The sequence below is a fragment of the Capra hircus genome, chromosome 2 (assembly GCF_001704415.2).
Source record: "Capra hircus breed San Clemente chromosome 2, ASM170441v1, whole genome shotgun sequence".
NCBI lineage: Eukaryota > Metazoa > Chordata > Mammalia > Artiodactyla > Bovidae > Capra > Capra hircus.
The window spans coordinates 14,956,031-15,028,119 of NC_030809.1; the positions used below are offsets into that span (position 1 = coordinate 14,956,031).

At 43.6% G+C, this 72,089-nt stretch overlaps 1 protein-coding gene across 3 annotated transcripts; it reads right to left on the reverse strand.

Annotated features, from left to right (window-relative positions):
- On the reverse strand, positions 30,379–53,013 carry RNF19B (ring finger protein 19B). 3 transcript variants are annotated; one of them, XM_018058077.1, is made up of 9 exons: positions 52,257–53,013; positions 41,046–41,251; positions 39,721–39,862; positions 37,910–38,072; positions 37,349–37,463; positions 35,960–36,100; positions 34,812–35,019; positions 32,199–32,330; positions 30,379–31,230 (listed from the first exon to the last, which is right to left on the reverse strand). In XM_018058077.1, exons 1-9 carry the CDS (start codon positions 52,874–52,876, stop codon positions 30,753–30,755), a joined length of 2,205 nt encoding a protein of 734 aa, XP_017913566.1. In that variant the 5' UTR covers positions 52,877–53,013; the 3' UTR covers positions 30,379–30,752. The 3 variants fall into 3 exon arrangements, with proteins under 3 accessions (XP_017913566.1, XP_017913565.1, XP_017913567.1); XM_018058076.1 differs by having other exon boundaries at positions 39,721–39,865; XM_018058078.1 differs by having other exon boundaries at positions 30,383–31,280.

Sequence of the window (72,089 nt, forward strand, 5' to 3'; positions counted from 1 at the left end):
AGTACCACAGTCTGTACGTGACTACTGGAAAAACCATAGCTTTGACTAGATGGACCTTTGTTGGCAAAGTGATGTCTCTGTTTTTTAATATGCTGTCATGATACATATTTGTTAACTGATGAATAAAGCATTAAGACTGTGGTTCTCCAAGCATGGCCTGCGAACCTCTGAGGATCCTCAGGACCTTATTATGGGGTCTGTGAAGTCAAAAATATTTTTATAATAATTTTAAGATGTTATTTTGTGGTTTTGATGGTGGAAAAGCAATGGCAGGTCAAATAACTGGCCGCTTAGCACTAAACAAGGCAGGGCTTCAGGCCACCCTGTAGTCATTGTATCCCAAACTGGCATGTACACACAGCAACAGAAGTAAATATACCAGAGTCACTTAAGAATGACTTGATGAAGCAGTAAAAATTATTAGCTTTATTAACTCTCCACCCTTGAGTATATTTCTTTTAAATATTTTGACAGAATGGAAAGAATTCTGCTGTCTGCCTAAGTACCATGGTTGTCTCCAGGAAAAGCACTTGTGCAATTGTTTGAGTTGCAAGCTGAACTAGCTGCTTTTTTTTCATGAGTACCATTTCTACTTGAGAGAAGGATTGAAAGACATACTATGGTTATGCAAATGTAGTTTTTTGCAGACATTTTCTCTAAAATGAAGGAAGAGAGCTGTCAATTCAAGAGGAAAAAATTGACAATATTTGCTGTCAAAGAAGAAATTTGAGCTTTTGAGTGAAAATTAGATTTTTGGAAAATTTGTATCCACTGCTGTGAGCTTAGCAGCTTCCCAATACTTAAAGACTTTCAGTGGTGACACTAACGTATATGATATTTTCATGTTGTAAAACAAAATGTGTCAACATTTGGAAGATCTGTGTAACTTAGTGAACCAATACTTTGCAAGTGACTAACATGTGATGGTACAAAATCATGTACAAGTAAAGGATGAATTCAAAGTGCAAGATAGACCTTTTTTTCCCCCCATTTTCCAATTTATTTAAAATTTTTTGGCTGTGCTGGGTCTTCTTTGTGGAGGGTGGGCTTTCTCTAGTTGTGGTGAGCTGGGGGGCTGCTGCTCTTTGGGGGTGGTGCATGGACTTCTTGCTGCCGTGACATCTCAAGCTGTGGAACATGGGCCCTAGAGTGTACAGGCTTCAGTAGCTGTGGTGCATGGGCTTAGCTGTTCCCTGGCATTAGGGATCTTCCCAGACCAGGGACTGAACCCTTGTCCCCTGCATTGGCTGAAGAATTCTTAACCACCAGACCACCAGGGAAGTCCCAGACCAATGTACTTTAATGTAATGAAAACCTGACCAATAATGGTTTCAGATTCCACATGGAAACTAAATTTTACAAAACTGTCATTTGTCGAGTTTAGGTATAGAATCAAGGAGGAAAAGCCACAAGTATCTGAATATCCTTTTAATATACTCCTCTTTTTTTCCAGTTATATACCTGTGTGAGGCTGAATTTTATTTCATTTTTTAATGTTCATAGCAGCTTTATTTGAAAAACTCCAAACTGAAAACCCAAATGTGCTCAGTCGCTCAGTCGTGTCCAACTCTTTGCAGTCCCATGGACTGTAACCCACCAGGCTCCTCTGTCCATGGAATTTTCCAGGCAACAATACTGGCGTGGGTTGCCATTTTTTTACTCAAGGGAATCTTCCTGACACAGGAGTTGAACCCACATCTCTTGCATCTCCTGCATTGGCAGGCAGATTCTTTACCACTGTGTTACCTGAGAAGCTCAGATAGCCTCCAACAAACAAATAGACAAGCAAACAAGGTTGAATATTTTTATATACTTCAACCAAAACAACGCAGCTCAAGATATTGAATAAAGAAGCAGGCATGGGAATTCTAACTGCCTTTTATTGAGTCAGATATTAAAGAGATTTGCAAAAATGTCAAACAATGTCATTCATTTCACTCATCTTTTTGATTTGCAAAATGTAATTACTTTTCATTGAAAAGGGTATTATTTTTGTTAACATTGAGGGGTTTATTATTTTCAGGTAAATAATTTGCGGCAGCGGCGGTGGCGGGCTGGCGCACTAAGCGCAGCCGAGAGCTACCCCACATCCGAGGTCAGGGGCAGCGGCCTAGAGTGCCAGGCTGCGACGGCTTAGGAACGGCCAGGAGGAGCCACCCCGCGTGCGAGGTCGGGGGCGGCACCCGAGGCCAAGGCCATGCCCGAGGCCAGGGCAGCGAGCGGGAGCAGCAACCCCACGCCCAAGGCTAGGGGCGGCGGCCGGGAGGGGCAACCCACGTCGAAGGAGTGGTGGCTATGCCGGCGCAGGAGGGCCTAGAGGAGCCATCCCACGCTGAAGGTCAGGAAGGGCGGCGGGAGGAGATACCCCTCATCCAAGGTAAGGAGCAGCCGCTGTGCTTTGCTGGAGCAGCCGTGAAGAGATACCCCACGTCCAAGGTAAGAGAAATTCAAGTAAGATGGTAGGTGTTGCAAGAGGGCATCAGAGAGCATACACACTGAAACCATACTCACAGAAATCTAGTCAATCTAATCACACTAGGACCACACCCTTGTCTAACTCAATGAAACTAAGCCATGCCTGTGGGGCAACCCAAGACAGGTGGGTCATGGTGGACAGGTCTGACAGATTGTGGTCCACTGGACAAGGGAATGGCAAGCCACTTCAGTATTCTTGCCTTGAGAACCCCATGAACAGTATGAAAAGGCAAAATGATAGGATACTGAAAGAGGAACTCCCTAGGTCAGTAGGTGCCCAATATGCTACTGGAGGTCAGTGGAGAAATAACTCCAGAAACAATGAAGGGATGGAGCCAAAGCAAAAACAATACCCAGCTGTCAATGTGACCGGTGATAGAAGCAAGGTCCGATGCTGTAAAGAGCAATATTGCAAAGGAAGCTGGAATGTCAGGTCCATGAATCAAGGCAAATTGGAAGTGGTCAAACAGGAGATAGCAAGAGTGAATGTCAACATTCTAGGAATCAGTGAACTAAAATGGACTGGAATGGGTGAATTTAACTCAGATGACCATTAGATCTACTACTGTGGGCACGAATCCCTTAGAAGAAATGGAGTAGCCATCATGGTCAACAAAAGAGTCCAAAATGCAGTACTTGGATGCAATCTCAAAAGCAACAGAATGATCTCTGTTCGTTTCCAAGGCAAACCATTCAATATCACAGTTATCCAAGTCTATGCCCCAGCCAGTAACGCTGAAGAAGCTGAAGTTGAACAGTTCTATGAAGACCTACAAGACCTTTTAGAACTAACATCCAAAAAAGATGTCCTTTTCATTATAGGGGACTGGAATGCAAAAGTAGGAAATCAAGAAACACCTGGAGTAACAGGCAAATTTGCCCTTGGAATGCAGAATGAAGCAGGGCAAAGACTAATAGAGTTTTGCCAAGGAAATGCACTGGTCATAGCAAACACCCTCTTCCAACAACACAAGAGAAGACTCTACACATGGACATCACCAGATGGTCAACACCGAAATCAGATTGATTATATTCTTAGCAGCCAAAGATGGAGAAGCTCTACACAAAGTCAACAAAAACAAGACCAGGAGCTGACTGTGGCTCAGATCATGAACTCCTTATTGCCAAATTCAGACTGAAATTGAAGAAAGTAGGGAAAACTACTAGACCATTCAGGTATGACCTAAATCAAATCCCTAAGATTATACAGTGGAAGTGAGAAATAGATTTAAGGGACTAGATCTGATAGATAGAGTGCCTGATGAACTATGGAATGAGGTTCGTGACATTGTACAGGAGACAGGGATCAAGACCATCCCCATGGAAAAGAAATGCAAAAAAGCAAAATGGCTGTCTGGGGAGGCCTTACATATAGCTGTGAAAAGAAGAGAAGCGAAAAGCAAAGGAGAAAAGGAAAGATATAAGCATCTGAATGCAGAGTTCCAAAGAATAGCAAGAAGAGATAAGAAAGTCTTCTTCAGCGATCAATGCAAAGAAATAGAGGAAAAGAACAGAAAGGGAAAGACTAGAGATCTCTTCAAGAAAATTAGAGATACCAAGGGAACATGTCATGCAAAGATGGGCTTGATAAAGGACAGAAATGGTATGGACCTAACAGAAGCAGAAGATATTAAGAAGAGGTGGCAAGAATACACAGAAGAACTGTACAAAAAAGATCTTCACGACCCAGATAATCACGATGATGTGATCACTCACCTAGAGCCAGACATCCTGGAATGTGAAGTCAAGTGGGCCTTAGAAGCATCACTACGAACAAAGCTAGTGGAGGTGATGGAATTCCAGTTGAGCTATTTCAAATCCTGAAAGGTGATGCTGTGAAAGTGCTGCACTCAATATGCAAGCAAATTTGGAAACCTCAGCAGTGGCCACAGGACTGGTAAAGGTCAGTTTTCATTCCAATTCCAAAGAAAGGCAATGCCAAAGAGTGCTCAAACTACCACACAATTGCACTCATCTCACATGCTAGTAAAGTAATGCTTGCAAGCCAGGCTTCAGTAATATGTGAACCGTGAACTTCCTGATGTTCAAGCTGGCTTTAGAAAAGACAGAGGAATCAGAGATCAAATTGCCAACATCCGCTGGATCATCGAAAAAGCAAGAGAGTTCCAGAAAAACATCTATTTCTGCTTTATTGACAATGCCAAAGCCTTTGACTGTGTGGATCACAATAAACAGTGGAAAATTCTTCTAGAGAAGGGAATATCAGACCACCTGACCTGCCTCTTGAGAAATCTGTATGCAGGCCAGGAAGCAACAGTTAGAACTGGACATGGAACAACAGACTGGTTCCAAATAGGAAAAGGAGTATGTCAAGGCTGTATATTGTCACCCTGCTTATTTAACTTATATGCAGAGTATATCAAGAGAAACGCTGCACTGGAAGAAACACAAGCTGGAATCAAGATTGCTGGGAGAAATATTAATAACCTCAGATATGCAGATGACACCACCCTTATGGCAGAAAGTGAAGAGGAACTAAAAAGCCTCTTGATGCAAGTGAAAGAGGAGAGTGAAAAAGTTGGCTTAAAGCTCAACATTCAGAAAACGAAGATCATGGCATCAGGTCCCATCACTCCTGGGAAATAGATGGGGAAACAGTGGAAACAGTGTCAGACTTTATTTTTGGGGGCTCCAAAATCACTGCAGATGGTGATTGCAGTCATGAAATTAGAAGACGCTTACTCCTTGGAAGAAAAGTTATGAGCAACCTAGATAGCAAATTCAAAAGCAGAGACATTACTGGGCCGACTACGGTCTGTCTAATCAAGGCTATGGTTTTTCCAGTGGTCATGTATGCATGTGAGAGTTGGACTGTGAAGAAGGCTGAGTGCCGAAGAATTGATGCTTTTGAACTGTGGTGTTGGAGAAGACTCTTGAGAGTCCCTTGGACTACAAGGAGATCCAACCAGTCCATTCTAAAGGAGATCAACCCTGGGATTTCTTTGGAAGGAATGATGCTAAAGCTGAAACTCCAGTACTTTGGCCACCTCATGCGAAGAGTTGACTCACTGGAGAAGACTTTGATGCTGGGAGGGATTGGGGGCAGGAGGAGAAGGGGACAACTGAGGATGAGATAGCTGGATGGCATCACTGACTCGATGGATGCGAGTCTGAGTGAACTCTGGGAGTTGGTGATGGACAGGGAGGCCTGGTGTGCTGCGATTCATGGGGTCGCAAACAGTCAGACATGACTGAGCGATTGAACTGAATTTTACTACTTTCATATAAATAATTTTTAAAAAATCTTAATTTCTAACATCACAAATATCAATAATGTAACCCACATCAACAAAAATCTCTTTCAGGTCTTCAGTTTTTCAGACTGTATAGGGTTCCTGAGACCAAAAAGCTGTAAAACACTGCTATTCAGTGTTTTACACGGTTCAGTTCAGTTCAGTTGCTCAGTCGTGCCCGACTCTTTGAGACCCCATGAATCCCAGCACACCAGGCCTCCTTGTCCATCACCAACTCCCAGAGTTCACTCAGACTCACGTCCATCGAGTCAGTGATGCCATCCAGCCATCTCATCCTCTTTCATCCCTTTCTCCTCCTGCCCCCAATCCCTCCCAGCATCAGGGTCTTTTACAATGAGTCAACCCTTCGCATGAGTGGCCAAAGTAGTAGAGTTCCAGCTTCAGCATCATTCCTTCCAATGAACACCCAGGACTGATCTCCCTTAGGATGGACTGGTTGGATCTCCTTGCAGTTCAAGGGACTCTCAAGAGTCTTCTCCAACATCATAGTTCAAAAGCATCAATTCTTCGGCACTCAGCCTTCTTCACAGTCCAACTCTCACATCCATACGTGACCACTGGAAAAACTATAGTCTTGACTAAACGGACTTTTGTTGGCAAAGTAATGTCTCTGCTTTTTAATATGTTATCTAGGTTAGTCATAACTTTCCTTCCAAGAAGTAAGCGTCTTTTAATGTCATGGCTGCAGTCACCATCTGCAGTGATTTTGGAGCCCCCCAAAATAAAGTTTGACACTGTTTCCCCATCTATTTCCCATGAACTGATGGGACCTGATGCCATGATCTTCGTTTTCTGAATGTTGAGCTTTAAGCCAACTTTTTCACTCTCCTCTTTCACTTGCATCAAGAGGCTTTTTAGTTCCTCTTCACTTTCTGCCATAAAGGTGGTATCATCTGCATATCTGAGGTTATTGATATTTCTCCCGGCAATCTTGATTCCATCTTGTGCTTCTTCCAGCCCAGCGTTTCTCCTGATGTACTCTGCATATAGTTAAATAAGCAGGGTGACAATATGCAGCCTTGACGTAGTCCTTTTCCTATTTGGAACCAGTCTGTTGCTCCATGTCCAGTTCTAACTGTTGCTTCCTGATCTGCATATAGGTTTCTCAAGAGGCAGGTCAGGTGGTCTGGTATTCCCTTCTCTTTCAGGATTTTCCACAGTTTATTGTGATCCGCACAGTCAAAGGCTTTGGCATAGTCAATAAAGCAGAAATAGATGTTTTCCTGGAACTCTCTTGCTTTTTCCATGATCCAGCGGATGTGGGCAATTTGATCTCTGATTCCTCTGCCTTTTCTAAAGCCAGCTTGAACATCTGGAAGTTCATGGTTCACGTACTCCTGAAGCTTGGCTTGCAGAATTTTGAGCATTACTTTACTAGCGTGTGAGATGAGTGCAATTGTGTGGTAGTTTGAGCATTCTTTGGGATTGGAATGAAAACTGACCTTTTCTGGTCCTGTGGCCACTGCTGAGTTTTCCAAATTTGCTGGCATATTGAGTGCAGCACTTTCACAGCATCATCTTTGAGGATTTGAAATAGCTCAACTGGAATTCCATCACCTCCACTAGCTTTGTTTGTAGTGATGCTTTCTAAGGCCCACTTGACTTCACATTCCAGGATGTCTGGCTCTAGGTGAGTGATCACACCATCATGATTATCTGGGTCATGAAGCTCTCTTTTGTACAGATCTTCTGTGTATTCTTGCCACCTCTTCTTAATATCTTCTGCTTCTGTTATGTCTATAACATTTCTGTCCTTTATCGAGCCCATCTTTGCATGAAATGTTCCCTTGGTATCTCTAATTTTCTTGAAGAGATCTCTAGTCTTTCCCATTCTGTTCTTTTCCTCTATTTCTTTGCATTGATTGCTGAAGAAGGCTTTCTTATCTCTTCTTGCTATTCTTTGGAACTCTGCATTCAGATGCTTATATCTTTCCTTTTCTCCTTTGCTCTTCACCTCTCTTCTTTTCACAGCTATTTCTAAGGCCTCTCCAGACAGCCATTTTGCTTTTTTGCATTTCTTTTCCATGGGGATGGTCTTGATCCCTGTCTCCTGTACAATGTCACGAACCTCATTCCATAGTTCATCAGGCACTCTATCTATCAGATCTAGTCCCTTTAATCTATTTCTCACTTCCACTGTATAATCATACGGGATTTGATTTAGGTCTTACCTGAATGGTCTAGCAGTTTTCCCCACTTTCTTCAATTTCAGTCTGAATTTGGTAATAAGGAGTTCATGATCTGAGCCACAGTCAGCTCCTGGTCTTGTTTTTGTTGACTGTATAGAGCTTTTCCATCTTTGGCTGAAGAAGCTGAAGTTGAACGAATCTATGAAGACCTACAAGACCTTTTAGAACTAACGCCCAAAAAAGATGTCCTTTTCATTATAAGGGACTGGAATGCAAAAGTAGGAAGTCAAAAAACACCTGGAGTAACAGGCAAATTTGGCCTTGGAATATGGAATGAAGCAGGGCAAAGACTAATAGAGTTTTGTGAAGAAAATGCACTGGTCATAGCAAACACCTCTTCCAACAACACAAGGGAAGACTCTACACATGGCCATCACCAGACGGTCAACTCCAAAATCAGATTGATTGTATTCTTTGCAACCAAAGATGGAGAAGCTCTATACAGTCAACAGAAATAAGACCAGGAGCTGACTGTGGCTCAGATTGTGAACTCCTTATTGCCAAGGCAAATTGGAAATGGTCAAACAGGAGATGGCAAGAGTGAATGTCGACATTCTAGGAATCAGGGAACTAAATGGCCTGGAATGGGTGAATTTAACTCCAGATGACCATTAGATCTACTACTGTGGGCACGAATCCCTTAGAAGAAATGGAGCAGCCATCACGGCCAAGAAAAGAGTCTGAAATGAAGAACTTGGATGCAATCTCAAAAATGACAGAATGATCTCTGTTCGTTTCCAAGGCAAACCATTTGATATTACGGTAATCCAGGCCTGTGCTCCAACCAGTAATGCTGAAGAAGCTGACGTTGAACAGTTCTATGAAGACCTACAAGACCTTTTAGAACTAACACCCAAAACACTTCTATATAAAAGCAATAAATCTGATCAGTCTCTAACACCTTGGTACATTGATGAAGGGGTAAGGAAGTCATTTTAAATAAACAAGTTCATTTTGAACAGAAGAGGAGGGGCAACGACACCTACTGGTCTGTGGTGTGTATTGGGTGTGGCAACCTGCAGATTAAGAGCAGCCAGAATCTCCTGACTGGGTGCTCTGCCATGCTGAGAGATCTCTTTGGCTAACATACCTGTAGACACATCTCACGAGGATTTTGGGCATTTCTGGTATTGTTTGGAGCCAAGACACTGCCTCAGGGATTGAGCAATTACAGGATTCCACGTGACAATGAAATGAAGCCGGACACTATGTTCCTTCCCCCAAGGGCTCCATTTGCCTTTTGTCTGTGGAAAAACTTTGGCCCAAAAATGAGTTTAATATAACTACAGAAAAATTAATAAACATAACCAAATAAAACCAATTAATTAAAATAAGTAAGTACAAATGGGATTCCCTGGTGGCTAAGCCGGTAAAGAATCTGCCCACAATGCGGGAGACCTGGGTTTGATCCCTGGGTTGGAAAGATCCCCTGGAGGAGGGCATGGTAACTCACTCCAGTATTCTTGCTTGGAGAATCCCCATGGACAGAGGAGCCTGGCAGGCCACAGTCCATTGGGTCGCAAAGAGTCGGACACAAAAATAAAACTATATACAATCTAAATTTTTTAGAAAAGGAGTAAGTTTAATCAGAGAAGTGAGAAAATAAAGGAAAACCACCAAGGGAGACCAGATAATAATAGTTTAGTCATTAAGCAAGGTCAAGGACCTTTATTCTTTCTCAAGGACTGTAGATAAAATTCTGAGCCATATCCTGTGAACTGTCTTGTAGATACTGAAACTCCCGCCAGGTGGAAGAAGTTAACTGCATGATGCCCAGACTGCAGGCATGACATAAAGCTGCCACAACGCCGAGGCTTGGCATCAAGAAAATGGAAACAAAAGAGAGCCTGGAACTGAAGATTAGTTGTACTTAAAACAATCAAAATGACGCTGGTCAGACCACCAATGACCAATTTCAAGAGGACTGTCAGAGCTGACTACTGTTTCTACATGTAGCCCCTCCCTCCATCTATAAAAGCTTTTGCCCCCGATTGTCAGTGGGGTGGATTCTGCCTTTGGACAGGCATCTGCCCTCCCCCTCCCTCCATTGCTGGCTTTGCTGGGAAAGACAGCTTGAAATAAAATAATAATCTGAAATAAAGTAAACTTTCCTTTCCACCACCCTTACCTCTTTATTGGCTTCTGAATGGTGAGCAATTAAACTCCACTTTCAGTTATACCAGGACTGGGGTTTCTCTCACAGAACTACTCCTTTAAAAGATGTTTAAGTTTTCTGGCTATTTGCATTTGAGTAATTCCATGGGTTAATCACCAAGTCAGAAGAATGATGAGGGGCTTTCCTAGTGGTCCAGTGGCTAACACAATGCATTCCCAATGCAGGGGGCCAGGATTCGATCCCTGGTCAGGCAGCTAGATCTCACATGCCATAACTAAGAGTTTGCATGCCACAATTAAGATTCTGCATGGCTCTATGACCCAGCAAACAGACAAATAAATAATTTTTTAAGAAGAATGATAAATCATGGCCCCTGAATCTAGACTTTGATCTTGGTATACAGGGTCTTAGCAACAGGACCTCCCAGTCCTCAGCTCAGAGACTCCAACTTCACTTCTGCCTTGGAGCCATTGTGAACACCCGGCATGGGGCTTGGCACAGCTGGCTGCTCCGATCCCTTGGCTGCATCCCATTGGAAGGCCCTTTACATAGGGAGGCTGTCTTTTTAGTAGGCAGGTAGGAAGGGCTTGGGAGGGGTTGTATTTCCTGCCTCCCTGTCTTTATTCCCACTCACTTTAGCTTTGACATGAATAGATGAGCTTTTTCAGTCTTGCAAAGCATGTGATCATCAGACTCTGCATCAGCTTGGATTGCTGGCTACAGGCTGTCTTTCTCAGCAAAGCTGTAGGCACTTAAGTTCAGAGGTCAGGCTGCCTGGATTCAAGGCAGAGCTCTAGCCCTGTCCAGCTTTATGATCTTGGGCAAATTCTTTTGCACCTCAGTTCCTCAAATGTAAAATGGGAAATAACAATGGTACCCATTTCTTTGTGTTCTTATGAAGACTGAATGAGTTAATGTCTGTGAAGCACTTAGAGCCTGGCACATGATGAATCCTTCAGAAATGTTAGCTTTTATTCTTGATTATTCTTTCTGCAGACTTTTATCTCTTTGGCTCAAGGCTTGGGAAAATAGCCAACGCACACAACCTCCTGACATCTCTTTACCAAGTCCCCTGAACTCCTGCCTATGTTAAACACATGGTCTGAGATTCAGGAGCCCTTGGCCTTGCAGCTGCATTACAAGGAATGCTTACCTCTTAGCCTCCTGGGAATGGAAAATCCCAGGTCCCAACAGTTGGAAAATCTGATCTGTACCTCACCTCAGCTTGGTCAATTCTGTGTGTCAGGGACATCACTAGCAACACTCCACTTCTTATAACAGTCAGAACTTCACTTGCAAGTGACGAATCTTGACAGAAGCAGGCTTTGGGTAGGAGGAAGGAATTTGTTGGATTACAGGAGGCCTCAAGCATGGTTAGATCCTGGCATTAAAACAATGTCATCTAGGGAGTTCTCTGCTGGTCTAGTGGTTAGGATTTAGCTTTCACAACTATAGCCCAGGTTCAATCCCTGCCTGGGGAACTGAAATCCTGCAAGCCGCACAGCACAGTCAAACAACAACAATAACCAAAAAAATCCCAGTGTCTTCTGGTGCCTCTGTCTCTTGTCCTCACTCCGTTTTTCAGCTCTGCCTTCCTCTGTGCTGGTGGCAAGATCAGGCTGTCCCTGTCCATGAAGTGAAAGATCTGTGCTTACAATTTCCCAGATTTGGAACCTTAGCAGCAAGCATCCTCTATTCCCCTGGAATTCCAGAAAAGCTTGGGATTGACTGCCTTTTTTTTTTTTTTTTGAAAAGAAGCAACATTTTATTCATAGAGATTGACTGCCTTTAACTTCTTCAGCTAGAGGTGTGTTCCTTAGCCTTAGTAACATCCCAGAATGACATCATATGTGGCCTCAGAGGACTGAAACTGCACAACCAGGGAAGGGAGGAAAAGCTTGATATTTACCAGCCATTTATTCGGTGGTGGGTATCTCATATCTTCTCATGGTGAAGATGATCCCTTTTGGGGAAGGAGACTAAATCCCATGGTGGTCTCCAGCTTCCTCCAAGCTGAGAGCAGAGGGGCTCCTTCTCTTGTCCATGGCCAGCCCCTCTGCCTGTGCCCCTGGTCCCATTCTTCTATCTTCCTGAAGACAGAGCATCACCAAATAGCTTCCTCTCTGTTTTCATTTGTTTATTTTATGGCTGCGCTGGGCCTTTGTCGCTGCTCAGGCTTTCTCTAGTTGTGGTGAGTGGGGGCTACCCTTCACTGCCGTGCTCAGGCTTCTCAGTGTGGCAGCTTCTCTTGTTGCAGAGAACAGACTCTATGCATCTGGGCTTCAGTGGCTGTGGTGTGTGGACCCACTTGCTGGGGCTCCCAGGCTCCAGAGCACGTGGGCTCACTGGTTGTGGCGTAGGAACTTGGTCGCCTTGCAGCATGTGGAATCTTCCTGGATCGGGGGTCAAACCCATCTCCCCTGCACTGGCAGGTGGATTCCTAACTGCTGGACCACCAGGGAAGTCTTCTTCTCTCTGATATTGTCACTCTCTCCGTTTCTCCCCTATTTTCTCCTGAGCCTCCAAACATGCTTGAGTCTCTCTTACTTAAAAAAAAAATATTCTCCTCTTCTTAGGAAATCGTTGTTTACCATCTCCACCTCCTCCCCTTTCACTCACACCTCAACTAAATGCAATCAGTTTTCTCTTGCTGCCATCTTCTGAAGTTGCTCTTTCTAAGGTTACCAATTACTTCCCCCAAGACAAATCCAGTCCTCAGCCAGCCTGACCTGTCTCCCAATCAGCCCTGCTCTCCTTCCTGAAATCCTCCAGGTTTTCATCATTTTCTTCACTCCCTTTCCTGGTTGCTCCTTTCCTGCACTCACTGGTTAGGTTTTATGAAAAGAGGAGGCCAATCGCCCTTTCATTCCCAGCTATAGTTTCAAGGGCCATTTTTTTCATCAGTGATTTCTGATCTCCAGGGCCTAGGTGTCTCCGTATGTCAACTTCTGTGCCTTGACACAGAGCCTGAACAGAGCAGCCATCCACATAGAGTGGGTTTCCTCAAAGGCCAGTGCCTGAGGAATGACAAGGCAGTACCCAGAGCTGGAACTCTGTCCCAAGCCACTCACAAAGGCAAATGCCCAAAAGTAAGAGGAGGAGAAATTCCCTAGTGGTCCAGTGGTTAGGACTCTGAACTTCCAATCCTGGGTGCCCAGGTTCATTCTCTGGTCGGGGAACTAAGATCCCACAAAATGTGTGACATGGCCTCCCAAAAGAGTAACAGGAGGGGTGGTTATCCCACCCTTGCTGTATCCTGATGACAGTTCAGCCACATAGCACCCGTCTTCTCTCCTTGTCACACTCCACTCATGAAGCCCTGTTCCTCATGTCTGCATGTGGGACAGCCACGTTGGAGTGGGAAGAAATGGAGTGCTATTTGAAATTCCAGATTTGCGTTTGTGGCTTGCTTCTTTTTCTTTTTTTTGATCAGGCTTCAGTCTCCAGAAAATCATCGGCTGTGGTTGGGTACATTCCTGAACTTCTGTATGTGCTCAGGTGACTTTCAGGAATGGGAGCTATGGTGCAGATTCAGAGAAAGTAGGGTGTCAGGAGAAGTCATCTTAGGGGACCCCAAAGCAGGTCCCTGGAGAACAGGAATATGACACTGGGTATGCTCCTAGCACTGAAGCCTCTTACACCAGATGGTCTTTCACGGGTGTGTGGCCACCATCACATCCAAGTGGTTCACAGTAGCATCTGGCTCAGGCCCAGATCCCGTGTGCAATCAGCTGCAGTAAGGTTGGCAGGCGTAGCCTCACTGGATTTACGTGACCCACATCCCACTGATTTCATGAAGCAAGATCAGCTGAGGTCTGCCAGCCCTGGGAAACGGCAGACAGAGGTGCAGGCCCTCAGCGTCAAGGTTCTTGTGTCTTCCTCATTGTGTCTCCATTTCCTTCAGTGTTTGACAGACGAAGGGTTTGGACCAGTCAATCTTCAAAGGTGTTTCCAACTTTGACTTTCCAGGAATGTATTATTATTACAGTTTGGCTGCACATCAGCTCTTACAAAATGACATGTCACATCTCTGCTCGAAGGTTTCAAGTTGAGTGATTTATTAGCCAGAGAGCAGCTGCAGGAAACAGAAACCTATTTTAAGCAGAAAAGGCTTTGATACAGGGAATCAGATGTTTAAAAAAAATAGTTGGGAGGGCTGGAGGAGTGGGCTCCAGGAATGAGTCCCAGAAAGAGACCCTAGAAGAGCTGCCGATCGGTGCAATCATGAAGTTGGTGGGACAGGAGGCTGCTTCTAGAATTCTTACATTAAAGAACACACCAAGTAAAAAGACAACCCACGGAAGGAAAGTATTTGCAAATCATATATCTATCAAGGGACTCATAACCAGAATATATAAAGAAGTCTTTATAAATCAACAATTTAAAAAATCCAAATTAAAAATGAGCAAAGGATTTGAATAGATATTTCTTTAAAAAAACCTTTTTATTTATTTAGGCTTATCTTTGGCTGTGCTGGGTCTTCACTGCTTTGTGCAGGCTTTCTCTAGTTGTGATGTGCAGGCTTCTCATTTCGGGGGCTTCTCTTGTTGCAGAGCATAGGTTCTGGGTGCACAGGCTTCAGCAGCTGCAGCACACAGGCTCAGTAGTTGCAGCAAGCAGGCTTAGTCACCCTGAGGCATGTGGAGTCTTTCTGGATCAGGGGTCAAACGGTGTCCACTGCATTGGCAGGCGGAATCTTATCCACTGCACCACCAGGGAAGTCCTGAATAGATATTTCTTCAAAACAAGATATACAAATAGCCAAGGAGTACATGAAAAGATGTCAACATTATTAGTCATTAGGGAAATGTAAATAAAAATCACAGTGAGGTACCACTTCATACCCAGTAGGATGGTTATGATGAAAAAGACAACAACAAGTATTGACAAGGATGTGGAGAAATTGCTGTATTGCTGGTGGGTAAAATGGTATAGCCTCTGTGGAAACAGGATGGTGGTTCCTCAAAAAATAAACATAGATTTCCATCTGATCCAGCAAGTCCACTTCTGGGGTACATACCTAAAAGAACCGAGAGCAGGGTTGAACAGATGTCTGTGTACCCATATTCATAGCAGCATTACACACAATAGCCAAAAAGTGGAAACAAACTAAATGTCCATCAACTGGTGAAAGGATAGACAAAATGCGGTGTAGCCATACAATACCTTTACGATATCCAATGGAGTATCACTCAGCCAAAAAGAAATGAAGTACTGATAGGTGCTACAGGTGGATGAGCCTTGAAAACCTATGCCAAGTGAAAGAAGTCATACACAAAAAGCCACCTAATGTGATTATATGAAATGTCCAGAATAGGCAAATTCATAGAGAGAGTAGTCTAGCTGTTGCCAGCCCTGGAAAGAGGGGGAAAATGGGACTGACGAATAGCAAGCTTCTTTGGGGGGTGATGGCAATGATCGGGAAGTAGTCATGATAGTTGTACAACTTTCTGAACACATTTAAAATCTGAGTTGCACAGTTTAAAATGGTGAATTTCAGACCTTCCTTGGCAGTCCAGTTAAGCCTCTGTGCTTATACTGCAGGGGCCTCGGGTCCCATCCCTGGTCAGGGAACTAAGATCCCGCATGCTGTGCAAAAAAAAAAGTAAAGTGGTGAATTTCATGTTAGGTGAGTAATATCTCCATTGAGAAATAGGATGGTTAACAAACACACATGGCACTGTGGCTGCAACCTGAGGATCAGGGGTCAGAAAGCTACCTCTGCTGCTGCCACTGCTGCTTCCCAACCTCCTGAAGCTAGTGCTGGGACATTAGGATGCTCTGTAGTTACTCAAGGTTGCCACAAACACGAAGCAACAACCACACAGCTGGGAGATGGCCTTCACCTTACTTTCTCCTCCCAGCTCTTATATAAGTGGATGCAATTTATAGACCCTAATTTGCATGTAAAATGTTAACTGCAAGGGATTCTGGGAAGTGCAGCATTTAACTCTGTGGCTTTGGCAGTATGAGAAAAAGATTGGAATGCATGCTGACAACCAACTCACCACATTTACACAAATTCACCCTTTGACCATTAAGGAGTCTAAACACCCTTTCCAGAAGGAGAGATCCAGAATTCCATTAGTCCTGTATCCAGCTCTGGGTGATAGTCATTCTAGCCCAGTTACAGTCCTGCCTCGTCAATCTGTAACCTAGGGCTTCCCTGGTGGTCCAGTGGTTAAGAGTTTGCCTTGTAAAGCAGGGGAAAGAGGTTCGTTCCCTGGTCTGGGAAGTTCCCACATGCTGCAGGGCAATGAAGCCCACGTGCCACAACTACTGACCCCGTGCTCTAGAGCCCATGCTTTGCAACAAGAGAAGCCTCTGCAATGAGAAGACCCCGCACCACAGTGAAGCGTAACCCCTGCGCACTGCAACTAGAGAAAGCCTGTGTGTAACAACAAAGAGCCAGCACAGCCAGAAATCAGCTTGAAAAAAGCTGTAACCTAAAGACTAACTAATCAAGTTACCAACACACTTGATGATACTAGGCAAAACGTGGTGTGAGTTGGGGGGAGAGAAATGGGTGGATAACTATGAATAAATAAATATGTATATACATATGCCAGAGAAAGGTAAAAATGTGAAATGCTAATATAGTCCTCACTTCTCTACCTTTCGTGAATTCTTTACATTCATAAGTATCTTTCTCTACTACTTATGAAGTTCCTTTTCCCACAGTCAGTACCTCAGCTGGATGAGGCTCTTCATCTGGTCTGGTGACCCAAGTCTTCATTTCTAAGGGACTTAAGCCCTCACTGGAATAGCCTTTTAACCCTGACTCCTGAATACAGCAGTACTAGAAGTAGCCCTGGTGGCTCAGTTGGTAAAAAAATCTGCCTGCAATGAAGGAGACTGCTTGCAATGCAGGAGATCAGGGTTCGATCTCTAGGTCAGGAAGACCTCCTGGAGAAGGAAATGACAACCCACTCTACTATTCTTGCCTAGGAAATCCCATGGACAGAGGAGCCTGGCAGGCCCTAGTCCATGGGGTAACAAGAGTTGGACATGACTTAGCAACTAAACCATCAGAAGTAGCCCAGAGGGCCCTTTAAATTCTAGACATAATCCTTCCTGCCCTCACTGAGCAACAACAAACCTCTCTCTCTTGATAATCAGGATCAATGACTCCATCTAACACAACTGTCCTTTTTAGGCTATTAGTTCAGTGGATGAGGAGCCCAGACTTGCCAAAACCTTACAGTTCAGTGGACTCATTGTTATTAGCCCTGGTGGAAGTATTTCTCCTCTGGGTATTAAGACATCTAAACTAACAAAGACCAAAGTCACAGGGGCAAGAAGCAACTTTCGCGAAGGGGTTATAGGTAGATCACTGCTTCAGAACACATACCTCATTCTATAGGACAGAACTTCCCTCACAAGGTCTTGTCCTTAATAGTGCCATAAATGAGTCTTTAGTAAGCCATTTAACTGTTGTGTGAGGCCAGCTGCTTTGGGATGATCCCACGGGTCTTAGCCCATTGCCTCACTTGATGAGAGGTGGTGTTATGAGGAATACATGAAGAATAGACATTCAGTAAGTTCATGGATAGTAAGGATGATGATGATGCTAAGCATGGTAATAATAAGTGCAAAGAATGACACTAGCTAATGTATATAGCCCTTACTACAAGCTGTGCATGCTACGTGCTAAGTCGCTTCAGTCAAGTCTGACTCTTTGCAACCCTGTGGACCATAGCCCAGTAGTTGACTCCTCTGTCCATGGGGATTCTCCAGGCAAGAATACTGGAGTGGGCTGCCATGCCCTCCTCCGGAAGATCTTCCCAACCCGGGACTGAATCCATGTCTTTTCTGTCTTCTGCTTTGGCAGGTGGGTTCTTGACCATTAGTGCCATCTGGGAAGCCTACAAGCAAGGCATTGCTATTTGCATTCATTAATCCTCATAGTCCCAAATGAAGAAGTGGAGATATAAAGAGTTAACAATATGCCCAAGGTCATAAGCTACTACCCTGGAGAAGGAAATGGTAACCCACTCTGATATACTTACCTGGAAAATCCTATGGTCAGGGGAGCCTGATGGGCTATAGTCCATGGGGCTACAGAGAGTTGGATACAACTGAGTGATTGAACATGCATGAGCGTAAGCTATTTAAGTAAATGGTGGAGTTAGAATTCCGACCCTGGCTCTATCCTCTTAACCACTATGCTTGTCAAAGTTAACAAATAATCAAATTTAGAATAATTGGGGTGGGAGGTCTTTGGTTTGATAATAATTGGTATTTTTCTCATTTAGGATTTTTTCTTTATATTCGAAGCTTGGCATACATGGAAACAACTCATATCTTGAGTGTCTTTTCCAGTGAGGACAAATCCCTGACTACTCTGTGATGGGAGGGAGCTGATCTGATATTAAGCGCCCAGCTGGTCCCTCCAGAGCTTGGAGCAGGGCTCAGTTGTGAGCCAACATCAGCTTCTCAAAAGGAGAATTGCCAAAAATAGCCTGGCTTGACTCCAGAATCTGAAAGCCCTGTGCTGTTTTTCTCTTATGAACGTTTGCCACAGTATGTATAAAGTAGCCTCATTTGCCAAGGGATGTGCACACTACTGGGTCTGCTAGATCATAAAAATCAAACTGCTTACACAGCACCCTATACCAACTGGCAACCATTCTCTTTTTCTGGGCCCACTGAAGTTAGTACCCCTCATGGGTTACTTGGAAATTGGGTCAGTGCAGCATAATCAAACGTGGTATACTACTTCCAAAATCCAGAAATCCACCAAATGCTTGGGATTTTTCTTAGTGGGAGGTGATGTACAATGCAACCGTTTATCTTTCACTTTAGATAAATTGTGATCACCTAGGATTTCCCTGGTGGTCCAGTGGCTAAGAATCTGCCTTCTAGTGTGGGGGATGTGGGTTTGATCCGATCCCTGGTCTGGGGGGAACGAAGATCCAGCATGCTGTGGGGCAACTAAGCCCATTTGCTGCAACTAGAGATGGCAAGGAAGACCCAGTGCAGCGAAAAAAAAAAACAACAACAAACCTAAAAAACCAACAAATAAAAACTGCCCTCCTCCAGATTCCTGTTCTGGATTCCTAAAAATGTCATGGAGGTAGAAGTGCCCTGAAATGTCTCTTATCCCCCAGAACACACGTGTTTTCCCATGGCATTTAGATATCTGCTACTTCTTGCTTATTAGGTCCAAAAACACATCAGCACATAACAGAGTGATGTTCTGGGAAATGTGAAATGATTAAAATGCCTGCACATTAGATTTCTGCAGAGCTGGAAGGAAAGTTATGACCAGCCTAGAGAGCATATTAAAAAGCAGAGACATTACTTTGCCAATAAAGGTCCGTCTAGTCAAGGCTATAGTTTTTCCAGTGGTCATGTATCGATTTGAAAGTTGGACGATAAAGAAAGCTGAGCGCCAAAGAATTGATGCTTTTGAACTGTGGTGTTGGAGAAGACTCAAGAGTCCCTTGGACTGCAAGGAGATCCACCCAGTCCATCCTAAAGGAAATCTCCTGAATATTCATTGGAAGGACTGACGTTGAAGCTGAAACTCCACTACTTTGGCCCCCTGATGCAAAGAGCTGACACGTTTGAAAAGACCCTGATCCTGGGAAAGATTGAAGGCGGAAGGTGAAGGGGACAACAGAGGATGAGACGGTTGGATGGCATCACTGACTCAATGGACATGAGTTTGAGTAAGCTCCAGGAGTTGGTGACGGACAGGGAAGGCTGGTGTGCTGTAGTCCATGGTGTCCCAAAGAGTTGGACACAACTGAGCGACTGAACTGAACTGAACTGGAGAGGTGCTGCTACCCAGAGGTATGGCAGTAAGCAGTACTGTTGACTTTGACAGGTAAAAGTAATCTGCTTTTCACGATTTCTGTTCTTTGGGTGAGAAACATCATATTCCAGGTCAAGAGCTGTGTGGCTTCAGGTGCTGGGGCAGGTGTTGCTTCAAAGTGATTATATCTGAAAGAACAGCTACAAGTCAAGTCTTGCAAATAATTTAAATGTAGATAAGATAGGGATCACCTTTGGAATTTCTCAAGTCTTTGATAGTAGTGGTAGTATTTATCATGCCCTCAGGGATACACTGTTGTGTTTGACTTATGGTTCCGGTGGAGGAGAGTTCCAGGGGCTTTCCTTTGCTTTTCTTCCCACAATAACTTGCACTCTATAGGTCAATGTGAAGATTCTGCCTGGTGCCAAATACACCCATTACAACTGTGCTTATAGGAACTGGGAAATAACCAGGGTGGATACGTGAGATAGATCCAGGCTAAGATTCCTTATAAATTACGTGATCCCTGTGTATTACTTTGCTAAAGTGAAGTCTCTCAGTTGTGTCTGACACTTCGCGACCCCATGGACTGTAGCCTACCAGGCTCCTCCCTCTATGGGATTCTCCAGGCAAGAGTACTGGGGTGGGTTGCCATTTCCATCTCCAGGGGATCTTCCCGACCCAGGGATCAAATCCGGGTCTCCTGCATTCCAGGCAGACGCTTTAACCTCTGAGCCACCAGGGAAGCCCTATTACTTTGCTAGGTATGCAACAAAGGACTACAAATTGACTGACTTAAGCAAGAGGAATTTATTGTCTCAGAGATCTGGAGACTAGAAGTCCAAGATCAAGGTGTTGACAGGGTTGGTTCCTGCCGAGGGCTATTAGGAGGAATCTGTTCCATGCCTCTCCGCCAGCTTCTGGTGGTTTGCAGGCAATCTTTGGCATTTGCTGGCTGGTTCCACCACATCATCCCTATCTCTGCCTTCATCTTCACATGGCATTCCCCTGGTGTGAGTGACTCTTTGTCCAAAGTTCCCCTTTGGCCCAATCATATTGTATTAGGGGCCCACTCTACTCCAGTATAATCTCATCTTAATTATATCTGCTGCTGCTGCTGCTAAGTCGCTTCAGTCGTGTCTGACTCTGTGTGATCCCATAGACGGAAGCCTACCAGGCTCCCCCGTTCCTGGACTGGAGTGGGTTGCCATTTCCTTCTCCAATGCCGGAAAGTGAAAAGTGAAAGTGAAGTCGCTCAGTCGTGTCCGACTCTATGTGACCCCATGGACCGCAGCCCATCTGGCTCCTCGGTCCATGGGATTTCCCAGGCAAGAGTGCTGGAGTGGGGTGCCATTGCCTTTTCCTACAACAACCCAGTTTTCAAATAGGGTAACATTCTGAGGTTAGACAAGGCTGTGGTCCTAGTGTGATTAGATTGACTAGTTTTCTGTGATTATGGTTTCAGTGTGTCTGCTGTCTGATGCCCTCTTGCAACACCTACCATCTTACTTGGGTTTCTCTTACCTTGGACGTAGGGTATCTCTTCACAGCTGCTCCAGCAAAGCGTAGCCGCTGCTCCTTAGCTTGGACGAGGGGTATCTCCTCACCGTGGCCCCTCCTGACCTTGAACGTGGAATAGCTTCTCTAGGCCTTCCTGCAGCTAGGCACCCACGCAGCCACCGCTCCTTAGATGTGGGGTAGCTCCTCTCTGCTGCTCCTGCCCTGTCATAGCCGGGCACTCTTGGCTGCCGCCCGACTTCGGATACGGGGTAACTCCTCTCGGCTGCCACCCACCCCTGACCTCAGACGTGGTGCCGCCCATCTTGGGTGGTCCACTGGAGAAGGGAATGGCAAACCACTTCAGTATTCTTGCTTTGAGAACCCCATGAACACTATGAAAAGGCAAAATGATAGGATACTGAAAAAGGAACTCCCCAGGTCAGTAGGTGCCCAATATACTACTGGAGATCAGTGGAGAAAAAACTCCAGAAAGGGATGGAGCCAAAGCAAAAACAATACCCAGTTGCTGATGTGACTGGTGATAGAAGCAAGGTCTGATGCTGTAAAGAGCAATACTGCACAGGAACCTCGAATGTCAGGCCCATGAATCAAGGCAAATTGGAAGTGGTCAAACAAGAGATGGCAAGAGTGAACGTCGACATTCTAGGAATCAGTGAACTAAAATGGACTGGAATGGGTGAATTTAACTCAGATGACCATTAGATCTACTACTGTAGGCAGGAATCCCTCAGAAGAAATGGAGTAGCCATCATGGTCAACAAAAGAGTCCAAAATGCAGTACTTGGATGCAATCTCAAAAATGACAGAATGATCTCTGTTCATTTCCAAAGCAAACCATTCAATATCACAGTAATCCAAGTCTATGCCCCAGCCAGTAACGCTGAAAAAGCTGAAGTTGAACGGTTCTATGAAGACCTACAAGACCTTTTAGAACTAACACCCCAAAAAGATGTCCTTTTCATTATAGGGGACTGGAATGCAAAAGTAGGAAGTCAAGAAACACCTGGAATAACAGGCAAATTTGGCCTTGGAATGCAGAATGAAGCAGGGCAAAGACTAATAGAGTTTTGCCAAGAAAATGCACTGGTCATAGCAAACACCTTCTTCCTACAACACAAGAGAAGACTCTACACATGGACATCACCAGATGGTCAACAGTGAAATCAGATTGATTATGTTCTTTGCAGCCAAAGATGGAGAAGCTCTATGCAGTCAACAAAAACAAGACCAGGAGCTGACTGTGGCTCAGGTCATGAACTCCTTATTACCAAATTCAGACTCAAATTGAAGAAAGTAGGGAAAACCACTAGACCATTCAGGTATGACCTCAATCAAATCCCTTATGATTATACAGTGGAAGTGAGAAATAGATTTAAGGGACTAGATCTGATAGATAGAGTGCCTGATGAACTACGGAATGAGGTTCGTGACATTGTACAGGAGACAGGGATCAAGACTATCCCCATGGAAAAGAAATGCAAAAAAGCAAAATGGCTGTCTGGGGAGCCCTTACAAATAGCTGTGAAAAGAAGAGAGGTGAAAAGCAAAGGAGAAAAGGAAAGATATAAGCATCTGAATGCAGAGTTCCAAAGAATAGCAAGGAGAGATAAGAAAGCCTTCCTCAGCAATCAATGCAAAGAAATAGAGGAAAAGAACAGAATGGGAAAGACTAGAGATCTCTTCAAGAAAATTAGAGATACCAAGGGAACATGTCATGCAAAGATGGGCTTGATAAAGGACAGAAATGGTATGGACCTAACAGAAGCAGAAGATATTAAGAAGAGGTGGCAAGAATACACAGAAGATCTGTACAAAAAAGATCTTCACAACCCAGATAATCACGATGGTGTGATCACTCACCTAGAGCCAGACATCCTGGAATGTGAAGTCAAGTGGGCCTTAGAAAGCATCACTACAAACAAAGCCTGTGGAGGTGATGGAATTCCAGTTGAGCTGTTTCAAATCCTGAAAGATGATGCTGTGAAAGTGCTGCACTCAATATGCCAGCAAATTTGGAAAACTCAGCAGTGGCCACAGGACTGGTAAAGGTCAGTTTTCATTCCAATCCCAAAGAAAGGCAATGCCAAAGAATGCTCAAACTACCGCACAATTGCACTCATCTCACACGCTAGTAAAGTAATGCTCAAAATTCTGCAAGCCAAGCTTCAGCAGTACGTGAACCGTGAACTTCCAGATGTTCAAGCTGGCTTTAGAAAAGGCAGAGGAATCAGAGATCAAATTGCCCACATCCGCTGGATCATCGAAAAAAGCAAGAGAGTTCCAGGAAAACATCTATTTCTGCTTTATTGACTATGCCAAAGCCTTTGACTGTGCAGATCACAATAAACTGTGGAAAATCCTGAAAGAGAAGGGAATACCAGACCATCTGACCTGCCTCTTGAGAAACCTATATGCAGGTCAGGAAGCAACAGTTAGAACTGGACGTGGAACAACAGACTGGTTTGAAATAGGAAAAGGAGTGTGTCAAGGCTGTATATTGTCACCCTGCTTATTTAACTATATGCAGAGTACATCATGGGAAACGCTGGGCTGGAAGAAGCACAAGCTGGAATCAAGATTTCCGGGAGAAATATCAATAACCTCAGATATGCAGAGGATACCACCCTTATGGCAGTAAGTGAAGAGGAATTAAAAAACCTCTTGATGCAAGTGAAAGAGGAGAGTGAAAAAGTTGGCTTAAAGCTCAACATTCAGAAAACGAAGATCATGGCATCCGGTCCCATCACTTCATGGGAAATATATGGGGAAAAGTGGAAACAGTGTCAGACTTTATCTTTGGGGGCTCCAAAATCACTGCAGATGGTGACTGCAGGCATGAAATTAAAAGACACTTAATCCTTGGAAGAAAAGTTATGACCAACCTAGATAGCATATTGAAAAGCAGAGACATTACTTTGCCAACAAAGGTTCGTCTAGTCAAGGCTATAGTTTTTCAAGTGGTCATGTATGGATTTGAAAGTTGGACTGTGAAGAAAGCTAAGCGCTGAATAATTGATGCTTTTAAACTGTGGTGTTGGAGAAGACTCTTGAGAGTCCCTTGGACTGCAAGGAGATCCAACTAGTCCATTCTGAAGGAGATCAGCCCTGGGATTTCTTTGGAAGGAATGATGCTGAAGCTGAAACTCCAGTACTTTGGCCACCTCATGCGAAGAGGTGACTCATTGGAAAAGACTCTGATGCTGGCAGGGATTGGGTGCAGGAGGAGAAGGGGATGACAGAGGATGAGATAGCTGGATGGCATCACTGACTCGATGGATGTGAGTCTGAGTGAACTCCGGGAGTTGGTGGTGGACAGGGAGGCCTGGAATGCTGTGATGGGGTCACAGAGAGTCGGACACGACTGAGCAACTGAACTGAACTGAACATTCTGAGGTATTGGAGATTAGGACTCCTACATATGAATTTTCAACCCATAACACCTCATAAGGATATATATATATATTTGGTTGCACCGTACAACTTGCGGGATCTTAGTTCCCAGACCAGGGATTAAACCCGTGCCCCTGCAGTTGGCTTACCTCATAGCTCAGTTGGTAAAGAATCCACTTACAATGCAGGAGACCCTGGTTCGTTCGATTCCTAAGGTCTAGTCTACCCACTCCAATATTCTTGGGCTTCCCTTATGGCTTAGCTGGTGAAGAATCTGCTTGCAATGCAGGAGACCTGGGTTTGATTCCTGGGTTGAGAAGATCCCCTGGAGAAGGGAAAGGCTACCCACTCCAGTATTCTGGTCTGAAGAATTCCATGGACTATACAGTCTATGGGGTTGCAGAGTTGGACATGGCTGAGCAACTTTCACTTCACCTGCTGTGGAAACTCAGAGTCTTAACCACTGGAACACCAGGAAGTCCCAAGCCTCTATTTTAAACTAGTGGTCCACAAAGACTTTTTAGTTTCTTTGAGATTAGTATTGGTTTAGGGTTTATAGTTTCCAAGTATTTCCTAAAGGCTTGGGTATTTCCATTTCCCTAAGCACAGGACATTGTTACTTGACTTAAGATTCCTTTGGGGAAGACTAGAAGATTAACGGAGAAGGCAATGGCACCCCACTCCAGTACTCTTGCCTGGAAAATCCCATGGGCAGAGGAGCCTGGGAGGCTGCAGTCCATGGGGTCGCTAAGAGTCGGACTCGACTGAGTGACTTCACTTTCACTTTTCATTTTCATGCATTGGAGGAGGAAATGGCAACCCACTCCAGCGTTCTTGCCTGGGAATCCCAGGGACAGGGGAGCCTGATGGGCTGCCATTTATGGGGTCACACAGGGTCGGACACGACTGAAGTGACTTAGCAGCAGCAGCAGCAGCAGCAGATTAACAGTTTAGTTATGGTAATAGTGCTGGGTGCTTCCCTCAGAGCTTTGGTCTGAGAATTTAGTGAGTGTCCGTGACCCTCCATTTTGGTGACCAGACTTTTGCTTTGTGTTCAGCAAACCAAGTAGGGCCTCAGTAGGTTATATTTCCTCACTCCTGCTCTGTTGCCTTTGCACTGCTTCTTGGCCCCTGCTGCTCTGGGAGCCTGTCATCTCTACTGATATCAAGGATTCCATTTCCATGGCAACATGTCTAAGCTTCATCCCCAGCCTATAGGGGATATACACTATAGCACTGTCAAGGTGAGGTGTCCCCTTATCTATGTACTTTCCTTTTGTGTGTGTGTGTGAAAGAAATGTCCTCTGAGCAATTCTGGAGGCACAATCAGGAGATGAGTAGGTTCACATATGATAAATCTACACCAACTCTGCTATCTCTATGTTTCTGCATTCATCTTCTAATACTATAGTAAGAAATTTTTAGTAAGTGTTCAGTTCAGTTCACTCAGTCGTGTCCGACTCTGTGACCCCATGAACTGCAGCACTCCAGGCCTTCCTGTCTATCACCAACCCCCGGAGTCTACCCAAACCCATGTCCATCGAGTCGGTGATGCCATCCAACCATCTCATCCTCTGTTGTCTCCTTCGCCTCCTGCCTTCAATCTTTCCCAGCATCAGGGTCTTTTCAAATGAGTCAGCTCTTAGCAAGTGTAGACCCTTCTTAAGTCCAGGTTTCATCCAACCAATCAGCTAAGAGCTACTCTTAGCTGCTAATGCCAATATACTGATTCCAGAAGCTCTAGAATGCCCATATTAATAAACTCAACCAAATGAAAATAAAATTATGTTTGTTTCTTCCTGGTCTAATACCTTTAGAATCCAGTCCACACATGTTCATTCCCCAGGTTTCTACTGATTCAAATGAGCAAAATCTTATAATTCTGTAACCTTTCCTTCTCTAAGGTCAGATTTTGTGGTTACCCACTCCAGTATTCTGGCCTGGAGAATTCCATGGACTGTATAGTCCATGGGGTCACAGAGTTGAACATGACTGAGGAACTTTCACTTCATTATGCTTCAGAAGCATATTGGGATCTGATTCTAGCCACAGATCTGATAGCAATAAGGGGCGGCAATAAGCATTTCCTTTCAACACAACTAGCCAAGGTCTCCAAGTAAGACAGCACCAGCCCTATCAACAGGGGGAAGAAGGGCTGCTTCTGCTGGTAAGAGAAGCGAAGTGTAGAGTTTTGGGGTTCAGAACACTAGGATTTATCCAAATCTACTCAAATGTCCCCATTTTCACTTTACTCTTTCCCAAACAGCATCCTAATTTTCACCTAAGAGACCTGGTAAGCTAAGAATTTAACTTATGTTGTAATTCAATAGCCCAGAATCTCTCCTTGATTTTTCATGTACATCAGCCTTGTGGCTACAAGACAGCCCTGAGCTGAAAATTTAAAAGCACTTGAGACTTTCTTTTTCGTTTTTTAACCTCTCTAGCAAAAGCCCCACCATTTAAGTCTTCATTTCACAATGGTCCATTCTGGCAGCCACTTGGTCTATCAAAGTCTTTTATCCAAAAGACAGTTCATTTAACATGACCACAAGTGTAAATAATCTTTGCTTACTAGTTTACCATTTTCCAATAACTAGATTCTCACTTCCTTCAAATCCAACTTAGTCATAACTAAGCAAGAATCCCATTTTTAAGGGCCTGTTATCTGTAACCAGTTTTGGAACCAAATACTGTATCAGTTAGGGTTCTGAAACTTCAGGAAACAAAACTGTTCCACCTATTTTAAGTAGAAGAGAATTCGATACAGGTAAATTAAGCGCTTACAAAAGAACTGGAAAGCTGGGCAAGTGGCTCTAGGCTGGGCATCCAGGAAAGACTCCCAGATTGGTCCACTACGAGAACTGCCACCTCTGCCACCACCAGGAAGAGGAGGAACCAGGAGGCGAGCACTGGCTGACTGTGAGAACATACATCACGAATGGTTGTTTATGGATCAGGAAGCCCATTGACATCCACACAGATACTGATGGATACTGGTGTACCGCTGGAGGGAAACCTAAGTCTTCTGTATCTTTGCAGGAGCAATAAGGTTGCTAAAGATGACCCCTGAATCACTTCCTCCTTCAACATCCTTGTTTGTGCATCTAACTGGCAAAACATTCAGAACCTTGGTTTCAAGGAAGTGCAAGACATGCAGTTTTAACTTTGCAATCTCTAGAGTACAAGAAAGTATGTTAGAAAGTGGTCAGAGTGAATAAGTACCCATTTATCATTTCCATAAATTTCTTTCACTGGCCCATCCAAGTAGGGCTGGTGACCAGACATGCCCTCTTCCCAGTTTTAGCCTTTTAAAGTTGACCACAAGCACCCCATCTGTCTGGCTTTGAAGATGACTTCTCCTCCTGGCCTCAGAGGAACCTAAAATGTCCTTGTCTACACACTCTTGTCCTCAGCCACCTTTTTAGCCTTTTACTGCCCTCCTCCTTGGTCCACTCTGTTCCAGTCATTCAGGCCACTATGCTGTAGGTGTGTGTATGTGTTTAAACAGACTAAGGATGTTCTATTAAATGGTGTTTGTACTTTACTCTTCATGTCTGGTATATTCTTGCCTAGACACATGGTTCTTTCTCATTCAAGACTCTAACAAAATGTACCTTTATCAGAGAGGCCCACAGTACCTACCTAATGCAGCACCATCTACTACTCTTTTTGCTTTCCCTGCTTTCTTTTCTTCACTGCATTTATCCTCATCCAGACTATATATCTTGATTGCCCTTTCCCACTACAGCATGAGTTTCACAAGGTCAGGCATTTCTGTGTTTTCCTTATTGCTGCACCCTGGACCTGAAACAGTAGGTATTTAAGAATGAGTGAACACTGCTGTGAAATTCAGTTTTCCCCATTTTCTAAGCCGAGCATCAACTTTTCCCACGCATTACTCATGTTCTCCTCCAGGTGGTGCTGAAGGGTCTTTTTGTCTGCTAATGTCTAGGAGATACAACAATGTTGCAAAGGATTAGAATAAGCTTGGTTTTTCATGGCCTCTGGTCTACAGTTGTGAGCTTTTTTTAGATGGCACCCATAATCTCCCTTAATTTATTTCTTCTTATTCTTACAGGAGAAAAATATATGGGCCTTTAACAAAAGCATTTTTGGTACTCCATGTAACAATCTTTTCAACTCCGTGATTAGGACCATGATTCCCACGTTGGCTAAGTGAAAACACACTCACACAATTCTCACAGCAGTAAGAACTGGAATCTAGATAAGAATACAGCTCTGGCTGCAAACTCCTGCCCCTTCAGAAGACTTCTTTGATCTTATCCTGTTAATTGCTCCCTTGATGAGGCTTCCAGAGAAATACAAGTCTTTGAGTTGATAATTTGCATTTCAGAGATTCCCATACTGTCTGCCCCTTTTCCCAACAAGTTCCCTTTTTCACAGAAAGACACCCTCCCGGGCATTCTTTCAGATATCCAAAGTCCATTAACAGCACTTCCTGTCCCAGGTGCAGGGCAATGTGCTAAGTCTGGATGCCCAAGAGATAAGAATCTTCCAAGCTGGCTGTTGTCCAGACTCACCATCCTCATCAAAGTAAAGCACAGGCCAGGAAGACAAAGAGCAGGTGCATCTGGAAAGGAAACAGAAAGCCATCTGGTCGTCAGGGAAAGGATGTTTTCAATTCTTCCTCTGGGCCCAGGGTTAAAGTGACAGAGAAGTTTGGCACTGGAAGCTCCTTAAATACTTACTGTCTGAGAGTCAGTAAATTAGGGGCATGAGAGAGTAACTGATTCAAACAGTCACAAAGTAAATTACTGCCAGATTTGGAAACTCACATCAGGTCTCATGAATCTTTTAATTTTTCTGCTATACTATGTATGAACATTCATTTCTAAGACCATTATTCTAGACAGCCAAAACCAAGGAGTAGCTCAATTCTGACAAACTTATAAGAGGAGATAAAATTAAATATGCTGTGATTTTGATGGCATGTCTCCTCTCTCCTTTCATTACAAGTTCTAGTCAGATTCCTTTGTCCCTTACTTAAAACTAGATTGGCAAAACTAGAAAGTTCTTTTTTGCAACAGGGACTGTGTACCGGAAACCATAACAAACACCTAGGTATTGGTTGGTGGTTAAGCAGAATAGGTACATTTCTTCATCTAGGAAGAATCCTCTGTTCCCCAACTTACAACCATGCAACATTTACTGGTATTTCTGAAGAGCCAGTGGAACTGACACCCCTTCCCTCCTTGGAAGCACAATCCAGAAAGGGGTATAATCCAGAAAGGGGTAAATAAAGCTTTAACAGGAACACTGCACAGCTGCGTCTAGAGGGCATCTGACTGACTCCAGCTAATTCTTCAGTCTGACTGCACAGTCCAAAACAATCTTGGCTTTGCTTTCTGTCATGCTAGGAGTCATGGGTTTATAGATGAATGGCAACCCACTCCAGTACTCTTGCCTGGAAAATCCCATGGATGGAGGAGCCTGGGAGGCTGCAGTCCGTGGGGTCGCAAAGAGTCAGACACGACTGAGCGACTCCACTTCCTTCTAGTCTGGTTAGAATACCATCTTTCTTCCCTGGGATTAGGAAAGTTCAGATTTATAAACTGTTAAAGATGTAGTGGTCTATTTCAATCAAACACTTGGCTCTGGAGGACTATCCAAGCCAAGGAAAATGAGAGGAGCTGAATTACGACAGAAATTTTTATTTATTAAAATGTGTCCTTCAGTAATATGTTAGCATACATACAATATACACACATACATCTGTACACTCTTTGACACACCTCACGGATTGCCACCATAAGTTTAACCAATAAATTAAAACTAAAAAAGGGTGGGTGGGGGGGGGGCGAAGGAGATGTGGGGATGCGTGGAACTAAGGGCGAAATTTCCATGTTTCATCTGGTAAGAAACTGCAAATTTCTCAGAATTTCCCTGGGGAAAACCTGTGACCAGAGAATCTCTGAAATAAAAGTACAGAAATCCCTGCCCCCCAAAAAGATTCCAAAAGATGCAGTTACAAGTGTGCTTCTCAGAACAGGAGCATTCATTCCACTTCATACTCTGCCTTCTGCATCTTCTGGCCTCAAGATAGTCTTGCCCTCAGGTGGGGCAGAGAGGTTCATATGGGCACTTGGGCTTGGTGCACCGGGGGCTCTGGGTGTTGAGGGGCAGGCTGCGGCTTGGGAGCGAGGGGAGCCACACTCATCTGAGGTGATGTCTGGCACATCATCTGACTGTGTATCAGAGCTCTCAAGGTCACTGCGGATGCTCTCGGGCTGGGCCAGGCTGATGTCCCAAGGCTTGCTGGCCAGGCAGTCTTTCTGTTCACAGCTTTGGTGTTTGCAGGGGGGGTCCTCTTCACCGTGGCCACTGCTGCCGGCACCGCCACCACTGCCACCACTGCCGCCTTCTTCGTTCTCCGCCATCTGTGCATGAACATGGAGTGAGTCCTCTGTGCTGCTGCCACTCACTAGCTGATAGTGACTTGGTTTGGCTTCAATGTCCACTTGGATTTCCATATTGTTGCATTCTCTGTGGAGACAAAATCCACTTTGCTGAATCATGCATGGGTCATGCTACACCTGTTGGTAAAAGCAGTTTGTGGGTTCAGGATTAGAAAGTCCAAAGAAATAGGTAAATAGTAGACTAGAGCTCACTTTTAGAGAAAATAAAATTTAATCTAGTACTCAAATAAGGTGGAGAAGAACAATGAGATCTCCTTGCTGATTTAAAATATGCATGCGAACATCTCTGACAATTTTTTTTAAAATTTTTATTGGAGTATAGCTGACTTACAATGTTGCATTAGTTTCTGCTGTACTGCAAAGTGAATCAGTTATCCCTATACACATAGCCACTCTTTTTAAAGATTCCTTCCCCACATAGGTCATTATGGAATATTGAGAAGAGTTTCCTGTGCTATATATCCTTATTAGTTATTCTGCCAATTTCTTTAAACAACTAAAAATGAGCTTCCAAAATTCAACTAAGGATCAGAACCTCACACTATCTTCCTCAAAATATTAAAGTGAAAGAGTCACAGCTTTTTACTTCTCTGCTACAATGAGAAGAAACCAGAATCTCTCCAGTAGGGAGTGCTGTAATCACACCATACCAGATACACTAGCTTCTCAAAAATAGAGAAATAGGCTACAAGAGCCACATCAAGCAAGGATCAACGTAAGAACAGAAACCACAGAGCCATAAACATCAGTGAATACCCATCTAGCTTGTTAAGTTCCATGTGAATAATTACACTGTTGCAACAGCCAAAAATAAAAAGGAAGAAAAAACCTCTAAAAATCAAGTGCTAACAGAAGAATCAATCAAGAGATGCCCAACACTCCCATACCAAGAATGTGCTCAATGAATCCACAGGGTATACACACCATGTATCCCACTATATGGTACATAGAGCCCTAACGTGAGGCATTGTGCTTCTAAGGCCAAAACTCAACCAAAAAATGCAACTTCTCCTAGGCATCTGACTGTTCACATACCTGTCCTGTGGGTTGTAGGAACTGATTATGGAACCGGCCATAGCACGAGTGCTTGCGTTGTCACTAATTGCACCAAGACTGGCTGTGTCTTTGGGGAAAATTTCCTTTTGGACATCGGCTTGGACTTCTAACCTGTGTAAAGAGGGGACATTTAAGTTAATATGAGACCTGGGTATTTCAAGACAGTCCGCTTCCTGGCACATACCACTTACATTATTCTCTTGCAAATTGAGTTGATTTGATCGTCTCCAAATGCCAAATAGCTCAAAGAGATGCCCACACACTTTCTCTCTTAAAGTTATCTTTTGAAATCGTCCCCTCCTTTCCATCCCCACTGCTACTGCTTAACTTCAGGCTCTCAACAGCTCCCGCGTGGGTAACTGCAATTGTGCTGTCTCCAGTAGCCGTAAGTTCAAGTCAAACAACTTTCAGATCAGTGCCAAAGTGGATAATAACCTAATTACTCTAACAGCCCCTCTCTTGGCTCCCCCTTGCCATTAGGCATTTAAGGTCTACCTGATCTGCCTCCAAGCTGTCTCCAGTTCCACCTCTTACCATAGATCCTAAATCCTAATCACATTGGATTTTTTCCCCTTACACACCTATACACATTTTATACCTCTCTGACTTTGCATATGCTAGTCCCTCTCTTTGAAGTTTTCTTTCTCTATGTGACAAATTCATACTCAGTTCTTAAGAACAAGGAAGCATTATCTCCCTTCCTTCTTCCGTCAAACCACTTTCTGCAAAGTGCTCCACAGCAACTACCTACTTATTAAATCAATTTACACATCTCTTTCACGCTCAGTTGTGAGCTCCAAAAGAGGAGAGGCCACGTCTCTTTTACACTTTACCCTCCATGTCTTGCATGTACTAGGAACTTAAACATTCAGCAATCAAATCACCCCCAGGCTATGAGCTTAAAGGACACATAAGAGTCAACCTCCAACGGCAGCAAACTTTCCCAATGGTGTCTCAGAGGACCCATAGCTTTTCCTATCTTGGCTCCAATATCATTTGGTTGCACATTTAAGTATTTCCTCATAATGGGTTTCACAGTCAAACCCATCTGACTCATTCACTTCCTATAAAAGGCTTTCACAGAACTGGAACAGCTGGCCTGGCTAAGCTGCAGTTTCAGCAAGTCAGTCCCCAATTATGTCTGCTTATTTACAGGGGTGTTGGTTTCAAGAAAGCACAGCAGTGAATTCTCCAGCATGTGGAGGCGGGATCCCCTAACAAGAGAGAACCAGAGTCAGGAGACACCAACAGGTCAGCAGCAGCCTACAGCCGCACATTCAGTCAACCTCCATCCTGCTGTCTGAGTCTCTGCTCTGCTCCTCCAGCCTTAGATGCCCTTCAGGAATGTGCCACAGTCCAGGAAAATGAGGCAGTGCAATGGAAAGTGCACTGAGTCAGAGACCTGGGTCCTAGTCTCAGCTCTGCCATAGATCACTCTCAGAACTGGAAGAGGCCTTTCACAAAGGCCATCTCCTTCAGTGGTTCCTAGAAGTTGGTCTGTGCAATGGCTATGCTAGAATCAGCTGGGGAGAATTTTCAAAACAGAGATTCCTAGGTCCCACTCTGGGAGATTCTAATTTATTAATTCTGGGATAGAGCACTGCAATCTATTTTTAAAAGGCTCCCAAGTGAGTGACACGCATTCAGGTGTGGGATCCAGCCCATCTGCCAACTGTTGCTTGACCTCCTAATAGCCAATTGGCCCTCTGGTCTCACTTCAAATACTTTCAGAGGTACAGAGCTCAATTATCTACTGATATAATCCATTCTTTCTCTGGACTTTATACAGATTTTTCCTACAGTCTCTATAATGAAACAAAATTTGTTTCCCTCTAGCCTCTGCCGAATTATCTTAATCTATCTCCTGGCATGAGGCAGAAGTCTTAATCCTTTTCCACTTCAAGGCCCTGCAGGTAACTGAAGGCAGCGTCTCCTCTACCTCTGTACCTTGTTTTGTATCACCTCTACCCCTCCTCAGGCCTCTCTTCTCCAGGGCATTCAAGTAACTGCTTCTCACGTAACGTCTGCTATGCTCCTCTGAATGTGCTCTGTTTTATCTACCTGGTGAAACAACCAACCAAATCACAACCATTTCAGTCATAAAGACTTACATATTCTGAACACAAGTTTATAGAATTGATTTTTCTTATCAAATGGGAATCAGAACAGGAAGGTTATAAGGATCACAGTACCAATAAGCCAACAAGATACAGCATAAATGCTGTTCAACTAAAAGCCAGTGACAATCCTAATGGAGGGCATAGTCTTGGAAATTCTACAAAAATGCATGCTTCCCCTTTCTAAAAGAGGCAGCCTAACACAGTAGAGGGAGGATCTGAAGTCAAGATTATTCTTTATATGGAGTCACTATGGTACAGTGGGAAGAAACACAGAACTTCTATGTTGTGTCACTCAACCTTTTTAGCCTGTTTTCTAACTGCAAAGGTTAAAAAAAAAAAAACAAACACAAAAACACCATTGATGATTATATTAAAACGAGATGCTACATGAGACACGCCTGGTACAAAGAAATGGCTCAACATGATATGTTACTTCTCATAAGTCCAACTAGTTCTGCCAGAAATCGCTTACCTGCTGTATTTTCCCTTGCCACTAGAAAGAATGCCACCACTCAGTGTGCCCCCCGAGAGGGCTGCAAAGCTGGCTGTTTCGCTGTATGGACCTTGCATAACGCTGAGTCCGTCTGTAGGGCTTCCACTGGTGCTCAGCACGCTAGTTAGGCCTTCGATGCTACTTTCCCCAATGCTGGGATTCTTGAGGGCTCGCCAGGCATCTGCCACTGGGGATGGAACCAAACATCACAACTGAAGATGGCACAATATCAAAACAGGGTCTGGGATCGTCTTGCAATGACTCTTCAGAGGAGAGAATAGTCATGTAGAAAAATACTCATTTATTCACTTAATGAATAGCATCTACATGCAGCCACCATGTATCAGGTATTTTCACATATGTTCACATTTAATTTTCCCAAGAAATAGGGACTAGTAACCCCAATTTTAGATGAGGAAATGAAAGCTTAGAACTAAATGCCTTATCTATGGTCAGTCACACAATACTGCCATGTGATTCTGAGTCCACTATTCTTTCCATTATGCTATAGATGCCACCTAATCAAACATAAATATTTCCAAATACATTTAGGTCATGTGCTGATTCTAGTAGGAAGTTTGAAAAAATCTCTGGGGATCTCTGTGTCTCAGGCTAGTTAATATGGTAAAGTAATATGGTTAATATGGTAAACAACATCAAAGCATAAGTCAGAAGACCTGCTACAGTTCCAGCTCTTCAGAAGTTCTTAAACCCATTTAACAGATGTTGAGACTAAGGCTTAAAGAAGTTCCAATTAATCGGGGATAATAACAGCCCTGGTCCTCTCTCTTCAGAGCTGTTGTAAAAACCAAGTGAAATAATAACTGTGTAAAGTCTTCTGAAAATTATAAAGTATTGTGCAGATATAAGACTTTATTATACTTATATAATTTACTATTACCAGCATACTTAAGAGTTACTTGGAGTACCTGCCACACAGAGGCAAGTACCAGAGGAATTAACCTAATAACTCTGGAACAAAGAAATGAAAAGCTAAAAATACTTTACCTCCTATAAAGCTCATTATCCAAAGTAATCCAATGTCAATCTCTCTGTAAAATGTGCTGAATTTTACTGACTTTTATCTTGTGTCCCATAAATTCAAAGGGAAATGAAAATTCTTTTACCTGTGATTGGACCATCATCTTCATCAAACTCAATTTTCACTCCCTTCCCATTGGCTGTACTAACTCCACAGCCACCTCCTCGACAGAGAGAAATAGGCACAACCCCATAGACATAAGCCAGCATGATAGGGACGCCAATACCTGGGGAAGAGAAGGAAACACGTCAGCAGGCCATCGGGTTGCAGCTGTCCTGAATTCTCCTTCCCATAGCTGAAGACAGACAAACTACTTTATAAAGGGTTGAAGAAAGACAGAATATGACTGTGCTAAAGAAGCAGCCTCGTCTAACAGAATGATGACTGGACGTGGAATCAGAAAGGCCTGGGTTAGCATCCTGGCTTCAATTTACCAGCCATTACAACCTTGGACATGTCTTCCTCAGGCTGCTAACGATCAATGCATGTATAGGGCCCAGCACAGCAAATTTGTATGTTGCTTTCATTTCCCCACTTCCATTCATTGCTGAGATGCTAATCCCAGAACGAATTAATAATCAAACATGAAACAAGTGACTCTGAGGGTTCAGGATCCCCACCCCACCCCTGAGTGTTAATTCTAAAATCTTACTGCTGTGGAAGGCAGAAAGGCTTAGTTGTTAGAGACTCAAGTCAGACTGCCCTGATTCATGTCCCAGCTAACGGGACAACTTACTATACCTTCTGTCACAACTATGCTATTGTGAGGATTAAATGAATTAATATAGGCAAAACCCTCAGACCTGCTCCTGGCAAATGGAGTTATCTTATTATTATTCTAAAACAAACCCTCATGCCTCCCAAAATACTATGAGGCATTAAGTAAATCAAAATTTTGTTTTGTGGGTTTTATAGCAGTGGAGAGGGAAGAGAAAAGGTGAAAAACTAGGCCTTAAAGTAATATCCTTTAATTCAACCTTTTTTTATGTGCCAGATGGAGTTCTAGGTACTAACTTAAGAATAAAAGATCTCAAACTCTGATACTTTAGTGTGGCTGATAATAATAATGAAAAGTGAAGTGTTATTTGCTCAGTCATGTCTGACTCTTTGAGACCCCTTGGACGGTAGCCTTCTAGGCCCCTCTATCCATGGAATTCTCCAGGCAAACATACTGGAGTGGGTTGCCATTCTCTTCTCCAGGAGATCTTCCCGATGCGAGGATCAAACCCAGGTCTCTCACATTGTGGGCAGGTTCTGTACCATCTGAGCCACCAAGGAAGCTTGATAATAACAACAATAACAGGGCCTACAAGAGTTAACTCCCAAGGTGGGTCTGACATAAAAATGTAGGAGCCTCCAGAGGTGAAACATCTGGCCAGCTGGCTAAACTGTGAAGCCAGAAAGCTGATGGGAGTAGGTGGGGTGGGGTGAGGTCAGGTGGGGGAGGGAGTGGTAGTCTTGGCTAGCTTCTTACCAACGCTAACCGCAGCAATGACAGGGGATGCAATGACCGACAAAGTCACTCCTCCTGTGATCGCCAAATTCCTCTTATGTTTGGAGGTTTTCCTTCCCTCATACCTGCTATGAATCTAAGAAGAAAGAAAATACCGGTCAGCGAGTTAGGACATCAATCTTTTCGCTGGGGAGAAAAAGGATAAGTAAATATTCCCTTATAAGTTATCTATATTAAAACATAGTCCCTCATCTCAAAGAGACATCTTTCTCACATTTTAATCTAACTCAGACCAGGAAGGTATAAACTAATATGAAAAAGTTAATACAAGAAGAGACAACGTAGGGGAGTGAAGTAAGCATTTCACCTTTAAGTCACTGAGACAAACCAGGCCCAGGATGTTAATAAGAACTTTTAGATCTCTTAGGGGTTTATGAAAATCCATTTAGGAAATTAATGTTATTATTACTCAAGAACCAGTTTGGCTTTTAGGCAGCTCTGAAATATAAGCTCCTCCCCATTTCCTTCAAAACTCTACCAACAGACCTGAAGATGGAACAGGGACAGAACACAACATCTTACCTTCCTACCAACATAAACAGGAATGCCGATGACCATGGCAGGAATGGCAATGCCAGCAATGAGGGAAATCCCCACTGGAGCACCAATCAACGTGCCCAGCTGCCAAAGAATTTTCTTCTTACGGCTCCACGGCTTCTTGCCCCAGAAGGTACAGCCAGAGGGGCTGCAGAGAAAATATGCCAAAGTTAATGTCAATATTACAAATGCTGTGATTGTTACCAGAGAGTTTGATAAGAGCAAGAGCCTTCTTTTCTATAAGAGTGATTAACAGTTATAGGAGGTTATAAGAAATGAATATATTGCATGAGGAGAAACTATTAAGAGTTCTGGCTCTTTAATTTTTTTGTAAACTAAACTTGAAACCTCTTTTCCATTCTTTTCTGCTGAACTCTATCCTCTCTAACCCACCAAAATGAACCTACTTCTTTGTGTGATACTACACAGGAACCTGTATAGTCTATACACTTGACATCCCATCCAAACATTTTGTATTCTGCAGTGAAGGAACTCTCTATATATGCCAAGAAAACTATGCAAATCAAAGATACTGCAAATCATTTTCCTAGGATAGGATTTAAAAATATTTCATCACACCCTTTACAACAGTTTCATAGTCTGAGTTTGCCCACTTTTACATTTAGTTGCTCTGAGTCCAGCCATTTTTGTTTACTCCCTGTGTGCTGTCTTTTCTACTAGACAGGGTAAGCAATTTTGAAAGTTAGGGGTCATATCTCATGTACTCCTAGGTCCGTAATAACTGGTATACTGTAAGTACTCAAATGTTTGCTAAATTGGAAATGAAAGTGTTTCATCCACACAATGAATGTTAAATTTGTAAATATTACCTCCTTCAGGACAATATTTCAATGACTACTACATCCAAGGAATTGTAAAAAGGTTAACATCGGCCTTAAGATTCATAATATAGCTTAACAAACTTAGACATGTAAACGAAGTAAAAGTCATAATGTTTATAAAGGAACATGCAAAGAATGTCAGTAAAGAAGAATGAGGCAGAAAAAGCTGGGGGAAGGCATCACAGATGGAATGGCATTTAAAGTGGCTCTTGAAGACTGGATAAGAACTGAACAAGTTGAGATAAAATGAGGTTGCTGGGAGGTGAGGTGATTAGAAGGCATTCCAGGCAAAGCAAAGAACATGAACGGTCAGGGAGCTAACAGCACAGAAGAGACACAGATAATCTGGGATATAGTATTTATGAAAGCAAAATGGAAAAAGGCAGAAAGTATACTGGGGCCAGACTGTAAAAAAAAACCTTAAAAGCCATCCTAAGGAAGTTGAACTCTATCTGGAAGGTAAGGGAATACAGTCACTGGAAGTTGCTGAGCTGGAGAAAAACATGATTGGAAGGGTGTTTCAGAGGAAGTTTTTATAGCTTCCTTATGCTGTAATGAGAGGACAGATGATGTCTCTTTGACATCCTTTTCCCTCAGTCAGTAAGAGACGAAGACTACAAATAAAAACAATGGACCAACTGCTTTTATGGTCTTGTTCTCTTACTAATGTCAGAGGGAAGGGTGAGATGAACTGGGAGAGCAGGACTGACATATATACACCACTGTGTGTGACACAGATACTAATGAGAAGCGGCAGGATAGCACAGGGAGCTCAGTTTGGTGCCCTATGACGACCTAGAGGGCTGGGATGGCGGAGGCAGAAGGGACGTTCTAGAGGGAGGGGATGTAAGTGTACATTTTAGCTGACTTATTTACTTCATTGCACAGCAGAGACTAAAACAACACTGTAAAGCAAATATACTCCAAAAAAAAAAGGACACTTTCTCATCTCACCTGAGGTAATGCAAGTCTGAGATCTCTTTCATACAAAGCCAACAGAATTCACAGCCACACACCGCGCAGGTCATATGATTACAGCTTCCATCATTCATCTTGATAATGTAAGCACTGCATCGTGGGCATGGCTTAATGTCGTCTGCTGAGGGGAGGGAGAAAGAATGTGTAGAAAAATACCCTTACTTAAACCTAGTTTGGTTTTATTATTCCCAGGAGTATGCATAAGAAATGAGACAGTCAAGAATTCCTGACTGAGGACTCCAGATTGCGCAACCCACTTTGCTGGAAGGCTGGCTACGTCTAGACCTCAGGAAATTTCATAAAACGGATCCTGTCTCATATTGAGCTGCCTATCCCCCAAACTGGCATCGTCAACAGCACGTGAGCCATACTCTGAGCAAAGAGACTTCCCTAGAGAGAAAGATGGTTCCAAGAAAAATGGAATTTCAGCAGTCAATAGGCTGGCAGAATGAAAAGCACAGTTCCACAGGAAGAACAGTCTATAGCCTGCATTTGGCTTGAAGTCTTGAAAAATCTTAGTTCAGGAAACTCCTTTCACAGGTTCAACAAGTATTACTGTGGTTTGTTGTTAATACAATCCACAGCCTCTTGCCATGATACTTTAAAATTCAAAACCTAAAAACAACTATGTGTGCTAAGTAGCATACACCTGGTAATTTTCACAGCAAGCTAGGAACTAACCTATTAAAAACAAAAAGGAGATTAGGTTGTGCCAGGAAAAAGTGAATGGTAAATCTTTCCTTCCAGCTTCTCTCAAATGACAACAGTGAAATAAAGCACATTTATAAAAGGTAGTAAGCCCACTGACATTTTAAAATAGGTTTCCTTTGACATGTCAAGGTTGAAACTGAATGTGTGATATTCCTTCTTTTAAGGTTAATCATTAATCCATACCAACATCGCTTGCTTTCCTCAAATCTGTACCCTACTTCCAAAAACAGTGATGTACTTAAAGCTAGTAGGAAAACAGTATAGGTTTAATACTAAATGTCTTTCTGCTCACGATGAAAGGACTGAAAAAGCCCCTAGCAAAAGTACCTAACTGCTCTCCAATCTGAGACATATTACTAAGAAGGTAGAAACTACAGAATTCAGTTTTACTTTATTCCAATTCACCTGGGTTGGACAGCCTATAAATGGCTAGAGAGAGAAGCTACATATTAAATATACTATTGAGAGTATTACCAAATAGTTTCTGCTTTCTAATCCTTGAGTCATACATTAAGGTAATCTCTCCCAACTTTGGGCTCACATTATGAAATATCAAATAAAGAGACAAATGAGACTACGCCAACTTATACCTGGTCCAGATTCTTGTCCATAACTAAGACCTGAAGTGTGCTTGGTGCGGACTCGCAACGTCTGTGCCCTCTGCTGACGGGCCATATCGCATGTCTGATTTGGATGCCATATTTGCTTGCAGTGGTAACAGAACTCAGTCTGGCAGCCTTCCCTCTCACAGGTCAGCTTTGGGCAGCTGGCACAGCCATAAGCAATAACTGCATACCTGGGTAAGGAAATAGGACAAGATATAAATAAGCTAAGACATTATGCATTGGTTCCAGTGGGGTAACACTGTTTGGTGTCCCCCACCAGTTCATATGGTATAGAGGAAAGAACACACATATGTGTAACATGCACGCATATTCTGTGTGAGAAAGTTCCAACCAGAATTTGAACCCATGTCCCCTGCAGTGGAAGCACAGAGTCTTAACCATTGGACTTTCAGCCTGAATTCCTAGCATGTATTCAGTCATAGTTTAAGCTGCTTTGGGAACAGTTTGTCATAGCAAGTTTCATAAATAAGGGTATAAAACTATTTCCTTTTGATAGTTTGCTATATTTAGAGAAATCAGGATTTGTTTAAAGGACAGAACATTTGTATAATAAAGAACAACAGAAAAAACTAAAGCAAGTATACTTTTTAAAAAACTGTGATATAGTTCATGTACAATATTATATGTTTCAGGTGTACAACAATGATTCACAACTTTTAAGCCATATTCCATTTATAGTTATAAAATTTTGGCTATATTCCCTGTGTTGTACTATGTATCCTTGTAACATTTTTATATACAGTAGTTTCTACCTCTTAATGCCCTACCCCTATCTTCTCTGTCCCATAACCCTCCCCCCTCCCCGACAGGTAACCGCTAGTTTGTTCTCTATATCTGTGTGTCTGTTTTTTTAGTAGTCACTAGTTTTTTAGATTGCACATATAAGTAATATCATCTATATTTTTCTTTCTCTGGCTTATTTCATTTAGCATAATATCTTCTGGGTCCATCCATGTTGTTGAAAATGACAAAATTTAATTTTTTTATGGCTGAGTAGCATTCTAATGTATACGTACACCATATTTTTAAAATCATTCATCTGTTGATGGACACTTACGTTGTTTCCATATCTTGAAAGTGAAAGTGAAAGTCGCTCATTTGTGTCTGACTCTTTGTGACCCCATGGACTATACAGTTCACAGAATTATCCAGGCCAGAATACCAGAGTGGGTAGCCTTTCCCTTCTCCAGGGATCTTCCTAACCCAGGGGTTGAATCCAGGTCTCCTGCATTGCAGGCAAATTCTTTACCAGCTGAGCCACAAGGGAAACCCAAGAATACTAGAGTGGGTAGCCCATCCCTTCTCCAGCGGATCTTTCCAACCCAGGAATTGAACTGGGGTCTCCTGCATTGCAGGCAGATTCTTTACCAACTGGGCTATCAGGGAAGTCTTATATCTTGGCAACTGCATATCTTGGCAACTTTCATATTTTGGCAACAGCAAATAATGCTGTTATAAATGCTGCTATTAAGGTGCATGTATCTTTTTCAATTAGTGTTGGGTATTTTTTTGTTTTTGTTTTTCAGATAAATACCCAGGAATGGAATTACTGGATTCCAGGGGCTTTGCAGGTGGCACTAGTGGCAAAGAACCTGCCTGCCAATGCAGGAAACAAGAGACACAGGCTCCATCCCTGGATCGGGACGATCCCCTGGAGGAGGGCATGACAACCCACTCCAGTATTCTTGCCTGGAGAATCCCATAGACAGAGGAGTCTGGTGGGCTACAGTACATAGGGTCACACAGAGTTGAACATGACTGAACCAATTTAGTATGCACGCACACATGGTAATTCTATTTTTAATTTTTGGAGAAATCTCCATACTGTTTTTCATAATGGCGACACCAATTTACATTGCCACCAATGGTATATGAGGGTTCCCTTTTCTCTGCATCTTTGCCAGCATTTGTTATTTGTGGCCATGCTGATGATAGCCATTCTGATAGGTGTGAGATAACATCTCACTGATTTTAATTTGCATTTCTCTGATGATTAATGAATGCTGCTAAGCATCTCTTCATGTGACTTGATCATTTGTATGTCTTCTTTGGAAAAATGTCTATTCAAGTCTGCCCATTTTTCAACTGGACTGTTTGTTTTTGTTTTTTTGATGTTGATTTGTATGAGCCGCTTATATATTTTGGATATTAACTCCTTATCACTCATATCATTAGAAAATATTTTCTCTCATTCAGTAGGTTGTCTTTTTGTTTTGTCAATGGTTTCCTTTGTGGTACAGAAGCTTTTAAGTTTAATTAGGTCCCTTATCTCTTTTGGCTGTGCTGAGTCTTTGTTGCTGTGCACAAGCTTTCTCTAGTTGCGGTGAGTAGAGGCTCCTCTTCACGGTGGTTCAGGGGCTTCTCATTGTGGTGGCTTCTTTTACTGCAGAGTACACTCTCCAGGGCATGGGCTTCAGGAGTTGTGGTATGTGGGCTCAATAGTTGCAGCTCACAGGCTCAAGAGCTTGGGCTGAGTAGTTGTAGCAAGTGGGCTTAGTTGCTCCTGGGCATGTGGAATTTTCCGGAACCAGGAATCAAACCCATGTCCCCCGCATTGGCAGCTAGATTCTTATCCACTGTACCACCAGGGAAGTCCAAGGATCATTAATTTTTGCTATTGCCTCTGCTTTAGGAGATAGATCAAAAAAAATATTGCTACAATTTATGTCAAACAGTGTTCTACCTATATTTTCTTCTGGGAGTTTTATGATTTCAATATTTTTTCAGGTTTCACAGTGAAGTTGACCTCATGACAGACTGAGAGACAATTGAAAGCTCATTTTATCTTTCCATAATTTTTTCCAACTTGAATGTACACCTTGAAATATCTTCCTTCTTGACAGGTTCCGGAATCCAAGAATACCACTCATCAGTCTTATTAATCAACATGGAATATGGCAATTATTTCCTCCTAATCCCTTCTGATACATATTCTTAGTTATGAAACACAATTCAGAATCTATCAGCACCAACCAGCATTAACTAAGTTTCTTACAATTCATGTTTATTTACCAAGAATTATTTTCCTACAAATAATCCAATGTATTTATAACTATTAGCCTTTCTAACTCTAAAAATCTCAACTAAATGCACAGGCTACCCTAGTAAGTGGATGCATTTAAAATAAGAATTTTTTTAAAAAGTAATTTAAACAAACAAAGAAGGGAAGACAGCAGTAGTGAAAGTTCAAACAATTTTTAAACAAGTCAATGATTGCAGGCTTGGTGTTGTCATTCCCTATTCCATGCTCTCCTCCAATAGCCAAAGACCTCAAACAACTTAAAAGAATAACAGCATTTTCTTAGATCTATTTTATAGTTTGCTTATTTGATTGTACACTAGATATTTATGACAGCAACTTAAGTTCCAGGCTTATCATAGATTCTGCAAGTTGATTTGAGAATGACACTGAAAATATCAATGATAAGGTTTCATCTATGTTATATAATACAGGCTGTATTAAAATGCTTTTCAGAAAGAGCAAAGTGAATTCAATGTATAAATGCAAATGATTCATATCCTGTAGGAGTTCTGAGCAAATTTATCCCACCTAGCTGCAAAATAACTACTAAAGATAAACAACATTTTTCCTGAAGAAAGTGATTTGCTTGCTATTTTGTGTTAAATAAGAAAGGTACTAGGTGATCTCAGAAAAAAGTATTAAGTCAACTTCAGACAAGACAATACAAATTAAACAGACTGCCAGTCAGGAAGCCTTTGAACATTTCATGATACATTTCTACCTCACATAGTGGGAGTAATATTTATTAACAGATTTTTCTCTCTCTTTTTTTTTAATAAAGAACATTTGATAGGACTGACAATATCAATTTTGGGTGTGGAATTTTGAAGGAAGTAAAATAACCTCAAATACTAATGAACCTACAGCAACCGATTATTGTGACACAGAATTACTCAGGGCACGAGACCTGGCATTCCGGTTTTGGGGTGCCTGGTCTAGGCTCTTTGCCCCTGACTCATACTGCATGACACTGAGCTAATTAAAATCTCCAAACTTTAGATTCTATCCCTAAAATGGAAGCATAGGTGCTTGCCGCTTTCAAGTGTAACCAAACATGTTTTAAAATTGCATTTGAGATCTTGCCCTGAAAGTTATGGTATAAATACACAGCACATGTTGTCATACTTCCTGGCCTTTGCATATTCTATTCCTTTCTGCCTTGAAATGCCCTTTGCTTACTTCTTGCCCTGGCAAATACTAATCAGTTTAAGAACCAGCTCAAATGTCATCCTTTCTATGAAATCCACTTAACCTTTCCAGGCAGTTGGTTGCCCACTTCCTGTCTGTGCATAATTACTTCACAATACTTAACAGTACTTCACAATACTTACACAGTAAATATCTGTTTATATGTATGCTTCTCCCAGCCAGACTAGGCAAGGAAAAATACCAACCATTTTTTAATCTCCAGGGTCTAGCACACTGATTCATGCTTAAAACACCTGTTTTGAAGGAATGATATAGAGACCCTCTCCTCTTTGGGTTTTTTATTTTACCCAGGTCATCTAGCTCTTCTCTTGGGCCATTACATTTCCCTAAAGCAATCTTTTAAACTTATCTATGTATCTATTGGTTTTCTATATGCCAATTACTATAACGTAATCATAAAATTCTGTATAAGCCCTTTTGAGGAGTAAATTCCTAAATTCTGAATAGGGCAATCTCCTACCCTAGGTAGTCCAAAAAAGAAAAGAGAGAGAAAAAAAAAAAAAACTATTTTGTTCTTTCTCTTCTCTGGCCTACACTGGAATCTCTCTCCTACTCTGCTTTCTTAGCTTAACAGAGCATTCAGGTTTGCTAATTAGAAGCTAAAAGTAAGGTCTAGGAAATTACATGATGCTAAGAAAACAGAAGCATCCTTTCTCCCTCTTAAGTTCATACAACTTATTAATTTTGTCAATTTGCTATCTTCAGAAACATTATAATGTGACAGGCTAGAACACAACAATACCTTACTCTGGCCTAGGGGGTGGAAATCCCATTAGTATAAATTTGATTAAGTGCCAACAAATCCTGGTAGTTAAAGAAATGTGTTCCTATATTATGTCTATACTTCACTGTTCCAGGCCAAGTAACTTCATTTACAAACAGACTCTGAACATATGTAAGTGTGCATGACACAGGCCAAGTGAGCCATACTATCACTCTCTTCCTTTTTACTGCCCTAGTTCAAAACCATATCATCTCTTGAACAGGCAACTGCAAGACTATCTGGTCTGCTTATTCCCTACTCCAATCCAAATTCCAGTACCAAAAGTTTATCTATCATGATGTTACTCTTTTGCTTAAAATCTTTCAAAAAAAAAAAAAAAAGAAAGAAAAAAGTCCTTCAAATCTATACTTCTTTGCATGGCACACTTAGACCTACCAATTTGAATCCAGTCTACCTTTACAGATCAATCTCAAGTCACTTCCCAGATCATGCTCCCCATACTGTACATCCAGAGGCAAACCAAACTAGACTGCAGACTTAGTCTTGAATTTACATACCTCCAAGCATTTGCTTATAACATTCTGGTTTAAGACACCTAATTTTCTCTACCCTCATCTTTGTTTGAAGTGAAGTCGCTCAGCTGTGTCCGACTTTTTGCGACCCCTTGGATTGTAGCCTACCAGGGTCTCCCATCCATGGGATTCTCCAGGCAAGAGTACTGGAGTGGGTTGCCATTTCCTTCTCCAGGGGATCTTCCTGACCCAGGGATCGAACCCGGGTCTCCCACATTGTAGACAGATACTTTTACTGTCTGAGCCACCATAAATTTCTACTCATATTCTTCAAGCCCTGATTAGGTATCACCTCCTCCGTGAAGCCTTTAGTGACACAATCATGCAAAACCTTTCATCTGTCTTCTAAGAACACCTGTATTTTCTTCAGTATCTATTACACTGCATTTATAACTATCTATCTGTCTCCTCCACCAGGCCAAACACCCTGTCAAGAGGACCATGTCTAAGCCCTTTTGGCAATACTCAGAACTCACCTAAGGTTCAACACCATATGATTCTGAAAAGGACCACTGATTACCTGTCTGCCCTCTTCTTGCCCACCCTCCTCTAATCTGTTTCTCTTCTCAAAACTGTGGTGTTTGTATTCTTTACCTCCCTTATCAAAAATTTAACTACTCATCCCATTCTTCTGGGACCTAATTGAAAGACTTTGTTCAGAGTTGTAGAAAAAGTTGGAACACAGATATCTTAGTCTAGAGGAGCTCTTAATTTACTCAGAGCACAAGATTTAGTGTTAAATAAGGACACTAACAGAAGACACTAACAGGCCAGAATAACTGTTAAAGGAGCTTAGAAAACTACAAACAATGAAAGTGTCAGGTCTGCTTTAAAGATGTCATCAAAAAACAAACAAAAACAAACATGTTTCCTGGTGATTTAAGTTTAGGGACATTATATTAGATTGAAGATTTACCCTGTGTATTAGCATTAACAAGATTTACAGTGTATATTAGAATTGTTTAAAGGGTCTAAGGAGCTCAGAAATAAGAGTTGCTTTATTTTGTTCAATCCAACATTTCCCAAGCTTATTCAATGCCAACACATTTTTCTTTTCAATAATGCCTATACCTTGAGAAATACTGATATAAGTGAAAAATAGAAAATAAGATCAAAAGATGGTTGGAAACCATAAAGGCTCTTATATCATAAGGATAGATCATATAAATAATATGTTCTTAAAGACATAAGAAGTCATCTTATAGGTCAGGTATGAGCAGTTTTAAGCAGGGGACTGATATAAAATGTTCTATTTTAGAATGAATACTTTGGCAAATATGAGAAAGATACATTGGGCTGGAAGACAATCTAAATGGTGGAGGGCGGAGTTGTAGGAGATACAGAGGTGCGAAAATGGAGATACAGAGTTAAATTAAGAGAAAAGATTCAGAAAAGCTTCAGAAAGGATAAATCCTCCCTCACTGACTGAGAAATCTGCCTTGCTCAGGGAGCTTATTCTTCTCTCCTAAATGTATTAGGGACAAACAGAAGCTTCCTGTTTTTAGGATAATTCAGTCCAGTTGTCTAGGAAGGCCAATAGACAATACTACCTTCTGGGAACAGGTATGGAGGGGGACTCCGCAGGAGACAAAGGCAGCAATGAGAGGCTGAAGTGGTGGACTGCACAAAGAATTTAGGTCAAGACAGTCTTATCTCCTATTCATCTGTACAGAAGATCTGCCTGCTGTATGCCAGGAAATATTCTGTTGTCTCCTTTGCCAAACCCTCAAGTCTTCTAGGACAAACCTAGACAGTGTATAGTCAAAAAAGGTCCATATAGTCAAAGCTGTGGTTTTTCTAGTAGTCATGTTTGGATGTGAGAGCTGGACCATAAAGAAACCCGACTTGATGCTTTCCAACTGTGGTGCTGGAGAAGACTCTTGAGAGTCCCTCGGACAGTAAGAGGATCAAACCAATCAATCCCGAAGGAAATCAACCCTGAATATTCATTGGAAGGACTGGTGCTGAAGCTGAAGCTCCAATATTTTGGTCACCTGATGCAGAGTTGACTGAATGGAGAAGACTCTGATGCTGGGAAAGACTGAGAGCAAGAGAAAAAGGCAGGTGACAGAGGATGAGAAGGTTGGATAGCATCACTGACTCCATGGACTTGAGTCTGAGCAAACTCAGGGAGCTAGTGAAGGACAGGGAAGCCTGGTGTGGTGCAGTTCATGGAGTCACAAAGAGCTGGACATGACTTAGTGACTGAACAACAACAATCTAGAGCTTCTGAAAGGGTTTAAAGACAGGGCACTTGAGAGGAAAACATTATATGTTTACATGATTTGGAGGTTTCTGAAAAGACCCTTGTGCTTAAGTAGAGGCTCTAAAGGGAAGCAGATATTCATCAACGGTGAGACACTGGGTCCCACACTTAAACTTCTCTGAACTGCCTTCTCCTTTATCAAATGAGTTTACCACCATCTACCTGCATGAAAATAAAGTGAAATTATTTGAATGAAGTTACAGTCTGAAGATTATAAAGGACTATAAAAATGTCAGTTATCTGTATTCTGAATGAATTTTTATCTCATTTGAAAGCATGTTTTAAAGGTTATATTTGGTGGGAACTGCCTGGTGGTCCAGTGGTTAAGACTCAGCAGCTTTCACTGCCATGGCCTAGGGTTCGATCCCTGGTCTGGGAACTAAGATCCCACAAACTGTGCATGCACAGCAGAAAAAAAGAAAAGAAAGACCACATTTGGTAATATTGTACTTAATAATATTAATGTGAAAGTTTTCCCACAGAAATTGGTTTCCTTATTTATGAATATAATAAAATTGTATTCAAGTATAGAAAAAGAAAAATTCAAGACTCTTTTCTATGTTCCAAAAATATTCGTAAACAAATAATCTTTTAACATATAGTGCTTTTATCATGAGTAATCACAGTGAAACTAGTGATCACAACTCTGTAAGATCACTCATATTCTCCCCTCACCCCACCAAATAGACACACACACACACACACACACACACACAGAGTCAAGAACTTGATAAATTTGGCTGACAGGAACTTGATCTGTGGTCAGTAAGATGATCAGCTATGAGAAGAAACAACTGGGGTCTTAGGCTTCTTCTAGTTCTCATCCATGGCTTTTACCTGACCCAAAAGAACAACAGTTTGATTAAAACAAAACAACTATTTTTCTCATGACATTAGCAAGAGATGGCAAAACCACTGGCCACATCTCCACCTATTTGAGAAGTGACAGAAATACAAAGTTACTCCCTGTTTATCTAATATCTTCATCTGAATTCTCAAAACACTCTGAAAATATCAATTAGGCCTCTCAAGTAAGGAAAAGATTAGGCCTATTTCAGATAAGAAAAATAAAAGTAGGTAAGAGGCGGTTAACAAGAAGAATCAGAAAAGAAACCAGATTCTAGCCTTTTTGGCTCTCTCAATGTTGTAGGCCACACTTGATGAAATGACCCAAACAGCAGCATCCCCAATAATGCAGATAAGCTTGTGCTTTCTAAAGCTTTGAGAGAAAAGAATACTAGCCTTGGTTGGAATTAACACCAGTGTTCCAAGCCTGGTTCCACCACCCACTAGTTGTATGACCCTAAATAAGTCACTCAATTCATTTAAACTTCAGTTTCCTTATCTGTAAAACTAGATCAAATGTATCTTACAATGTTGCAAGGATCAAATTAAATTATGTATGCCTGACACATGGATACTCAGATGCTAGTTTGCTTGCTCTCCCTACACTTCACCTTCTTTAATTCCCAGATTTAAAAGTTATATTAAAATTGTTATAATTTTTTAACTAATTAAAAAAAACTCTGGGTGATAATATGATAGTAATTCAATACTTGATTAATATAAAAATGGCATAATACTTTAATAACTTCCCAGTCAGGAATGGTGCAGAGTTATCATCAAGATTGTAAGTTAATTCCTGTCCATTTTAATTGATGTGAGCAAAGACAGAGATTGACACAGAGAAATAAACAAAAAGAGAACTTTCCCAGAAATAAAATGTCAGTGATGCCACATTTCTCAGTTAAAACTCAAGGAAATTCACATCTCAAAGAGGAGATAATATACTATTCCAAAATGAACCAAACAGTGTTCTCTTAGGTAAATATTCCTTTAGTTCAGAAAATAGATCAATACTGTCTGTAAAACTTCAATACCACATAAATTAACCTCTTAAGGCTAGGAAGACTACCAGATCTCCAGATAAAAGCCAACTTTTCCAAGGGCCTACAAGGTTTTTTTCTGATACTTATTATTAATAACTGAAAGTGAAAGTGACCTACCATAGACAAACACCTCAACCTTTGACCACAACATTTCAAAGTAATTTAGAAACCTCATCTCAGTGAGCTTAAATAACACATACATTCTAAACAAGTTTGGCAGAATAGAAAAATAATAAGAAATTAACTCATCTTACCCTCCTAGACACTCTATGACAGCTTCTTTTGAATCAGACAAATAGCAGCATCATGGAAATCATAAAAGAGCCTTGATATATAGGTTATGATTAAAAGCCCTTAGTTCTTTTGAAAGAAAAGAACATACAGCTTTTTACTAGGAGTCCCTAGCCTCTTTTTGTCCTCAAAACATGACACACAAGAATAAAATGATCCGGCCAAGGTCACAGAGCAGGTAATGGCACACTCTGATGTCCCTCTTTCCTGCATGCAATCATTTATGGGATGCTATTATTAACTTATTATTACTGACAGTAACACACAATCAGATTTTAAAAACTAAAGGTTGGGGGCTGGAGGCGCCGGGGGTGGGGTGGGGGGCTTTCCACTGAATTCTCTAGATGGCAAAATCTGGTGGTATTAAGTCTCTGCATTTACACAGTGCAACATCAAGAACTCAAGATTGGAGGAGCTGGGAACCACATTTTCTCTTAATCATATCAACCTCTGGGCATCCTTCTCAGTGCCCCCATTGCCTCTCTGGACAAAGAAAGGGTCTGTCCACTCTACACCCTGCCCAACGCAGCAGTGTAAGGACCACAGGGGTGGCCACACGATAGCCGGGCACAGAAGACACACCACAACGCCCAGGTTGCCCCCCGAGCGCTGCCAGTGAGCTCTCCTTTCCCGCTAGAGCCATTTCAGTCACCTGCATCCCAACTTTCAGCAGTGGTGGTCTCAGCAAAAGTACACCTTCTCCTGCAACGCTGCGAAGTTTGCCCCTAGTCAACTGGACACACCCCTCCAAAGCGCTGCCCTTTCAGAATGATGTCTTATTCCGTCCTTTGCCAGATATCAGCTCCCCATCCTCATTCAGAGATACCCCCTTCCTCTGGAGAGGGGCGTTCGCCGGACCAAAAACAGCCCCTCGCTGCCTCCTGACTTGATGGACAGCTCCCTTCTTACCCAGTGCTCGGCACCTCAAGTCCTCAGGCAGGGGTTGGGCACTGGGTGCGTTCACCTCAAGGGGCTGGGCTTGCCGATGGTTACCGCTTACCAGCCCGCCGTAACTGCCGCCTGGCCTCCCTTCCACTGGTCATCCCTCACCTCTCCCTCCACGCTGGGACATGGACACACACACACACACACACGGTGCGTGGAGGACCGCCCCTCGCGGCCGGCCACACGCAGGGTCCAGCCTTCGGCCCCAGGTCCCCTCCACCGCGGCCACCGCCCCAGGGCCACGCCCCCGCGCTCACCCGCAGTCCGGGGCTGGGCACCAGCGGCAGTCGGGGTCCGAGGCCAGGTAGCGGCGCAGCATGAACTCCTCGTACTTGTGCATGAGCGGCGGGTCGGCGAGCAGCAGGCGGATGTCGTGCGGGTTGAGCCGCTCGCTGCACTCGGGGCAGCTGATGGGGACCCGGCTCTCGCTGATCTCCAGGCGCAGGTAGTGGCGGAGGCAGTCCCGGCACGAGCGGTGCGGACAGCTGAGGAGGCGCGGGGCCCGCTCCGGCGGCAGCCGCACCAGGCACAGCGGGCACTCCACCTCCTCCGGGCCCGAGCCACCGCCCTCCGCCGCCTCCTCATCGTTTAACCCGGGCCCCACTGTCGCCGCGGCCTCCGCCTCGGCCTCGGCGGCCGGCTCGGCGGGCAGCGCCTCGGGCGGCGAGGCTTGGGCCGGGGCGGGCGGCGGCGGCGCGGCCGGGGGCGGTGGCTCGGCCTGCGGCTTGGCTCGGGCGCGGCGGCCGCGGGCCGAAGAGGAGAAGACGCTGTGGAAGGTGAGGCGCCGGCGCCGGCCGCCGCTGCGGCACTTGGGGTCGGGCGCAGCCGCGTGTAGAGATGTAGAGCGCGGCGATTCGGAGTCTTTCTCGGAGCCCATGGTCCCCAGAGGCCGAGGGGCGAGGGGCGCCCAGCGCCACCACAGCTCCCGCCTCAGCGCCCCCTCAGCCGGCGCCCGGGCCGCCGCCGCCTCAGCCTCCCTCCCAGAGATAGAAACCAAGCAGTAGCGACGAAGTGGTTATAAAGCCTCCGCCCCGCGCGCCGATGCCCACTGCGCAGGCGCTTCGCGGAGACACCTCACAACCCGCACCGCCCATGCCGGAGGGTGGGGGGGCGCTGGGCGGGGCCGAGCGGGGTGGGGCGCGCTGGGCGTGCTGGGGCGGAGCCCCGCCTCCTCGGAGGGCAGGTGATTCCAGGGCCGCCATCTTGAGAAGAAGGTAACTCAACTAGTTTACTTGGCCTCTTCCGTCAATATCATCGCCCCTAGCCACATCGAACCTGCGGCGGAGTTTTCGGTTTGCCTTTCCTCGAGGTTGGGCCGATTGCTGCTTCCAGCAAATGATATTTTAGTTACTCCATCTGTAAAAAGCCGATGAGGGTAAATCAGATAGTGATTCCCAACTGGTCTACGTTCCAACACATCTTTTGTTGTTTTTTTTATTAACCAGTAATTAATAAAGAATATATTCATTGAGCTTCTATTAAATGGAGGCAGGTGAAACAGACAGGGTCTCCCTATCTGGGAGAGGTTTACAAAATAAAATCCAAATCCCTCAATCTAGCATTCAGTACTTTCTGTGACCTACTAAACTATTCCTAGGTCCACCGCCCATTCTAACCTTCTGGTAGTTTGGTTACTTACAAATTGTGGACGGATGTCCAGCATTTTGGGGGTGCCTGGAAGTGCCTTTCTGCTGATCCCCCACTGCTCTGACTGGGGGAAGACACGGAATCAGCCTTACAAATGGGAGAAAAGCAAGCCGCTTTAACAGCAATGGGAAGGTATCAGGCAGGATTAGACTCAGTTGCAAATAACAAAAGAAAAAAAAAAGGCTTATGATAGAAATTTATTTCTCTCTTCATGAGAAATAATTCGTAAAAGTTCAAGGCTGCTCTGCCATTCTTAGCAATTGGTTTCTAATCTTAAGGTCAACTCATTATTGTCCACATTCCAGACAGTGGGGAGGGAAAAGAGAAGAAAGGTACACTCATTTCCTTTTAAGAAGACTGCCTTAAAAAAAAAAAAAAAAAAAGGAAGACTGCCTTGAAAGCCTGGCACATTTCTGCTTACATCTCATTAGCCAAAGCGTAGTCACATGGCCATACTGGGATATGTAGCTTTTTAACTGGGCACAATGTGTCCCTAAAAATAGGTGCTCTGTTATTAATAAAGATTGGTAGAAACTGTACTAAAAGATAACCGTTTGTCTTTTATGGGTGGTATTAAAACCTTGAGAAAGGTCCTTAGGAATAAACCCTGGGAAACTTCAAACTTTTGAGGTAAAACAGAGGAAGAAGAGCCAGCGAAAGAAACTGAAAAGCAGGGGCTGTGACACAGGAGAAAACTCAAGCTAGTATGATGTCACAGACACCTAGATAAAATGTTTCCAGGGGGAGTGGTCAATTATGACAAATCCCACTGAGAAGTCAACGCCGATAAGAACAGAGAAGTGATCATTGGATTTAGCAATACCAAAGAGGTCCGTAAGGAGGCGAAATGTTCCTCCTCAAGGAGGAAGGAGATTTGGTGCTAGATGGCTAAAACAACAATTGATTTCTGTATACTGGTCAAAGTATGCTGGGCTCTGCTGCGGTAACAACCTGAACATCTCAATGCTTTAACACATTGGTATATTTCTCCCACTCATACAAAGCCTGCCTATGGGGCAAGGCACTCTCCTGGTCACTCAGAGAGGTCCATGGCACTTTCTTCCTGGGCTCTACCACCTCAACCCGAGGTGTTAAGGATGGCCTCAATAGGGGAAAGAGAGCTGGAGGGTGTGTGTGTGTACACACATGTGTTCAGTCATGTCCAACACTTTGCAACCCCATGGACTGTAGCCCACCTGGCTCTTCTGTCCATGAGCTTTTCCAGGCAAGAATACTGGAGTGGGTTGCCATTTCCTACTCCAGGGGATCTTCCCAACCCAGGGATTGAATCTGCATCCCTTGTGTCTCCGGCATTGGCAGGTGGATTCTTTACCACTGCGCCACCTGGGAAGCAGGAGGGTTGTGCAGCAGCAATTAAATACTTCAGCCTGGAAATGACATATGTTACTTCCACTCATAGACTATTAGAACTTGTGACACAGGCTCAATTTAATTGCAAAGGAGGCTGAAAAATGTAGTGGGGAGGTATGTACTATTTATAATAGTAAGTGACATTATCTCAGCCACAGTTCCCTATAATCATCATTGACTCTGTTCTTGGCGACCAATGTCCTGAGCAGTTGGTTGGAGGAGATGTGTGCCTGTTTGTAGGGATGAAAGATGGGGGAGAAGGCTGCTTTGTTCCTTGGGTTAGAGTGTGCTGAAGGACCTGGGGACCTCTGATTCCAGACAGACCCAGCTGGCTTTGAGATGCTTCCTCCTGTGCAGCTGACAGAAACAACTGGCAGAATTGTTGAATAGCTTGCTGAAAAGCTCAACACACCAAATGCTTGCTTATCTTGGCTCTGGTTCTCAAACAAACCCTGCCTCAGCTCAAAGCTGCCACCACCAGTGCTTTGGCAGAAAAGTGACTTCTCATAAATACCAGTGGACTTTGCTATGACCCCATTTCTTCTGGGTTTTGTCTCCTGAATCCATCACCCTTGAAGCAAGGGACTAAAGCAATTCCTGTCACTTTTTCCTCTGTGTCTCCACTTGATACAAGCAGAGCAGTGACTCAGGAAGATGACAGGAAAGAGAAGGACTCTCATCTGTTCATTCAGCAAACATGTATTATACTTACTTTGTGGAAGGCTGTTTGCCAACCACTAGGGTCATGGAGATGAACAGACTAATGGAGTTGTGGACAAGAAAGCTTGTGTCAACACTTCCTCAAAACTTTCTACAGTTCCCACAACCAGCTGCATCTCCTTCCATGCATCTTGCTTCTTTGCAAATGCTAATCCCTCTGCTTGTAATCAGGTTCATTTTCATGGTCATCACCCCTTTCTACTTTCAGACTCACCTCCTCTCATGTTCCCAGGATATGATGTAAATAACCCCAGTGTCAATCAAACCTATTATTAGGATGACCACGTGATTTACTGTCCAAACCCAGGACACTTCTGAGAATGAAAAGTGAAAAATGAAAGTGAAAGTGGTTCAGTCATGTTCAACTCTTTGTGACCCCATGGACTATAGTCCATGGAATTCTCCAGGCCAGAATACTGGAGTTGGTAGCCTTTCCTTTCTCCAGGGGATCTTCCCAACCAACACAGGGATTGAACCCAGGTCTCTAGCATTGCAGGCAGATTCTTTACCAGCTGAGCTATGAGGGGAAAAGCCCCATTTGAGAATGAAAGGGAATGCTATCATCAATTGCTTTGGCTCAACAGGTGTCAATCAATCTGTTCCAGGCAAACTAAAAATTATGGTCGCCCACTTACACCCAACATTGTCATAAAACCTGACACTTAATGCTTTCATGTCTCAGCCCTTTGAGATGATATTGCTATCCATATATTTTTAAAGTTTTTTTTTAATGTGGACCATTTTTAAGGTCTTTATCAAATTTGTTACAGTACTGTTTCTGTTTTATGTTTTGATTTTTGGCCGTGAGATATGTGGGATCTTAGCTCCCAAGACCCTGGGTTGAACCCACACCCCCTGGATTGGATGAAGTCTTACCCACTGGACTGACAGGGATGTCCCATTGTTATCCCCATTTTTAAGATGAGGACATAGAGCCTGAGAGAGAGAAGAGACTTGTGGTCTCACACCCAGAAGGCAGCAAAACTGGCCTGGGAAGTTAGGACATCAGACTTCAAATCCTGGGCTCTTCTGACTCTAGAGATCAGTAGGTACCACCATACCTGACTCCCTAGGACCACAAAATCTTACTGTCTAAGTCATGTGTGGCTCTTCCCCAGACCCAAGATGTAGGGGGAAGGTAGAAATGCAGTCTTGCTTATCTTGTGCACCAGTTCCCCCCAGCCCTTGGTGTGGAAAAGGTCTTAGGGCATGTTTGTTGGACAGATGACTTCTTGAGGTTAGAGCTTTATGTTTCATCTTTTAGAAAATATTTATTTGACTGTGCTGGGTTTTAGTTGCAGCATGCGGAATCTTCCTTGTGGCACGAGGGATCTTGAGTTGCAGCATGTGGGATCTAGTTCCCTGGCCAGGGATCAAACCCGGGCTCTCTGCATTGGGAGCTTGGATTCTTAGCCACTGGATCACCAGGGAACTCTCTGAGTAGTTTCACCTTAAAATCTGAGACCCTTTTTCACACCAAGTACCTAGCACAGTGCTTGCTATGCATCTGTTCATTCCATTAACACTTATTAATCACCTACCACGTGCCTGGTACTGTGCTGGTGATGCAGCAATGAACAAAATAGACAAGGTCGCGGTTCTCATGGAGCTTACACAGCCCGGTGGGGGAAAACGTACAATCACAAACACACACAGTTACAAATCAAGATAAATGCTAAGGAAAAAATACTAGATACTGATTTTTAAGAGCTATTTTGGAGGTACATTTAGTAGGTTTTTATCATAGATTGGATGGCTGAAACAGATGAAGACAAAAAGAAGGCGTAGTTTGGAAAGAGAAAAATGTCGGTTTGGATGTGTGGGGCTGGACGTGCCTGTGGGGTTTCTGTTTTAATCTTCCCACGTCTAGCCAGGTTAACTGATTTGCTCCAAACTGAAAAATTGTGGCAAGGGAAAGAAACCCGCCTCAGCCAGCCCAAAGAGAGCTGGCCTCCAGCTAGCATGGTGGTTCTAAGAGGGGCAGAAGGCAGAAGATAAGCAGAGAAAGGATGTGCTCACGGAAACAATAATCAGACCTCCCAAGCTGCAGTGAAGACCGCGGCAAGCAGCCAAGGAGCGGGCTGCCTTACATCCAACGAAGAGAGCTGGATCGCCGCGCCATCCTCCTCCGCGAGGGGCCAGCGCACCCCCGGGCGCTCTAACGAGGGGAGGGGGCTGCTCCGTGCCTGGAAACCAGAGCCGCGCGGCTGGCTCCGCGGCAGGATCCACCAATCGGGCTGTGCCTGGTGGCGGCACCACGTGACTTGCCTCCTCATCTCCTCCCCTCCTCGCCTTCCAGGGAAGACGGGCATCCCCGCCATGGTGCCACCCCGGCCATCCCGCCCCCACTCCTCGCGTGCTGCAGCCGCGCGGGCGTGAGCTTCCGCGAGCCGCCGGGATTCCGCCGCAGTCCGCGGCGCGGGGGAGGGGCGGGGAGGAGAGCAAGCTGCAGCCGCAGCGCATGCAATTTTTTCCGTCAAGGTCAAGCGTACCCACTCCCCGCCAAGGCTGTCTCCGGAATCCCCCCCCCAGCCATCACCGCCACTGCAGCCACGCAGGCCGGCCGCAGCATCCCTGGACCATCTGGACCACTGCCCAGGCTCTCGCTGGGCTTCCTGCAGGAACAGCGGGGAACAGGAGGGTCTCAATCTACCCGGCCCCACTAGCTTCCCAGTCACACACCTCATGTTGTGTAGCCCAGCTTTAAACCCTACCTGGCTCCCAATAACCCTATAGGGGAGCATTAAAGCCCCTCATAGCCAAGCCCAGGTTAACCCTTTCCAGTCCCACGGCCCCCTTGCATTAGAGACCCAGTCCCTCTGGATCTCCTACCCTTTCAGGTACAGCCATCACGTACATACTCAGGTGACTACTCTTGCTGTACGTTGTGCCTAGGGTACCCTTAGCGAACATAGCACATTTACAAGACCTAACTTTATTATGTTGGAGAAGACTCTTGAGAGGCCCTTGGACTGCCAGGAGATCCAACCAGTCCATCCTAAAGGAAATCAGTCTTGAATATTCATTGGAAGGACTGATGCTGAAGCTGAAACTCCCAATACTTTGACCACCTGATGTGAAGAACTGACTCATTAGAAAAGACCCTGATGCTGGGAAAGATTCAAGGCAGGAGGAGAAGAGGACGACGTGGACATCCCATGGACCAGATGCAGCTCATAGACCTCAGTGTGTGACCTCTTCTCTTTAGGAAAGAGGATGCCTTTTGCTGGGAAAATACTTTGAAAAACTCTAAGAAGGTGTGATCTTAAAGCTCTCAGAGGCAGCTGTTGTGGAGGCAATAAGGAAGAGGACTTGAATTTGAATTTGTTCCTAAAATGATTCTAGATGTTTTAAGCTACTGAGGACTCAGAGAATCTATCAGAAACTGGAGGACTGAGTCTGGGAAATGGGCAGAAACCAAGAGTAAGGGTAAGGATTGTGGGAGGTAGAAGTGAGACAGCAGGAAGCCAGCCTGGGGCACCCACCCACCAGCATCAACCACTGTGAATGATAGCAAACATTTCCTTCCATCCTCATGGGGGCCCGCATGAGGGCCAGGGAGGGGCTTGGACTTGCAAAGGGTGGGGTGAGGGGGTGACCTGAAGACAGGAGGGGAAGCCAACTCCCCAACTGCTAAGGCTTCACACAGTGGGGTAATGCCTGGAAGGGAAATTGGAGCTTTCTTCGGAGCTCCATACGGTAGATACCCATGACCAGGAGATAGGAGTTGGCCACAGCTGAAGAATAGTGTGGAGGGAAGCAGAAGAGCTGTTAAGGCTGTCTTGGGAACCAGTGTATTACTAGTTCACCCCGAGATCTTTTTTTTTTTTTTAATCATTTCTTAGAAACCATTTATTTGGGCACTAGTGATGGTCCAGTGATTAAGAATCCACCTTGCAGTGCAAGGGACACTGGTTCAATCCTTGGTCTGAGAAGATCCCACAGGCCATGGAGCAGCTAAGCCTGTGTGCCACAATTACTGAGTCTGTGTTCTAGAGCCTGTGAGCTGGAACTGCTGAGCCCCGGTGCTGCAACTACTGAAGGCTGTGCACCTGAGCCTGTGCTCCACAACCGGAGCAGCCACTGCTATGAGAAGCCCACACACTGCAGTGAAGAGTAGCCTCTCTCACTGCAACTAGAGAAAGCCCAAGTGATGCAATGAGGACCCACCACAGCCTTGGCTGTGCTGGGTTTTAGTTTCGGCATGGAGGATTTAGTTTCCTGACCAGGGATTGAACCCAGGCCCCCTGCATTGTGATAGTGGAATATTAGCTACCAGACCACCAGGGAATTCCACTCTGAGGTCTTTCGTTGCTATAACTATGATGTGGTCTCTTCCTCTGTCTCCCATTCCTGGAGATCTTCAAAAAATCTCCTGTGTTCGCTGAGGCTGCCTCAACTGGAGTGTTTGTGAAAATGGCTGAAGGGGCCAAGTTTTCCATCTGTTTTGGTATAGTGCTGACCAAAGACAGTACAGGCTGGATCAGTAGCTGGAACACAAGACATAAAGCCTCCCAGGAATTTGCAGTAATCTTGGAGAGGGTTTTGGAATAGGCACTTGGATTCATCCCATGATCTCAAGGGGTCAGGAGATCCCTGACATCTAGGTTACAGTAATAAAGAACCAGCTATAATTTACTAAGTGGTTACTTGTGCCAGACATTGTGCACGTACATACATTATCTCTACAATCCTCACAGTGACTGTATGAGATATTATCATAATCTTCATTTTACTGATGAAGAACTGCTCTCCAGCTAATTGCCCTGAGCAGAAGAAATAATCATCTTCTTTGGGTTTTTTCTGGACAGCACTTACCATGCAGAGTTATAATTATTGTTTTAATTTGTGTGTCTGTCCTTCTCATTCATCTATAAGGGGACAGGAGCCAAGCTGGTAATTTCAAGTGCCTGACACACAGAGAGGGTGTTGAGTACACGTTAAATCAATTAGTTTAAGGAAGACCAAAAGCAGTGCCCTGAAGTCTAAGATATTCGTGCTCTTAAGGAAGTGATTCACCCTTTCTAGGCCTCAGTTTTCTTGCCTGTGGAGTGAGGATTATAGATCTCACAGGTTTATTGTGAGATTTAAATGAGACCAGGTCATGGAATTTCCATACAACTAGCAGCTGATGATAATGATAATATGATGATGATGATGGAAAAAGGAGCAGGGAAACTATCCAGAAATAGTTTTGATAGATAAAGAAACTATTCAGAAAAAAAAAAAATCCAGAAATTCCAGAACTGTATCAGTTCAAAGAGGAATTCTTAGGAGGCCCAGCCACTGTGCAGTTTCCAAGACTACAGTGTCTTCATTCATTCATCATTGCTAGAACATGTACTATGTGCCACTGCTCGATTTCATTTCATTTGAAACTCGCAGAACAGATGCTCAAATTATTCTCATTGTACAAGTGAAAAAAAATGAGGTAAGAGATATCATGTGACTTCCCCAAAGAGAACATAGCTACGGAGTGGTAGAGGCAGGATTTGAACTTAGATCTGTGTGGGTCTAAAACCCTTGCTCATTCTGCTTTCAATGCCACAGCTTCTTCAGTCTTCTCCTGATTCACCAGCACATTTATCAAACATCAACTAAGTGCTAGGGGATACAAGGCCTAGACATCTGAACGTCTTTTCCAGGACAAGCTGCGAGGCAGACAACTCGGTGGATATTTAAAAATTCAGCCTGATAAGCTCTGTGTTGGGTGACGTGTGAGTGATAGAGTTGCAAGGGGGACCCCTTCCAGGGTCTGAAAGTGGGCTCTTTTCTAATACTCAGAAATGAATTGTCCAAAGAGACACATGTGCTGACAGTCCAAGAGACTTTATTGGAAAGGGGTGCCCAGGTGGAGAGCAGGAGGGCAAGGGAACCCAGGAGGACTACTCCACCACATGGCTTGAAGTCTCGAGTTTCATGGTAATTAGGCTAGTGCCTGGGTTGCCTCTGGCTGATCACTCTGATTGAGGGTCCTTCCTAGTGGAATACCCATCACTCAGCCAAGATGGATCCCAGTGAGAAGGGTTCTGGGAAGTTGGTAGGAGATATGAACCTTCTTCTCTCCTTTTGACCTTTCCTGAAATTCTCCCAGTTGGTGGTAGCTTGTCAGTTCCACATTCCTTACCAGGACCTCCTATTTAAGATTGCTCATGCAAGCGGTTACTCTGGTGTCTGGCCAAGGTGGGCAGTTTCAGTCAGTAGTTCCTCTGACAATAGAAGGGAGTGCCATTGCTTTACACTTGCCATTCTCTTTGGTCTGCAGACCCCAGGTACATCTCAGACTCACTAGGTTGTTCCCTGCAAGTCTACCACCTCTCTCGGGTGGAGGGGGTTTTACAGTGGGGACAAAAGAATAAGCAACAATCCTCTCCAAAAGAAATCCCTCCTAACCAGCCTCTCCTCTCTCTTCATCTCTCTCTCTCTCTCTCTCTCTCTCACACACACACACAGAGATGCAACCTCTCATAGGGTGGGTGATGGGATACTGCTGGTAGAAACGGTTTCTCCATCCTTCAGGCATGCCCTGCCTGGGTGGTCCATGGTTCGTGGCATTTGTTACCTCTGCCAAAATGACAGGAAACTTGCATTTAACATCCTGTTACACATTCATTAAAAAGAAATCAGGAAGGAAAGTCACCCAATCGATAGTGATTCTCTCTCGGTGGTGAAGTTATGTGTAATCTCTATTTTCTTCTTCTTACTTATTTGCTTAAATTTTTTTCTAGCATGGATTAACTACTTTTGTAATCAGTAAAGCTATTTTCACAATTATCTGTGGCCTCATAGGTGTGGGGGAAGGTCTATGAGAAGCAGTCTCAGAAGGGGATTTGTCCTGAGTACAAAAGGGACTGGACAGGTAACACATGGGAGAGGTGAGGAAGTGAGAGGTCATCGAGGATTAAAAACAAGGGCCACCCTTCTTGAGGGCTTGTTCTGTGCCCAGGTCTCTCCTAGCCTTGATGTGCGATTCTCAGTTAACCCTCAAAACCAGTTTAGGAGATAAGCTATTATTTCACAGCTGAGCAAACCAAAAGCCGATTTCACAGAAAAAGAAACCAAGACTCAGAGAGGTTCCATTATGTCCAGGAACACACAGCTAGAAAGTGACGGAGGCAGGATTTGAATCCAGATCAGGGTATTTTTAACTTCTGGACTCGGGGGCCATTTCAAGACCTTCCAGTTGCACAAATGTTTACATATTCCCAGCTCTTCACACACACTAACTGATACTAGTGCAATGCAGAGGGGTGGGTGAGATAAAGACCACTCTCCTGTTTTCCAAATGAGAAAAGGCCAGAGAGGAGACTTGCTCAGCATAGAGTCACAAAGTGGTGGGACTCCTAGAATCCTCCTTTCTCTATTTGGGCAGCCTTCCACCTTCCGCTATCTTCTGCCAACTGCAGGCGCTTCCTTCTTGAAACAAGTGATTCAAGGTAAATTGCTGGACTTCCCCTTTCTCAAAACACAGGAAGTCTGTGTTGTTTGCCGCAGTGAGAGAACAATTCAGGTCAGTTACAATATAGGCGGGGCCGCATAGAGGATTGGGTCTTGTGGGGGTGAGGGTTTGGGGGTTGGGGGAGTGGGGGTCTGAAGGGGGAGGCAGGGCTTCCTGCCACCAGGGCTGCTCAGAGGGACCTGTATTTTTCTTTCCTGAGGGTCATGTCAGTGTGTCTGCCCAGGCTTGAAGTCATACACCAGATTGCTGGGTGAACTATTATGGAGTTTAGAAAAATGAGCCCACGAGGAGAGAAGAGGGGGCCCCTTTCAATAATAATGATGGTAATAATGATGATGATGATGGCGATGATAATGATGGCCCATGTTTATGGTACAAAAACCTTTATACCAGGCACTAAGTGACTAACACAAGTGAACTCATTTGAGTCTCATAACAGCCCTAGGAAGAAGATTCTATAGCTTTGGGGTCAAATAAAATCGGATTCTAACCACAGTCATGCTGCTCCCCAGCTGTGTGACCTCAGGGACCTTACTGACATTCATTCAATAAATATTTTTGAACACCTACTATGTGCCATACTTTGTTTAGTGAACAAAACAAAGATCCGTGCTCTCACAGTGCTTACAAGGGAAAGCAGATAACTTGTAACCATAGTCAGTAAAATGATAAGGGCTAAGCAGGATGAGGGGGTCGGGGAATGCTGAGGAGGAAGGAGGGTGCAGTGTTAAACAGGGGTGTCAGGGAAGTGAGCCTGAAGAGCATCCCCCCAGTGCACGCTGCCCACCCTGCGCCATGTGCTTACATTCTGGGGGTGTCGTTTCTTAGCCATGTAGCCTCCCAGCCTAATTCTCTGGCCCTTTTCTGCTAGATAACCTAGAGCAGACTTGTTTAAAATTAATAAAGCTAACTGATCCAGGTATCATATTAAGTACCCACTTCCAGGCCTGGTACTTTAACATTCATTGTTTCATTTGCTCCTTATCCAGATGTGAGAGATAGATATGATGAACTCCATTTTACAGATGAAGGAACCGACTCAGAGAGGTGGAGTGACCTGACCACGGTCTCTTAGCCAATGAGGCACTCTCCTAAGGTCCCTCCCAGTGGTGATGGAAAGGCCTCGGCTGGCTTTTCCTCTCCACCACTTGCTGCTGTGTGTGCTGACAGCCCACAGCTCAGCTCTGCCTAGAGGGAAGGCATCGTGGGAGTCTGTCCCTGAGCTGGAAAGGCAGACAAGTCTGCGATGCCTGGGAGGACCCCTAGAACCCGGAAGGGAACTGCCTGTGCCTTGCCCTGGTCAGTGCATCAGAAAGAGAAACCTTCTTGCCAGCTGTCCCATAAGCTAGAGACTTCTCTCTGAGGTCTGAGCCCAGTCACTGGGTGGCCTGATTCCCATGAAAGTGTGGAGATAGAAAACATGTGGGACTGCTGCAGTTGCCAGGCAACTACCAGCTACACACTCACTTGACCGAGTCAAGAAGGCTGCCTGATGCAGTCAGAGATTCTTGGATCTGAAACCGAGAGACGTCAATTCTAGTTCTGATCTTGGGCAAGTCCCTGTTCTTTTCGGGGACTCAGTTTCCTATCTCTTGTATATAGCACAGTCAGACTGTCTAAGCTGCAATATGAATAGACACCAGATGGTCAGAATCAGAGTGGGGTGGGACCAGAGGCTCAGGAGCTGGTCATCGTTGAGTGAAGACTCAGTCCTCCTCCTGCCCATTCTGTCCCAGCTGTCCTGGCCCTGATTACCAGCTGAGGGCAAGAGACATTTTCTTTCCCACCCTGAGCTATTTCAGGCCACCCAGACTCCATCCCAGGCCCACTCCTACAGCTCCGTCTGGGAATCATCTTTGTACTCACAAGTTAGTGCAGCCACCGCCCACCCATCATAACTTTCCCCGTGGGGAGTTTCCTCTGTTCCTGCCAAATGCAGCTACCCAGTTCTGGGTGTTTCCCTGAATATCCATCAGAGGACTTTCTGACGCTGTTTGCCGAGATTGCACTGGTGGTAAACCCTGAGGGTGGTGCATTCTGCAAAAATCAGCAGAGTTAACTCATTCCATTTCACAACCATAACAAAAAATGACTGCAGCTGCAAGGGCAACAAATGCTTTATGTCCCTGATCTCACTTAATCCTCGTACAATCCAGAGGGATGAGAACAAAGGCCCCTGTTTTACAGATGAGGAAATGGAGCCTCAGAGAGGTAAAATGACTTGCCCCAGGTCCCAGTAAATAGTGGAGTCAGGACTCCCATTCAGAGCTAGTGCCATAGCCTGGGGTTTCAAACCACTGTAGGGTGCTATTTCTCCACAATCCCAGAGGAGGGCTCAACCCACTTTACAGATGGACAAATCAAGGTCCAGAGAGAAGTGACTGGCCCAAGATCACTCGGCGAGTTAATGTCAGGACAGATTCTAGGACCACTCCCTGCAGAGCCTTACCACACAGTTCCAGAAAACAAACAGTTCCCCATGCGTGAGCAAGAAATCCCTAGTCTTAAGAAGTCCCCAGCAGTTCCTACAAAGTGGAACATTGCCTAGGGTTCACAGACAAGGATCCCTAAAAGTCTCAGTGTTAGGACAGCGAGTCCCAGAGTTTCTTTGGGCAGCAAAAGTGTGTGGGTGTCACTGTCTTGGGTCTACAGAGGAGGTCTCAACTCTAGCCACATCTGAGGTACTTTGGTGTGTCTGGAATATTCTCCCAGTAGGTGGTATTGCCTGGTTAATGTTCACCTGTCCACCTGACCTGTAGGTATCAGTTCAGTGTCACTTCCTCTAGGAAGACCTATGCGGGACCCCTTGCTTCCCCAATCATAGATTCTCATGGGTTCAGCTCTTTCCCATAATAATGCTGACCACAGTTTGCCCTGTAGATTCATATCCAAAGCACATTTAAAACATGAACTTACCCTCCCTCCATCAGGCTTCCCTGGTGTCTCAGACGATAAAGAATCTGCCTGCAGTGCAGTGCAGAAGACCAGGATTTGATCCCTAGGGTCAGGAAGATCCCCTGGAGAAGGGAATGGCAACCCACTCCAGTATTCTTGCCTGGAGAATCCCATGGTCAGGGGAGCCTGGCGGGCTACAGTCCATGGGGTTGCAAAGAGTTGGACACAACTGAGCAACTAACACTTTCACTTCAGTTTCATCCTCCAACTGACCCCCAAAGATGCAACTCCAGATGTTTTTATCCTCATAAAAACAAACTAATCTTTGAACATTCACTAAGATGATAGATGCTTAATATAAAGACAGATTGGAATCACCCTGCAGCTGCCAGGAGCACTCCCAAATTCTCTGCCCAATCTCAATTCACCCCTAGAGATAGGGTCTTTTTCTTAAAGGCAGAGTGGCTTCAATGTGCAGATATCTTAAGACAGCCTTTCCTTTAGTCACTCCCTTTGGCTGAGTTCTCAGATCGAAGCATACAAAAGAATTATTGTGTGGAGTTCTTTGGTGGCCTAGTGGTTAGTTTATGGCACTTTCATGGTGGAGGCCTGAGTGAGATTCTTAGTCAGGGAACCATCCTGGATGCCACATTGCACAGTCAAAAATAAATAAATAAATAAAGCTGTCATTTCTGGGGGGAAAAAGAACAATCAGGCAATCAACTTCATTAGTTTAAAAAAAATTATTGTGCATTATAGGTAATTTAAGGGTTTTCAAGTGTAATTGTGAATGATATATGCTTTCCACCTGGGTGCTGACTTTTGAATTGAGCCTCCTTCTGAGACACCCACACTATAATTATGAACGTGAAAGAGTATTGCATTTCTGTGCCCCACCCCTGGACCGGAAGCCCACGAGGATTTGATTGCCTCATCTCTCATACCCATATCCAGCATGAAACCGGGCACAGAGCAGGTACTCAGTAAATGTTTATTGAGGGAATGAATCACCTTTGCTTTCTTACTTACTGGAAGACAGACCAGAAGTGGTCTGTGTGGGTCCAGACGGCTACGGGTACTCTCACTCTTTGAGGCCGGAAGCCACTGAGGCACCCGCCTGCACCTGCTCCTCTACATGCGCAAGGCAGAAGCCATGTGAGTGTGAGTTTGGATGTGTGCATATTTATTGGCTCACACATTTCTGTGACAACCAGAGGCAGTTTTCTATTTGGAGCACTTAATTTCATAACAGTTTCCTGTAGCTTCTGTAACACATTACCATAAATTTAATGGTTTAAGACAATATTTTTATCTTATAGTTGGAGGTCAGAGATCCAAAAAGGGTCTCACAGGAGCTAAAATCAAGGTATTGACAGGGCTTGCATTTCTTCTGGAGGCTTTGGGGGAGAATCTGTTTCCTTGCTTTTTCAATCAAGCTAGAGCTGCATTCCTTGGCTTGTGGCCTTTCCTCCATCTTCAAAACTAGCAGCATCGCATCTTCCAGTCTCTTTCTCTGTGCTTGCCTTCTCTCCTGTGAGGATCCTTGCGACTGTATAGGCCCACTGTGATAACCCAGGATTATCTCCCCATTTTAATTTTCTTTTACAGAATTTATTTTTAACTTGAGGATAATTGCTTTACAATGTTGTGTTGGTTTCTGCCATACAACAACGTGAATTAGCCATCAGTATGCATGTGTCCCTTCCCTCTTGAACCTCCCTCCCACCTCCCAGCCCTCTAGGTTGTCACAGAGCACCAGGCTGAGCTCTCTGTGTCGTACAGCGGCTTCCCATTTTGCACATGGTAATGCATATATTTCAATGCTGCTCTCTCAATTCATCCCACCCTCTCCTTCTCCAGCTGTGTTCACAAATCTATTCTCTATGTCTGTGTCTCTGTTCCTGTCCTGCAAATAGGTTCATGGGTACCACCTTCCTAGATTCCATACATATGTGTTAATACATGATATCTGTTTTTTTCTTTCTGATTTGCCTCACTCTGTATATAACAGGCTCTAGGTTCATCTACATCACTACTCATCCACTGACTCAAATTCATTCCTTTTTATGGCAGATTAGTATTCTGTTGTATACATGTATCACAACTTCTTTACCCATTCATCTATTGATGGACAGCTAGGTTGTTTCCATGTCCTGACTGTGGTAAATGGTGTGTCAATGAACATTGGGGTACACGTGTCTTTTTAAAAAACATTTATTTATTTATTTTAATTGGAGGCTAATTACTTTACAATACCGTGGTGGGTTTTTTGCCATACATTGACATGAAGCAGCTACGGGTAGACATGTGTCCCCCATCCCAAACCCCACTCCCACCTCCCTCCCCACCCCATCCCTCTGAGTTGTCCCAGCGCACTGGCTTTGAGTGCCCTGTTTCATGCATCGAACTTGGACTGGTCATCTATTTCATGTAGGGTAATACACATGTTTCAATGCTATTTCCTCAAATCATCCCACAGAGTCCAAAAGTCTGTTCTTTATATCTGTGTCTCTTTTGCTGTCTCATGTATAGGATTGTCATTCCCATCTTTCTAAATTCCATATATATGTGTTAATATACTGTATTGGTGTTTTTCTTTCTGACTTACTTCACTCTGTATAATAGGCTCCAGTTTCATCCACCTCATTAGAACTGATTCCAATGCACTCTTTTTAATAGCTGAGTAATATTCCACTGTGTATATGTACCACAGCTTTCTTATGTATTCATCTGCCAATGGACATCTAGGTTGCTTCCATGTCCTAGCTATTGTAAACAGTGCTGCAATGGACATTGGGGTACACATATCTCTTTCAATTCTGGTTTCCTCAGTGTGTATGCCCAGCAGTGGGATTGCTGGGTCATATGGCAGTTCTATTTCCAGTTTTTAAGGAATCTCCACACTGTTCTCCATAGTGGCTGTACACTGTACCACCAACAGTGTAAGAGGGTTCCCTTTTCTCCACACTCTCTCCAGCATTTATTGTTTGTAGACTTTTTGATAGAAGCCATTTTGACTGGCATGAGGTGGTACCTCAATGTAGTTTTGATTTGCATTTCTCTGACAATGAGTGATGTTGAGCATCTTTTCATGTGTTTGTTAGCCATCTATATGTTTTCTTTGGAGAAATGTCTGTTTAGTTCTTTGGCCCATTTTTTGATTGGGTCATTTATTTTTCTGGTATTGATCTGCATGAGCTGCTTATGTATTTTTGAGATTAATTCTTTGTCAGTTGCTTCATTTGCTATTGTTTTCTCCCATTCAGAAGGCTGTCTTTTCACCTTGCTTATAGTTTCATTTGTTGTGCAAAAGCTTTTAAGTTTAATTAGGTGCCATTTGTTTAGTTTTGCTTTTATTTCCATTACTCTGGGAGGTGGGTCATAGAGGATCTTGCTGTGATTTATGTCAGAGTGTTTTGCCTATGTTTTCCTATAGGAGTTTAATAGTTTCTGGTCTTACATTTAGATCTCTAATCCATTTTGAGTTTATTTTTGTGTGTGGTGTTAGAAAGTGTTCTAGTTTTATTATTTTACAGGTGGTTGACCAGTTTTCCCAGCACCACTTGTTAAAGGGATTGTCTTTTCTCCATTGTATATTTTTGCCTCCTTTGTCAAAGATAAGTTGTCTGTAGGTGAGTGGACTTATCTCTGGGCTTTCTATTTTGTTCCATTGATCTATATATCTGTCTTTGTGCCAGTACCATACTGTCTTGATGACTGTAGCTTTGTAGTATAGTCTGAAGTCAGGCAGGTTGATTCCTCCATTCTTCTTTCTCAAGATTGCTTTGGCTATTTGAGGTTTTTTATATTTTATATTTCCATACAAATTGTGACATTATTTGTTCTAGTTCTTTGAAAAATACCATTGGTAACTTGATAGGGATTGCATTGAATCTGTAGATTGCTTTGGTAGTATACCCATTTTCACTATATTGATTCTTCCAATCCATGAACACGGTATATTTCTCCATCTATTTGTGTCATCTTTGATTTCTTTCATCAGTGTTTTATAGTTTTCTATATATAGGTTTTTTGTTTCTTTAGGTAGATTTATTCCTAAGTATTAAATGTGTCTTTTTGAATTACGATTTTCTTAGGTTAAATGCCCAGTAGTGGGATTGCTGAATCATATAGTAGTTTTATTCCTAGTTTTTTTAAAGAATCACCATATTGTTCTCCACAGTGGCTGTATCAGTTAACATTCCCACCAACAGGGCAAGAGGGTTCCCTTTTTTCCCCATCCTCTCCAGCATTTATTGTTTGTTGATTTTTTTTTTTTTTTGGATGATGGCCATTCTGAAGAGTGTGAGGTGATACCTCATTGTAGTTTTGATTTGCATTTCTCTAATAATGAGAGATGTTGAACATTTTTTCATGTGTTTATTGGCCATCTGTCTTCTTTGGAAAAATGTCTGTTTAGTCTAAGATTCTTGATATAAACACACCTGTAAAGTTCCTTTTGCCATATAAGGCAACATTCATAGCTTCTGGGGCTTAGGACCTGATATCATTGGTGGCCATCATTCAGCCTACCCTGTTCAATTGAACAAGATGATCAATGCACATTTGGTATATTGCATCCTAAGAAAAGGAAGAACAACTGCTCTAGCAGAGAACCCACAGCACAAGATCCTGAAACTGTAAGAGAACTGAGAAAACTTGGACAAAGTATACCCAAAGTCCCTTTTCCTCCCTCAAGGCATTGCTCTTTCTGTACCTCTGAAACATTGGTAACTCCTGTCCAGCTTCTTCTGGGGATCAAAATTTTGACATTTTTTTGATAACTCCAAGGAACAATTTACAAGTTTGTTACCAAACCATAGAATCTTTAAAAATTTTATTGAAGTATAGTTGATTTACAATGTTGTATTAATTTCAAACAATGCAATCTTGTTTTCTACTTATCAATTAATTGAAAAAAAAAAAGAACTGATTGTTTTTGTTAAGCATGAACTTTGGCATCAGAAAAGCCTAGATTCAAATCTAGGTTCTGCCACTTACTAGCTGTAAACAGTAATTTTGCCTCTGTGAGGAAGCTCAGATGATGTGTTTTGTTTGTTTGTTGATCTGTAAAATGGGGATAATAACAGAATCTCTATTGCAAGGTGGTTGTGACAAATAATAAGGTAAAGTATATTGTGGTTCTCAAAGTACGGTTCCCAGACCAGCCACATTTAATAACCTATGAATTACCCCGCTTCTGACATACTGAATCTGTGACTCTTGGAATGGGACCCAGCAATCTGTGTTGCAAGAGGCTTTCCGGAGGAGTCTAGTATAGATTGAATTTGAAAGCCACTGATGTATATATACCAACCAGGCTCTTTATGCCTAACTATACACACACACAAACATACACACACACACAGACACACACTTGTGTATGTGCTAAGTTGCTTCAGTCATGTCTGACTCTGTGTGACCCTCTGGACTGTAGCCTGCCAGGCTCCTCTGTCCATGGGATTTCCCAGGCAAGAATACTGGAGTGGATTGCCATTTCCTTCTCCAGGGGATATTTCCCATCCAGGGGTCAAACCTGCATCTCCTATGTTGCAGGAGGATTCTTTTACCACTGAGCTACCTGGGAATTTCCAATTATGTAACATACCATTTATTATATATAATAATCAACATAATTAGTATTATATATTGTATATAATTACATATATTAAATAATGTATTACTTATAATGTGCTAGGCATACAGAGTCTGGCACACACCAATTCTCATTATTGTTATCACTATTATGATAACTATTGTTATCACTATTGTTAATAGTTCCAGCACATTCTGTCTGAGATATTGAGTTGGGGATGTATCTCTTCCTATTCCTATTCTACAAACATTAGGGAGGTCTTCTAATGTGATCAGTTAGTGAGATGGGCTTCTAGCCTCTCCTTGCTCACTATTTCTCCAGACAAGTTAAGACTCCTTGGTCACCCTGCCCATACCTGCATGCCAACTGTACGTGTATTGTGAAGACCTCTCCCCCGGTGCC

What these genes read in the sequence shown, in the direction of transcription:
- RNF19B (XM_018058076.1), bottom strand. Translation starts at nt 52,876, where the DNA reads ATGGGCTCCGAGAAAGACTCCGAATCGCCGCGCTCTACATCTCTACAC. An exon ending in TGCCCAGCCCCGGACTGCGG is followed by an intron (nt 41,252 to 52,256) that starts GTGAGCGCGGGG and finishes TTCCTTACCCAG; the next exon opens with GTATGCAGTTATTGCTTATG. An exon ending in CATTGCTGCGGTTAGCGTTG is followed by an intron (nt 36,101 to 37,348) that starts GTAAGAAGCTAG and finishes TCTCTTCCCCAG; the next exon opens with GTATTGGCGTCCCTATCATG.